The sequence below is a fragment of the Thunnus albacares genome, chromosome 6 (genome assembly GCF_914725855.1).
Source record: "Thunnus albacares chromosome 6, fThuAlb1.1, whole genome shotgun sequence".
Taxonomy (NCBI): domain Eukaryota; kingdom Metazoa; phylum Chordata; class Actinopteri; order Scombriformes; family Scombridae; genus Thunnus; species Thunnus albacares.
The window spans coordinates 15,287,006-15,355,885 of NC_058111.1; the positions used below are offsets into that span (position 1 = coordinate 15,287,006).

Consider the following 68,880-nt stretch of genomic DNA (forward strand, 5'->3'; position numbering starts at 1 on the left):
ACGTGTGCTCAAGATTAAGTCAAAGGATACATTCAAAGACAGTGTCCTCACACCTCCACCAGACACCCTGCCAGCCAAGCAGGAGTCTAAAAAGACATCCAACCATGTACGTTTCCCACCCATTCTTGATAAGGTTCAGCTTACACATAATTGGTCCCAATTTGATCCACACCTGCCTCAGACCCTGCTCACCACAGGCTGAAAGAAAGGGTCTGAACAACCATCAAAGCATGTAGCTTCCAACCCATCCCAGATAAGGTTGCGCTCACAAATCAGACCAAACACAAGCTGCACCCACCTCAGACCTTGCTCACCAGAGGCCATATTACAGCTACAAAGAGCTCATCAACATCCAGTCAGGGAATGCATTAAAATGTCCACATATGGATGTGTGCTGAAGATTAAGTCAAGGGATACATTCAAAGACAGTGTCCTCACATCTCCACTAGACACCATGCCAGGCAAGTGGGAGTCTGAAAAAACATCCAACCATGTACGCTTACCACCCATCCCTGATCAGGTTCAGCTTACACATAATTGGACCCACTTTGATCCACACCTGCCTCAGACCCTGCTCACCACAGGCCAAAAGAAAGGGTCTGAATAACCATGAAAGCATGTACCACCAAAGCATGCTTATCACCCATGCCAGACAAGGTTGGGCTCACAAATCAGAACAAACACAAGCTGCACCTGCCTCAGACCCTGCTCACTAGAGGCCGTACTAATGCTACAAAGAACTCATCACACATGCAGCTGTACATCATTCTGCACAGTGAAGCTCAAACATCCAAGTGAGGTAACAATAAGTGACTTTTTTTCATGGCATTCCCTCCCCACCCCTGCATTACCCATGCCTACCCCCTTAACATCCATATATGTTACTTCTTCAGTTAAAAATTACACCACGAATATCTGTTATAATAATTAATTTTTACAAAAAAGTTAACAAGTACCATAACTATAAAAAATGTGTGTGCCGCTGTGAACCTTGAGTGTTTCCTAAAAAAAAAAAAAAAAATATATATATATATATATATATATATATATATATATATACACACACACACACACATACATAGAGAGAGAGAGAGATACTCATGAACAATTGTCCTAAAAATATGCTTTTTAATTGTTGAACATTTCCTTAATATTAAACAAATTGAATTTATGGACTGATGATGGCACTAGATAAAAAGATAAAAGTTGATAAAAGCACTGAGGGGAACATGAATATCTGAACATTTCATCACAATCCATCCAACATTAATGTCAGCATGCTCACAATGACAGTACTAACATGTTGTGAAAACAACGAGTAACAATTATAATAAGTGCAAGTCTTGACTTGGCACTAGCTGAAAAACCAGGGCATGACCAAAGTCCATAGAATTCATCACCTGGGGACCATGGGTATCTGTATCAAACTTCATGGCAATCCATCTAATAAGTGTCAAGATATTTCTGTCTGGACCAAAGTGGTGGAACAACTGCTAAAATGTAAACTTATACATGGTGAACAGCAAAACATTACAAAAATAAAATACAATCAAAATCACTTTATGTTGTTGTTGTGTTGCAGTTCAGTAATTTTGCCAATCAAAGTGGACAAGCTCTCTGATGAGAGATGCCACGTGGGGACTCAGGGTGCCGTTTGTTTCTTTGGACCCTCTTTCCAGAGTTCTGGCTCACCGGTGATGTTGATTTGTATTTAGAGTCATCAGGGCTGATTCTCTGAATGAACCTACAAGCACAAAAAAAATACATTATTACTCAAAGCAATGTTTCCCCAGCTGTTATAAATTGGTGCTGTATGCACTTTAATGTTAATAAAAGCATCATGTACTATATGTGCACATCTGAATAAGCCTACAGAGAAGGTACATAATTAGTTGATAATCAATCACATTCAAATCATTGAAGCTCCATCCATTACAACAAAATGTATTTTGGGTTATCTAATGCTGCACCCCTCATTTGAACAAAATGTAAGCATTTAAATTTTCCACATTTAACCTAGCCCATCCATCCATCTGTATCTATACCTGCTTACACTGGGCTAGAGGCAGGGTACACCTGGAAGGGCTACCAGTCTATACAGTACATATAAAATAAATAAATATATTTTAAAAAATATTCTTTGACTCACTAATTAACCTGAAGTAAATGTCGTTGGACTGTGGGAGGAAAGCATAGCAATGCGAGGAAACTCAGAACAGAAAGGCACTGGCTGGCCAGCAAATGCATACCCAGGATGGTCTTTGAGGCAACAATGCTTCCCAATGAGCTAGCTTTTTTTTCCCCCACCGATACACCTCTCATCCCTCATCTACTACATTGTTGGTTAATAAATGTACTATATTTGATCAATCAAATGGATATCAAAAACAGAAAAACATTTACCGTATTTTCTCAAATAATGGCGTGGTTGCCATGAACAAACACAGGCCGTTGGAAAAAACAAGGGTGGATAAACTCCTGGTGCCAGTCATATAATATGCATGCTAAGTAAGCATAATGCACATTTCCATCGCTTAAATGTAATACATTCAACAATTTAATCATGCTATTTCCAACACTTTGTTGTTCTGGATTACTCATTTGCTAGAAAGAGGCTGACGTGCTGACGTGCTACGGTAAGCGTATTGTATCATTTCCGGTTGCCGACTGTGTATACTGATAGAGTTGTTGCTGCTCTCATCTCAGTTGATTTTCCTATATATATCACATTACTGTGGATTAATATCTGCTGTATATTTAAACTTTCGCTAGTTTTACACAAGCACTCTCAGCGCCTTTCTCTTAGCGACTTTTCTCGCTAATCGCACAAGTTGTTAGTCACTTTAGCTCTGCAGCTAGCACTAGCAGCTAACTTAAACTAAGCAGTTAGCGATGGCTTCTCTCTCTCCCTCTCGTTCTCCTGCTCTCTCTTGCTCGGTGTGCCAAATGTTTAGTTATTCCTCTGCCTCCTTTAGTGATAGTGATAAGTGTAATAAGTGTAGTCTATTTGCAGCACTGGAGGCAAGGCTTAGTGAATTGGAAGCGCGGCTCCGCACCATGGAAAAACAATCAGCTGCTAATATAGTTAGCCAGCCCCTAGTATCCGGTGCGGGCCGACCAAGCGTAGCTCCCACTCCCCCGGTAGCTCCCGAGCAGCCGAAGGAAGCATAGCCCTAAGCAGAAGCCCACGGTTCACCACCAACCAGTTCATGTTTCTAACAGGTTCTCCCCACTCAGCGACACACCCGCTGAGAAACAAACTCTGATTATTGGCAGCTCCATAGTCAGAAACGTGAAGTTAGCGACACCAGCAGCTATAGTTAAATGTATTCCTGGGGCCAGAGCAGGCGACATTGAGTCAAATTTAAAACTGCTGGCTAAGAACAAACGTAAATATGGTACGATTGTCATCCATGTCGGCGGCAACGACTCCCGATTACGCCAATCGGAGATCACCAAAATTAATGTTGAGTCGGTGTGTACATTTGCAAAAACTATGTCGGACTCCGTAATTTTCTCTGGACCGCTGCCTAATCTGACCAGTGATGACAGATATAGCCGCATGTCACAATTCAACCGCTGGTTGTCGAGGTGGTGTCCAGCAAACGATGTGGGCTTCATAGATAATTGGCAGACTTTCTGGGGAAGACCTGGTCTGATTAGGAGAGACGGCATACATCCCACTTTGGATGGAGCTGCTCTCATATCCAGAAATATAGCCAAGTTTATTAGTAAACCAAAACCATGACAACCCAGAGTTGAGACCAGGAGGCAGAGCTGCAGTCCTACACGCTTCTCTGCGCTTCCATTAGAGCAGTTACCCACCCAAAACCACATAGAGACTGTGTCTGTCCCCCGACCACATAAATCAATTAAATCCAAAGTAAACAAAAGAAGAGTCATTCATGAAAATCTAGTAAAAATTAAAACCACTACTGCAATAGTACAACAAAATAAGATAATTAAATGTGGACTCTTGAACATTAGATCTCTTTCATCTAAAGCCGTTTTAGTAAACGATTTAATTTCAGATCATCGTATTGATTTATTTTGTCTCACTGAAACCTGGCTGTGTCATGAAGAATATGTCAGCCTTAATGAATCCACTCCCCCCAGTCATATTAATACTCATATTCCTCGAGACACTGGCCGAGGAGGTGGAGTTGCAGCCATTTTCAACTCAAGCCTAATCATTAACCCTAGACCTAAATTTAATTATAACTCATTCGAAAGCCTTGTTCTTAGTCTCTCTCAGCCAACCTGGAAAACTTTACAGCCAGTTCTATTTGTTATAGTGTATCGTCCTCCTGGCCCGTACTCTGAATTCCTATCTGAATTCTCAGAGTTTTTGTCGTATTTAGTCCTTAGTACAGATAAAGTAATTATAGTAGGTGATTTTAATATTCATGTGGACGTTGATAGTGACAGTCTCAGCACTGCATTTATCTCATTATTAGACTCAATTGGCTTCTCTCAGTGTGTAAATAATCCCACTCACCGTCTTAACCACACCCTAGACCTTGTTCTGGTTTATGGGATTGAAATTGAACATTTAATAATTTTTCCACAAAATCCTATTTTATCAGATCATTTTTTAATAACTTTTGAATTCCTATTACTGGATTACACACCATTAGACAAAAATGTCTTCACTAGATGTCTATCTGATAGTGTTGTAGATAAATTTAAGGAAGCAATTCCGTCAATACTGAATTCACTGCCATGTCTCAATACTACAGAGGACTCTTATGTTAACTTTAGTCCCTCCCAAATTGATAATCTTATTGATAGTGCTGCAGGCTCACTAAGACAAACACTCGACTCCATCGCCCCCTTAAAAAAGAAGATAATAAAACGTAAGAGGTTAGCTCCATGGTTTAACTCCCAAACCCGCAAATTAAAGCAAACATCGCGAAAATTGGAAAGGATTTGGCGTTCCACCAAAGTAGAAGATTCTCGCTTAGTCTGGCAAGATAGTCTTAAAACATATAGGAAGGCCCTCTGTAATGCCAGAGCCGCCTATTACTCTACTACTTTTCAGCACTTTGGCCAGGCTGACAAAGAGTCATAACTCTACTGATCTATGTATTCCTATAGCTCTCAGTAGTAACGACTTTATGAGCTTCTTTAATGATATAAATTCTAACTATTAGAGACAAAATTAACCACCTCCTGCCCTCAACAGGCACCGTTCTCTCCCCAAACACAGGAACCTTGGTAACGGCAGTAAATCCTGACATATATTTGGACTGTTTTTCTCCAGTAGACTTGTCTGAACTAACTTCAATGATCTGTTCAGCTAAACCATCAACCTGTCTCTTAGATCCCATCCCAACTAGGCTGCTTAAGGAAGCCTTACCCTTAGTGAGCACTTCTTTACTAGATATGATCAATCTGTCTTTAGTAACAGGCTATGTACCACAGTCTTTTAAAATAGCTGTAATTAAACCTCTTCTTAAGAAGCCTACTCTTGATTCAGGTGTTTTAGCCAATTATAGACCTATATCTAACCTTCCATTCCTATCTAAGATCCTTGAGAAAGCAGTCTCTAATCAGTTATGTGACTTTCTACATAACAATAGTTTATTTGAGGATTTTCAGTCAGGATTTGGAGCGCATCATAGCACAGAGACAGCACTGGTGAAAGTCACTAATGACCTCCTAACTGCATCGGACAAAGGATTTGTCTCTATACTTGTCCTGTTAGATCTTAGTGCTGCATTCAACACAATTGACCATCAAATCCTTTTGCAGAGACTGCAACATTTAATTGGCATTAAAGAAACTGCATTAAGCTGGTTTAAGTCCTATTTATCAGACCGATTTCAGTTTGTACATGTGAATGATGAATCCTCCGTGAAGGCAAAAGTTAGACACGGAGTTCCACAAGGTTCTGTACTTGGACCAATTCTATTCACCTTATATATGCTTCCTTTAGGTAATATTATTAGGAAACACTCCATAAATTTTCATTGTTACGCAGATGACACCCAATTATATTTATCAGTGAAGCCAGATGAACCCAATCAGTTAACTAAACTCCAAACATGCCTTAACGACATAAAGACCTGGATGACCTGCAATTTTCTACTACTAAATTCAGATAGAACTGAAGTTATTGTGCTTGGCCCTAAACACCTTAGAAACACATTATCTAACGATAAAGCTACTCTGGATGGCATTACCCTGGCCTCCAGCACCACCGTAAGGAATCTGGGAGTTATCTTTGATCAGGATATGTCCTTTAACTCCCACATAAATCAAATCTCAAGGACTGCCTTGTTTCACTTACGTAATATCACAAAAATCAGACACATCCTGTCCCAAAAGGATGCAGAAAAACTAGTTCACGCATTTGTTACTTCTAGGCTGGATTATTGCAATTCCTTATTATCAGGCTGCCCTAACAAGTCTCTAAAGACTCTCCAGCTGGTCCAGAATGCAGCTGCACGTGTATTGACTAAAACTAGAAAAAGAGACCACATTTCTCCCATTTTAGCTTCGCTACATTGGCTTCCTGTAAAATCTAGAATAGAATTTAAAATCCTTCTCCTAACCTACAAAGCCCTTAATGGTCAGGCACCATCATATCTTGAAGAGCTCATAATACCGTATTATCCCACTAGAACACTGCGCTCCCAGTATGCAGGCTTACTGGTGGTCCCTACAGTCTTTAAAAGTAGAATGGGAGGCAGAGCCTTCAGCTATCAGGCTCCTCTTCTATGGAACCATCTACCGGATTCAGTCCGGGGCGCAGACACCCTCTCTATGTTTAAGAGTAGGCTTAAAACTTTCCTTTTTGATAGCTCGCCTTGGATCAGCCCTTAGTTATGCTGCTATAGGCCTAGACTGCTGGGGGACTTCCCATGATGCACTGAGCTCCTCTCTCCTCCTCCTCCTCTCCATCTGTATGCATTCATGTAACATCAATGCATGTCACTAACTTTGCTTCTTCCCCGGAGTTTTTTGTGCTTTCTCATCTCACAGGAAAAGCTGAGTCCCGGGCCGAACCTTCGCGGTCCTTCACAGTCCTGATGGCATCCTTCCCTGGCTGTTGCTGCTTGTGCTTGTTGTTGTTGTTGTTGTTGTGATTGTTTTTCTTCTGTCCCCCCTCCCCCTTTCCCTCTCTCTTTCTCTCTCTCAACCCAACCGGTCAAAGCAGATGGCCGCCCACCAAGAGCCGGGGTCTGCTTAAGGTTTCTACCCGTTAAAGGGGAGTTTTTCCTTACCGCTGTCGCCAAGTGCTTGCTCATGGGGGAATTGTTGGGTCTCTGTAAATTAAAGAGTACGGTCTTGACCTGCTCTATGTGAAAAGTGCCTTGAGATGACTTCTGTTGTGATATGGCGCTATATAAATAAAGATTGATTGATTGATTGATTGATTGATTGAAGTTTTATTGTCCTTATTCAGTCACTGTGGGTGTATGTGTATTAATGTCACAGCCAAACTGTATTTTGTAGTAACGCAAAAGTGACCCAAGTCGGCAATCAGGGGCGGAGCAGCGATTTTAAAAGTGTGAGGGATCTAGAGGAGGGACATGAGCACAGCAACCCCCCGCCTTCAAGCCCTGTTCCAGTCTCAACATGCCAAATCAAAATGAATTCCATGCATTTAAACAATTTCTTCTACTACTGTAGTTGTAACCACTGCTTCAGCTTACCATAAAATAATTACTGAGACCATATGAGTGTAACAACTCATCAGAATTTATTTAGGCTCTCATAGCAGTTTACTACTTATATCCAGTTATTTGTATGAGTTGCTGTACTGGTGCATAGCTATCCTTATTATGCTTAAGATAGTTACAGAGTATCTTTATCCTACTTCCTTACATACCTTATAGACATAAAATTAAAGGAAACTTACACTTCCATTAAAATGAAATGGATAGTTATAGATGCATAACAAATTGAATCCTGGTAACAAATCAGAATCAGTGAAGAGTCAAATCAGTAAAGATGTCAAGTCATTTCTGAGTCCATGGACTAGTACAGCCTTAACTGTCTTCAATTTTTTTTAAAAGTGTCTTTTAGTAGGAATCCAAAGGGGATCTTTAATTGTCTTTAATTGGGAAATTAAATACCAAAAGTTTTCCAGGAGGTTTTGTATCAGCAGGTGTCAGTTCCTCTCCAACAGCCACAGGAAACAAGCGGTCCCTCTTCATCTGAAGTCCACCTCAAAGCTAACAGAATATCACACAAGCAGGTGATTTGAGGCTAGTGAGTGCAGAGAGTGAGCAACTAGCTCTCACAGGCTAATTGCCACACCTACAACCATCTGAACCCTTTTTAAGCTCAGTAATTAATAGTAATTTTACTGTGGTCTAGCTTTAATACGCAATACAAACTATAACTCAGTGTAACTTAAATTAAATGCAAAACACACATTACTCCCTAACATAAGGAGAAAAACTATGACGTCTAATGCAACATATTCCTTTGACATTTAGCTCAAAATAGCATGAACTATGTGAGTTTACATTCTGGACACAGAGGTAACTTGTAGCTACATATTCTTGCCAAAGTCCGCCCAGCATGGTGGCTAATTAGCGATTAGTTTAACTCACGATTAGCAATTAGCATGCTAATAAACATTAATTTGGTTGTTAAGACTTTACCATAAGGCAGGCAACACATTGCCATAAGACAGACAGATGTTACACATCTTAAATATGAATGCTCATCTTTGTTTATGACTATTTAAAAACGACAATAGAAGTGACTTTACAAACCACATTTGCCACCTGGCTTACATTAAGGATAGCCTATTTCATTTATGTTCAATGATGTTAGCTGAGCTGATACATCACATAACAAGACAAAGTTACAAAAGAAAATTCTACATCACTAACTAGTTAAATAGCTGTTTCATACCTCTAATCTGTTACCACAACCAGCAGCGAGTAACAGAAGCACCGTTACTGAATATAAAAACGTAACTATACAATACTTCAACTGTTTACTCTTCCCTGGCCTGGTGGGTTGGTCAAATGGCTGTGATTGGCTGGATGGCTGTTCAATTAATCTAACTTGACCAATGGGTTTTTTATGTATGGGAAACTCAGTTTCGTTTCATCAATGGCTACCACAGGAAAAAGTGTGGGGAGTGGAATTAGGTTTCTGTGAAAGTGCGGGTGTCACAACACCCGTAACACCCACGGCTGCGACGCCCCTGGCAGCAATAGTTACATTTGAAGAACAATGCAAGTCACTGAATTTTCAACAACACATTCCTGCAAATATTTCACAATAAAAGAATTGTTAGGAAATGAAGGGATTCTTTTCACAGAAACGCTAGAGGGCTTTTAATTTGAAACAAATACACAAAGTGTTGAGTTTGTATTAACAGCATAATGCAGTAACAAAAATTTAATAGAACAAAGGAGAGCAGATCGGAAAACAAGTAAGCTTCATACTAAAATATGACCAAATATACGTATCAAACAGAGGGAATTAGAAATAATGGCCTGGGCCCTTTTGCAGTTGAGGTAAATAAAGGCCCTGGTCACTATTTGAGAATTTATGGTAAAGTTTAACATCCCCCAGCTAGAAGGAAGAGAAATACAGTGCTCTAAACAGTACTGACTGTGCTGCTTTTCCTCTAAATATAAGTAATCTAAATAAATACTGTTCTGTTTCATTAACAAACTGCCTTTAGAGTCTCTAACAAGATGTGTAAGGTGAAAAGTATAACATGAACTTGTTATTCACATTAAAAAAAAAATTAAATGTCCTTAAATGCACGAGTCTTTTAACTACATCTTTTTTAAACAGTTGCTGCTTTCCACCACATAAACACTCATAATGTAATTCCTTAAATTCTGATGCTAACAAATAATGTAACTGTGAAAAAATATATAGGCAATTAAATGCTCACTGGGATGGAATCTACCTCTAATAAGTTTCAAAGCACTGTGAATTGATTCTCAGACCAAACTTAAACTAAAACAGAAGGCTACCTGGAAGGTATGAAATCAATAAAATGTCAGCCAAAATATAAATTATGAATATAAAGTATGTACCGTTTGTAGTAACAGACTTCAACATAAAAAACCCAACAGTGGTTTAAATATTATATTGACACTAACATGACAACTGGAGTTATCCTGCCTTTCAATTAATTTATGATGTACAAACCTCTGAATGAACTCCAGCGTGCTGACTGCCTCCTCCTGGTACAACACATTGAATACATGGTAGAAGCCAAACAGGACAGTAATGCTAATCCATTAGCCAATGCCAATCACCAGCTCGATGATGACGCCACCCTCAATAGTCAGCATCCATGCTTTTGTTTGGAGAACAGAATCCCCTGTAACAGACACCGGCACAGCAGCTTTTTAGTGTTATTATGGTCTATGGTGGGTGACAATGAGGTGAGAGAGCTTAAAGGTGATCGTGATTTGTCAGTGACAGTATTATTAAAGGTGGAGATAATACTAAGAGGTGTTTATAGTTTTTAATAAAATAAACATTTATGATATAAGTTAGCAAAACTTGTCATATTGCTAAAACTTTCCTCTATTTTAAGCTACAACCCTCTCTGTTTATCTGCTGCCAATTCAAAATAAAGAACACAGACATTGCTATATGATTGTCTGAAAGTATCTTAACTCTTAAAGTCTTAACTCTGCTGAGTATCAGCATGTTAAACTTCTGTTTTCTCTCCTCCTGTCTCTGTGATCCCTCTGTGTACAACAAAGGAGTGAGTCCTGGTCTCTAGTTTCATTAATTCAAGGGATAAGATTATCAGCCTGCATATTCTGATTAATTTTTTAATTGCCGATGAGGCAATGCTCCTGGTGGAGTGCACCTTAGACCCTGGACCTGAAGGTGGAGGTGATGAACTTGGGTTGGAAAGATGGGTTCAGTTCACCCCCTATCCCTGCTGATAGACATGCATGAAGGCTGCAATCTCCTGATTGGGCGATGAGTGCAAAAAACTGTCTCAGGGTGCCTAGGGAGAGCCTTGATGGGGTTAACCAATAGCAAAACCCATACAAAGCCCATACAAAGGGCGTAGCACATAGGAAGTAGAATGAGGAGACCTTAGAAGCTAAAGCAGACCCTCCAGCTGATCATAATCTCAGTCATAATATCAGTTAATCAACTATTTTGATAGCCTTACCAAGTGTGATCAGCCTTGGGGTGCTGGGCAAAGAGAGGCTGCCAACTACGTCTGCTGGAGTTGCCGTGACCTGAGTGCAGCAATTAATAAAAAAGATGGAAGAAATTTATTACATACATAGAGAACATACTTGAGTCTTTCTAAGGTTATGTTTATATGCAGTGTTGGGAATAACGTGTTACAAAGTAACATGTTACTGTAATTCCACTACTTTTGGTGGTAACTAGTAATGTAACTAATTACTTTTTCAAGTTAAATAATGCAGTTACAATTACTGAAATTTAAACGGGCTTGTTACTCGTTACTTTTGTCTTACATGAAAATAGTTGACAGCTGCATGAATGCTGATGACAGCATTGTTCAGTGTCCAATATTATAAATGCAGGAATTTTGTACTACACAAGGGACATATATTTTTCAATGACAAAATAAACACTGGATGAGTTTGTCAAAATCAGTGAAATTTTTCCAAAGGTGTATCCAATGTCTCTGTCCTCCATAGCTACAACCATAGAATTCTGGTATTTGTTGCCCTTGTAAGTAACAGCTGGTGTCACTAATGTGGCCTCATGGATGCCTCTCAACCTAACAGCTTGATGCAAGGTTGTATAAGTGGCTATCAAAGTTGAAGAAGCAGAAGCAAATGGGCGCCGAGACAAACATGCTGGTGCAAGGTGTATGTACACACTGGAACAGCACCTATCAGATGTTGTCCAGGCTGTTAGAACAAAGATGGCTAGTGACTGCCGCACTCTCTGACCCAGCAGTGACTCAGAGAGGGAAACACTATCTTGATCTCAAGCCTGAACAGTGGAACCTGATTGAGGAGCTGAGCCAGGTCCTTGAGCCCTTTAAAGCAGCTACAGTGTTTCTGAGCGGACAGCAATATGTTACATTCTCTGCACTTCCACAGCTAGTGCACAAGCTTTAGAACGACATAGAGTCCAGATCTTGAGACTGCAGCACTAAGATCATTCCATGCTCATGTGACAGATCACAGCAAGATGGCAAGGACTGACGGAGTTTACACCTGAATCTCCAAACATCGCCCTAATTGCTGCTGCTCTGGATCCCAGGTTTCAAAAACTGAAGTTCTTGCCTGCTGACCAAGTATTCAAGGTCCAAAGCACAGTACAAACCATGGCACTTGCTGCTAAAAAGCAAGTGAGGCAGCCCACTCCAAGTGAAAATGGAGCATCCATTCTTTCGTTGTCACAACTATTCCATAGATCTTGATGTATTTCAGAGAACCCTGTCCAAGACGGAGAATCCACTATCATGGTGGAAAATGAATGCAGCACGCTATCCAACACTGGGAAAGCTGGCAAAGACTTTGCTGTGTAATCTGGCCACATCCACACCATCAGAGCGTTTTAAGCAGCGGGAAACATTGCTTCAAAGCGCAGGGCAAACCTTAGTTCTTCATTGATATCACATACTCCTTTAAAGACTTGCACACACACGACGAGAGAGAATTTAAGGAGGTATAGCCTATTCTCATGAATATATTGGCTTAAAGCACTCAGAACAAAAATGTGTAAAACTATGCATGCATGGACTCTTGTTCCAAGTTCCTGTCCGTGCGTCCGTAAAGGCTTATGTTATGCCTGAGCTGTAAATGTTGAAACTTTTATTTCTGAAAGTTAAGTTGCACAACTTGAAGGCAGTGTCTTTGTATTATTATTATTATTATTATTATTATTATTAATTTTAATGTGTTGCACCCACGAATCATACTGGACTCAGGATGAACATATTTTGTAAAAAGAAGGATGGTTTTATTCTGAAAGAATAAATGAAAACAAACGGGGATTTCGCTGGTCTTCAGTAGCTTTACTCTAGGTACTGATCTGGCTTCGAACAATGTACAATATAGGGCAACAATCACAGTATTATGTAAAAATCACAAAAAGGTATTAAAACTCATTCATTGATCTACAATTCTTATGACTAGTATATTTCAAAGAAAACAATATATGAACCCAAAGATTACAATAAATTAAATGATATTACAAATTAAGCTCTTTTCTAAAACTTCACTAACTACTAAATCCCACATCCTGTGCTAAATACAATGCATCTTAACTATATTTACAATGAAACTTGAAGGCCTAAACGCACTGGAAGCGTCTAACGCGCGTCAAACTGCCTTGATTTTTGGAGGGTCAAATGAGGACCCAGCGACCAAAACTGTTTTCTCTGCAGCCGAAAAAGAGAGAAATAGCGCAAGCCGGCTGGCGCACGGGCGAGCAAGCGAGAGAGAGACAGCGCGGCGGTGGTCGAGCAAGGAGAGCGAGCGGTAGTGAGAACAAAACCTCTGAATGAGAGAAGGAAAACGTTATATTCGGATTATTTCACAGCAGTCACGTTTTAACGCACAAATAAATAACCATCAAACAGTCAACAGATGATTTACTGTAGAAACAGACGCTCTTAGTTTCAGTTTCATTTTCCTCCTCTGCATTTCTCCTTTTCAATTTATTCATTACATCCAACTAGCGGTTAATACAAGGACAAAATGACAAATTTGTGTTGGTTCTGTGGTGTTGGAATTTCAAATCTGACGCTTGCTGTGTGCCATAGGAGCATGAATTGACGCGCCTCAACCGACGCGTGTCATTATCGCTTCCAGTGCGTTTAGGCCTTGAGTCTGCACTTCCACGTCCGATTAGCCCACGTGAATGTTTACCGTTGCTATGGCAACAAGTGACAGCTGACGTTAGCGTTAGTTAGCTTAGCTCAATCATCCGACAAACAATAACTCATAAAATTACAATTTTAACATATTTACACAAAATCGACAACAGCTACCAACAACTATAGTCCCTACAACCTTAGCTAACGTGTTGTCACAGGTTAGATTTGCAAAATTAGAGTAATAACAGCTCTAATCCCTGATGAGCATTAGTGACGGTTGCATCCACTCGTATGCAGTTACCTAACGTTACAGTTCACTCAAACAATATAACGAAACACAATACAAACTATATAAACAAATGAACTATAAAGGGTAGACTAGATAGCAAAAATGATATGGCCCAGATCCGGCCCAGAGCCTCCATAAGTTGTGGGCCAGATCTGTAAAATGGACCGGGGCCGGTGTCCTTTGGCACAACGGGCCAATAATGGTGCGTAACCGTTTTTTCACTTCTTGGCCGGCACTGGGCCAGCTCCAGAACGGATGAGATTATTTTGTAGTCATTTGTCCGAAGGTGGGCCAGATCTGGTTCAGTTCTGTACTGGATCCGGCCCAGAGCTTCCATAAGTTCTGATGTGTAAAATAGACCCGGGCCGGCGTCCTTTCTTATCTGGGCCGGTACTCGGCCAGCTCCAGATCAGATCACTTTCTAGCCATTTTGTTCAAGTATTTGCTGTATCGGAATTAGTTCTGGGCTAACCTTTATCTTTTCCATAACTAAATTCAAACTAAAAAAAAGTATCTCTGGATATAAATTTCTAGAACTATAGTTGCGTCATCATAACTGGTTGTTAAAAAAAAAAACAGAAATCATAAGTTACGACAGGAGATGCGGTTTTGTTGGTCGTTCACTGTACACTCATTAGTCAAAATCTGTAATGAAGTGTACTCTACTCATGGTGGATTAACTCCAGAAAAAACTGAATGAAGCGTGACATGACATCAGTTGGGTTTACCTGTGCATGTTGAGTGTAAACTGAGTGCCCCCTACAATTTATCAGCACACACTCCCAGCAGGGTGGGACATCTTTAGTGCTGCTACTGTAATTAAAATTTGCATCTGCTGTGTCAGACTGTAATGCCAAACAAATACCCCACCCCCACAAAAAAACAAACAAAAAAACAATAAAACTTAAAACAATTAAGTTTAACTGAATCCCAAACATATCCCCACTCATATGACCTCTCCCACTGCTTGCTGTCATTTCCACTTCCTCGTACCACTTCTTTTGCTGGATCCATGAAAAACAAAAAGTTAGAACATAATTTAAAGTAAGCAAGAAATGACAGAATGTTAACCAAAATGTGTGCATACAAATTAGCAAACTGTCAAAAAATAAAGTGTGTGCTGTAGGAAAAACAAAAGGCTATGTGTACTGTCATTACTTAAAATGTTTGTATGTTAACAGTGCTAAAAAGAAAACCACTAACACTCGGTATCGGTGTTTAGTGCGGCTGCCACAGTAATCATGAATGCAAAATATATGTAAAATATACAGTACCTTTATCAAGTCAGCCACTGCTGCTCGGTGGAATGTTGTGATGCCTATAAACAACCAATTGTAAAGTTAAAAACACAAAACATAAGTGCTGCTGCAAAAGACTAGCACAATACTTTATCTGAAATTTACCGTGGTTAATGCCTCTTTAACCTTGGCACGGTCGTTGCGGCCGCCTCCCCGGTCAGACACCAAGTTAAACCATCTGATAGCGTATGAGTCGATCTCACTGTCTGGAGCACTGCTAGCAGCTTCGTTCTTCCTTACAGCCCCTGTTGAGAGAGAATGTCCATCACATTGTAAGACAGATAAGCTGTCAGCGACCGAAATTCTCCATTTTCCACTTCGCCATGCTAATAACCCACTGTTTTGAAAGCTGCTTTAGAGGGGTGGAAAAAAGTATGTCCAATGGGTCAATTAAGTGATAAACAGATTGTGCAACAGCTAGGGATGTCAACAATTAATTACAGAATTTCCTCAAATAGCACCTCAACTGCAGAGGCTACCCAGCCTTATATTAGTGATAGGCCTTTATTTCTAATTCCCTCTCTTTGTATTTTAGTACGAATCCTCCTTTTCTTCTGATCCGCTCCCGTTTGCCTGTTTTCAAGTTTTGTTACTGCATTATGTTGTTACATATAAACTCAAGACTTCCTGTATCCATCTCAAATTAAAAGTCCTCTAGCATTTCTGTGGACAGCATCCCTTCATTTCTTAACGTTTATGGCTTTTATATTGAAATATTTGCAGGAATGTGTTGTGGAAAATTCAGTGACTTGCATGGTTATATAACACTTCAGATGAGTAATCCAGAACAAGAAGGTGTTGAAAATAGCATGGTTATATTGTTAAATTTATTAAATTAAAGTGATAGAAATGTATGTACATTATGCTTAGTTGGCATGCACATTATATGAGTCATTCTACCAAACGAGTGCCATTTGCGTCTGCAATGTTTGATGAGGTGCATAAGGCACAAAACATGTGCCAAAGTGTGTTTCTAAAGCTTAAAGCTAGTAATTCAATTGTTCTTGTTAACAAGATATATGAGAAAATGCTATTCTTAAAGAGTAACATACTATTTCTTAATAAGTTTCTATTAGTACAGGGCCATTTTCACATGTCTGAATTGACCAACTATAGTTGCGTCATCATAACTGGTTGTTAAAAAAAAAAACAGAAATCATAAGTTACGACAGGAGATGAGAGAGGAGAACATGACATTTACATCTAAAATATCACCAAATAAATGTTAGATTTTTATCAAACCTTTATTATTTTCAGAAGTATATGTGTGTCACTACATAAAATATATGTATTCAAAATAAAAACATTATTGTTTGTAAAAATTTTACAAATTACAAATTTTTGATTTGTGTGTGTTCCTCAGTTTGACTTACCACCCCGTCACACTCACCAGTTTTGGCTATAAATACTATACTGTTGCTATAAGTGACATCACAAAGAGGAAGTGACATAATTTAAGCCTTTGGAGCAGCCAGGGACATGGTCTGTAAAGCTCAACCCTACCACCCCGTCATGCAAAATAGATAGGGAAAACTGTTTTTTATTAAATTTTCTACACTATTAATGCAAAGAAAATGATATTTCAAATCAATCACTCACTTGCTCACTCACTATCTCTGAATCACTCTCACTAATCTCACTCACTCACTAATCTCACTCACTCACCAAATTATGTCCAATTATCTAATGCTGTAGTTTCAAAACATATAGAATAAGTCTTAATTATATCCCAATTATATGCAACCTCTCTTCTAACATTAAAGAGTATTTTCTTATTCTTGACCAAATGTGTTATAAAGTATTTGTGTTTCAAGAATAACGTTACATTTCATGACAGATCTGTCTCCAGAATTAACAAAAGTTTCTAATATCAGATGAAGGCTAAAACCAACAGATCATATAGAGAGACAGTTTGTCTGTACCACTCCATCACAGTGAACCACCCTGTCAGAGGGTCATTTTGTTAACAAATGACGAAGGTGTGAAATGCTTCATAAATGAATGTTGAATAACATTATTGTTTTGTGGACTAATCAAATGATTGTAACTTTTATTTAAAATTTTGAAGTGAATGACTATTTTTGGTAAAAACAATGAGGCCATTGACATGTCGAATTCAATTTTAAGATTAAGAATCTAAAAATGAAAAAAAAAAAGATTAAATTTCATACTTTCTATTGATGATTCCCAAAAAAAAGGACATTTTACTTGACATTAGATTTTTAAAATTTATTTCATGTGTTATTACTCAACTGGTGTACATATTGTCAGTGATAGGGTGGTACAAGAATGGCTCCCATGTTTGAATAAAAAGGATCATATTAATAAGGATTTTATGCCTGAGGTGGAAAAATATTTTTTCTTGGAGGATTAACATGTCTTTTATGTTGTGGATTTTAAAAAAAAGTTTGCTCTTGATAAAAAAATTAAAAATTGCAAAGTGTTTTGTAGAATGACCCATATGATAGGCACCAAGAGTTTATCCATCCTTGTTATTATCCCTGGCCTGTATTTGGGGCCAACCTTTATTTGTTTCTGTCGACCATGCCCCCAGCCATTATTTGAGGAAATACGGTAATTTTTATTAAAAATGTAATAGATCATAATACAATTAACAGACAAGTAGGAGACATGCAGTGTAACAGCAGGAAATTGAACTGTGATTTCTGTGTTTTTGTTGTAGTACCGGGCATGCTTTTAGCAACATCAAATAAGAAGTCAAAAACCTAATTATTTAGAATTTTGTTTGGTCAATACTGACAGAGTGATAGTACAAGCAGTACTGTAGTTTCTGTCAGAAGCAGTCTACCTCAGGCTAGTTAAGGCTAGTGTTAGCAGCTAGAGCAATTTCCAAAGCACCCTGCCGACTACTCCCAGTTATAGGTAGGACATTTACTGAAACCATGAGGTATTTTACTTATAAGGTCATAAAGCTTTGATAAAATACCTAATTCAGATGAATGACACCAACACTGGCAACAAGGTAAAAAATTCCCACTCAACAGCACTTCAGTGACAAATTCATTCTCCTCGACTTGCATCCCTTACATCAGCACTGTTGTGAAGTAAAAAAACTGTGTTCTGTCCGTGTCTATGAGCAATGGCCATACTGTATTCTACAATACTTACTGATCAACAGACTTCTTGTGCCCATTTCTTTGAAGCACTTTTTCCCATTGACCCCTTTCCAGTTTATTTTTTTGGCCACTGTGTCTGAGAAAATCCTTGACAGGATATTCCACGTGACTCTTTTGGTGTTCTCTCCACCTACAGCACCAAGAGCAGAAATCTGACAAGACAGAAAAATATTTCAGATCAAAAGACAAAAACTGGATACAATTGTGACTGACTGGCGACCTGTGTCAGATGGGATTGGCTCTTATCCCTTCAAGGGTAAGCAGGTAAAGCCGGGCAGGGGGCCATACAGAGAATTGACATTATATCAGCACACAGTAGACTGAACAGCATTGATGGATGTAGCTTTAAAAGTGATCATGTAAAAAAAAAAAAAAAAAGACAATGACATTTCAATAACCATACCATATTTTGCTTAGCATGTGCGTGTCTTGGATCTTTAAGCCATTCCTCCAACTCCTCCACCTCAGACATGGTGGCCAGTGAGACACTGACATTTTGAGGCATCTCAGGCACGGGAGTTTCCGTCCCCATTCTTGCAGCAAGATTATTAACAGCAGCAGCAAGCTGCATTTGCTGCTCCTTGATATGTTCCAACAATGTCAGAATGTGAGAAACAATTCTATTAAAAGTGTTGTTACTTTCAGCTGTTATATGAAATATGTTTTTCCCCTATTCAAATTCACATGGGGTAAAGTAGTTCCAAAGACCATGTTATCTAAGTACAAAAAAACATTTCCATGATAGCTTATTTGAACCATTTATATGAACACAGACTGTTTTAAAAGGATTTTACCAGAGCAAGGAACAAGTCCAGGGCCAGTCTTCCCCAGTCTAAAAGTGGGGATGAAAGAAGGGTCTTCTGAGCGAGGAGTGGCAGGGATCTGGCGCATAGGAAGTCATGCAAGATGTAGGTGGTATTGGAGCTGAGGAGAGGTAAATTGAATACATCACTTTTGCTAACAATAAAGTACTTTGCTAAGCAGTTTTATAAAAGAATTTATTGTAGTACCTGTATAATAACCACATTCAGATGGCCTCACATCTGGCAGAGGTCTAGCAGAGAACTGGTGTGGAGGACTTGAAGGCATGTGAGGTGGAGGGATGGGGACAAGTGGTGGAGCAGCTGAGAAATAATTTGATAATATCATCATCATTATTATGTTTATATTTATTGTTAAACACTTATATAAAAGAATATATAAAATAATTTGCTATCATACCAGCATAAAAAATGTCAGAGTTCTGCCAGAGAATGTGACCTGAGGGCATGGTCACAACCACATCAGTCGCACCAGAACATTCCACTCACTGTTTGAGTGAGGTTTACACGTGAGCTGATCAGTGTATCTTGCTATCTAGTCCCACTGGTTACTCTACTTCTGTGTTTTATTTTGCCATTTGCTTGTGGTTCCTGCTTCTCTATATTTTTTTTTCACCAACACACCTTACTCTGCCCTTCTGTATTTCTTCAGGGTTATTTTTGTAGTTCAATGATTTGAAGACCAAAAAACTTTTCAACTGCACCTTTTTCAACTGAAAAAATTAGGTTACACTCATCGAGGGGTTCTTGACTGATGATTTGAATAATCTATGCAGACCTAGAGTAAAAGTTACTTAGTAAATGTTTGTTCTTGCACTTCATCACCTTAAACCTGTGTCATTTGTTAGTTATGATGCTGTTATAAGCCCATAGTTGCTGTCAGTGTAACCAAAGGGTTTCAGTTATCAGTTACATTACTGATCTGTTTTGAGCTGCCATATTTGGCACCTTCAAAATTATAAATGCATTCTAGGTTTTTCAGGCAAACCTAAATTCTACATGTACATAGTAGGGCTGGAGTCAACCAAAGACTGAAATCGTACATAATCTTCAACTAATCGATTATTTGCGGGGGGGGGGGGGGGGGGGGTGCAGCTAAGTGAGCTGAGAGCACCAGCGAGAGAGCAAGGAGCTGTGGTCGAGCGAGCTAGAGAGTCAATGAAGAGAGGGAGCGCTGGTAGCGAGAAAGCTGGTGAATCCGATCAATAAAACATTATTTTCTGATTGTTTCACAGCAGTTACGTTCTAAAGCACAAATAAACACATCCACAATCCCCCCAGACCTCCACTCAACCCTGCTGCTGAACACTGCACCGCCTGATTTGGTCTGAATACAGCCTTAGACCTAGCAGTATCCATTAGGTTGGGCGAGTGCAAAGCTGTGAAAACAACAGGGGTGTTTTGAATACACAGGTTTTTCACAGGTAATTTGTTAGTCTGTCCCTCTTGCAGGAAATAATGGATTTGAAAACTATTGATGTAGCACTTCTCTCCTTATGAAAGTAACATGGCGATTATTAGACCAATGAGAATTTAGTTGGACAAGAGCATATCGACCAACTAATCGACCAGTTGACTAGGAGACTACAGCCCTAGTACATAGTCCTTTAAAATCTTGACTGCAGTTAATCACATCAAACGGTCCTTTATTTTAAAACAGCCATGGTTATCTTAAAAGAAGAAAATGTGCAACATATCCATATTTGAAGCTAAAAAGAGACAAGGCAGATAAATGGAAGTACTACAAAAACACAATTTTTAGCCTGGGACTCAAAGTAGATGTAAGAACAGGTGGTAATGGAGCTGAGCAGAAGTAAGTTGACAATACTGAACATTTTCATGTTGATGGGTGGATACTTTCATGACCAGAGGTTTGCAGAATGATACTACTATAGTAAAGGAAGATACCAGTGAAATGAAGCGATTCAGTGTGCCTTGGGTCTGACAGAGGTCTAGCAGAGGTCTGGCAAGTTTCTTTCAATGGCATGTTAGGAGTAGGGGGAGGAATAGGTGGCGCTGGAGTGGGAGTGCATCTCCTCTTGTTCCCCTCCTCTGGCTCACTGTCAGAGTCTGTATCACCAAATATGTGTCTAACAAACAAAGCAAAACACCCAAAGGCCTAGTTAATGATGCAGCATGTGCAACACAAAAACTAGCTGAGACAATCAAAAATTGCACCTGCATGCAGCTTTAAAAGATGAAAAATGTTTTACTAAAAATCAACCGGACACTCCAAATACTCAATTAGTCAAGACTATGAGTCTGCACTAGGAATCCCTTTGTGACTTATAAAGTACTGCAGTACAAAATATTTTTAATGCTTAACGCTTACTTTACCCTTTCATTTTTAGTGCATATTGCTGCCTGCAACAGCAAGACAAAGAATTTAGTCTTTTGATACCTGCTATGTGAGACATCTGATTGAATGTATCTGCCTACAGTAAATGGTCTTCTAATCTTGTATGTGTCATATGTCTGCAAATACCAAACCTTGGCTTAATTTTTCTCTTCTTAATTACTTCTTCTTCATCATCTGTTTGTAATTCTGAAGTATTACAGGTCAGTGAGGCCCTCAGCCTTTCTCTTGCCTTTAGGTAATCACCTGATCAGAATTGAGATAAGATGAATTATTAGTCTACCTCTGCAAACTCTCAGAAAACAGAAATATCTTAAAAATGCCCAAATACACTGAAGGGGGGCCTTAACTTAATAGGTCCAATAGTTATGGAATCAGTAAATTTCAGTGCATAATTTGGCTAAATTATGTCTCTAAACATATCCTTACCAGCTCTTGAGAGGACTCGAACATTGTACTGTTTCCAGTCTGGTCCTGGCTCCTTGGCCTCAGTAAACTCCACAACTGTGTACATCTGAAAAAGAAAATGTTCAGATTATCATTATTTGAAACCCCTGTTTTAATACTCTCCATGGTCGTAATTTTTCTGCAATAGCAATTCGGTAATTATCTCTCTGCATTCATGTGCTCAAGAAATACAGTTTGTAATTTTATCTCATTATAGAAGCCTCCCTGTTTACTGATAGCTCTCAGACAACAGTATCAGAGTAGTGTTACTTTATTGCTGACGCAAACTTAACATTTGCTAATGCTGAAGCTTCACATTAAAAGCGTTCAACAGAGGAACCGCAGGTTGGCTTTTATTGTGAAGCAGTCACAGTAAATGCAATGCATTTGTCACCGAGTTAAACGCTGATTACTATTGATCACAAAAAATGGATTTACAAAATAAGACAACATTCAACAGTCATTTTCAACACTTTTGTCAGCATGTCTTGTTTAATTTTTGAAAAGAAAGTAGGGGGACCAGCAGAAACAGCCACAGTAAACTGTTAGATGAAGAGTTGCAGGCAACATGCCTTTACTGTAGTTTGTGAGAACTAACACACTTCCAACACATCAAAATAAACAACTCACTATGCCCTGCTATTGTGTGGAAAACTACTCGTGCCATGTGTGCAGCATGAGATAACACTGTGGTTGCTAACAGCACAATGAAAATAGTGACTTTCTTATGATGCAATGAATCCTCTCGGCCTACGGTTTGCTCGACTTCACACATATCACACACCTGTAACTCCGTCTCAACAAACAGAAAGGTGTGATGCAACCAGTTACTACAACAAAAAACACAGCACATTTTCTGGCTGTCTCACCAACAAATCCTTATCTCCTACTTGTTGGTTACCTACTCTATGTTTGATCAATCAAGTTATCAATGTCAATTAATCGATTGTTGATTTATCAGTGACATCCATTGTTTAAAAACCAAGTGTTTTGGTGGTTTTTTGGATATTCATTAAGGATACTTACTTCATTAAAAACCAGAAGTATCCAGAACCCTTTGTGGAGTAAAGCTGCTCTTCTTCATTTCTGTTGGTCTCAGCAGCGTTAAGTCAGTCTTCAGTCTTTTTGTCCCCCCCTACACAAGTCCCCACCCTCATTTCCTATGCCCACCACCACAACTATGCCCTATAGGCTATGTAAGAAGGCCATGACAACAAACCTATCCTTATAAAAGGTAGGAGCACACACTTATGAGAGATCTCTGATGCTTTAGCCACCTTAAATGGCCCTGTTGGTTGAGAGACAATAAATGTTTGGAGAAAATCAGAGCTCATGGGATAGTCAAAGAACTTTTCCCTTTTTGTGAAAACTTTAAATACTGCATACATTCCCTCCACAGATCGAGTGATGTTATATACAACACCGATTTCTCTGCCTATAGCAAAAACATTATCACCTGTGGAAACTTTCATTGCCCATTTTTCTGTATGTACCTCTCTGTCCTGTGCTTCAGCTTGAAGACCATCAGGAACAGGTCCAACATAATGTTGCCCTCTTAAACTCTTACAAGACAACTCAATGCTGCAAATCTTTTGAACCTCTGATAATCTTATTATCTGAGCAAGGGAGAATTCTGGCTTTCTCACAAACTTCTACAGTATATGGAGGTAATTTTCATATGGAAAAGCCAAGAAAGAGTCCAAACAACCATGTAATTGTGCATCTGCAGATAGGTGGACCAAAGAATGCACATTACACACTAAAGCATCTTTGCCATACAGCTCCCCTAAATGACATACAAATGTGGTCAGCAATGTCTTTGCATAATTACTATACACAAAGCAAAGCTGTGGACTGACAAGGATGCAAATACCTGTAGATAACAACATGAAGTTGTCATATAAATTACTGTCTACATATTGTGCCAGAACAACAGGGCCTGCATACAAGAAAATTTGTCTTAACTCTGTAGCTTTCCAACGATCTAACTCTCTGAGGGATCTTGGTTTCCTTGCAAACTCTACTGGTATATACCTACGCATCTGAGTTAGACTTTCTGAAATCCTGTCTACAAGGTTAGAGGAGAAATGAAACTTAAAAGGGCCCCTCAGCTAAATGTTTAACAATCGACACATTACACCTAAACATGCAAGGTGCATGTAATCTAGGGGAAACCGAATAACCATACCAATATCTAAATCAGAAAATCCATGAGGTCCTTCATGGTGATGGTCCTCATCAGCTCTCTCTGAAAATGATGAGTCTGTCCGTAACATGTAATCATTTATGGGGAACGTCATTCGTCGGTTAATGTAAACACCTGGCTGGGAACATTTATCACATCCATGGTATGCATTGTGAGCCTTTGTGTTTTTTAAAAATGCCCTAGCAGGTGTATCACACACAACAGAATCCAGTTCGATGAACACTTTTTTCCCTCTGAAATGAAATCCTTCCTCTAGCTGTTGTAACTCATGTGTGAAGTCTCGCAAAAATTCATCAGCTGGATTTGGTTTTTGTCCACCACAAAAAAGGCCAACAACAACAGGTCCATGGTAACCCATCAATATTAACCTGCAGCCTAAATGTAAAGCCATCAGCGACATTGTCAATCAGCTGAGTTAAGGTGTTACGAAGCGCTGTCAAGATACCGCTATAATGATACAATCCACCACATTTTTCTTGGATTTTATAATTCACTTGTGTTTTGAGGATAGTCCTAGCATCTTTGGGCAGTTCTGGGTGGTACACCCTTAACAAACTAAGGAGGGCTGTGAGCGCTACTAAAGAAACACTGAACTGTAGAGCCCAATTGGACAAGCTGTCCAAAAGGCTCACATGCTCTACAATATACAACCAATATGTAACTTATAGACCTCTAGTTTCACATTGGTCTCATGTGGTTTAATGGTAAGCGAGACAGTTTTCCAAAAATAAACAAATAAAAATAAACTGCTTATATTTGACATGTTTTAAAATATTTGTATGAAACAAATATTCATTTAAAAAAACAAAAACAAACAAACAAACAAAGAAAACACTATTTGTGCTTTGCCGAATAATGTATTTGGGCACACCCCTACACCCTATCCCAAGGCTAACTCGGAACTAAGACCCATGTCTCCATGGTAACAGACCAGTGTTTCCATGGTAACAATCAGTGACAACTTCTGACCAGTGGCACCACATGACAAAAAAGAGGAAAATATGTGTCATAAATTTTGGTTTGTTAACATTTTTGTGAAGTGACCAATGAGGAGGGAAAGAGTTTTTAGAGAGTGCAGTAACCTGTTGGAAATATACAGCAGTGTGGACATCAGTCATTTTCATTTGAAAACTATCCTGAGTCTGGTGAGTTGGAAGAGATTCTGAGCCCTGCCACATTAAGAAGCCACAGCAGCTCACCTCTGCTATGGATTTACACTGCCTTGAGACTTTATGCTACTGTAAGTTTTTTGTATTGTTGCAATCTTCACTGAACTTTCACAGTCAATTGTCCTTGTAACTTTAAATTCTTACAGAAGACAAATATTTTCTACTGGAGTGAACAGAGCTGAGCGGTTTGACAGGGTTGCTCAATAATCAGTCATGTTATTTAGTTTCAAAAAAGTCTAAATTTACCCAGATTCAATAGCAAATTAGTCCATCTTAAAATAATTAAGAACTAGACAGCTTTGTGCTACAGATGAATTTAGAGGTCTATCTGAAGTGTGACTATTAGTTTGCTCTAAGCCATAGTCAAACTCTTTGTTTGTGAAACCAACCCCAAATGGCTGTATGTGCAAAGCCAGCAGAAACAAGACAAAAGGGGGGGGAAATTAAAAAGAACAAGCTACCTCTACCAGGCATCTCAATGTACTAATATCATGAACCTCATCACAGTTTTACATAACTTAATCTGTAAAATTTCACTAACCCCTGACAGACATGTGACAGAAAACACTTGGTAATAAAGAGCTTAGCCTAAATATGAAATTTGTTATTTGTTACCAACTCCTTTTAAATTTCAAAATACTCATTATTGCACACTATTTAACTCTACTTGAGCTCATAAAGATGGCATGCATAGTTTGTGAATTATATAATGTATTAATGTCCATGGAAGCCCATTCAGTCCCATTGTATTTATAACTCAGCACCTGTATACAGTACAAACTCCATTCAAATTTCAAAATGCTTAGTATTGCACACCGATCAACTATACTTAAGCTTAAAATGTCATGTACTGTAAGTATATGAGTAACATGATGCATTTACACCGTGTTCACATCAGAATCGCCACACGCAGGTTACTGCTGTGAGACCAGTAGCCATGAAGTTAAACTTTTGTTCAGTCTGCGCCAGAGCAATTCAACACAACACCACGAACAAACCGACTAACGTTACAAGTACAGAGGTGAGTGAACCTCTCTCTTAGCTAGTCACAACAACTAAATGAACAACCAAATACAATATGCTTTTCAGTGGTCATACATATTGCAGCGCATTACACAACTTATTACACAGCGATCAGACAATGAATTACAGTTAACTTTAATTTAAAGTTAAAACAAACGGTGATTTTGCTGGTCTTCAGTAGCTTTACTCTGAGTGTAACTGCCAACTGAAGAACGCAGCGCACACCAACCGTTTATATACCCAGATTTGCTCTCGTGCCTTTACTCAAATCAGTTATGCCTTAAATTGCTTTTCAGTGGTAATACATATTGCAGCGCATTACACAACTTATGACACAGCGATCAGACAATGAATTACAGTTAACTTTAGATTAAATTTTTAACTTCTTTACGTTACTTATCCAATAAGACTACAAAACTTTAACTAACTTATAGCCTGGATTTGAAAATTACTGTAATGATGGGGCAATCAAAGCAGGAAAAAAAACTTACCCTACTAATCCGCGGCACTCTGGGGGAACCTGAACCTGAAATAGAGACAGGTTGTTCTGTCAAGTGGTGCTGTTTCAAACTAACGTTAGCAGTTAGCCTTAACGTTAGCCGTTAGCCTATATGCTACTGGCTACATTCCTATGAGCAGCTAACGTAACGTTAACAGATAGTAAGATGCGGATGAAAGGCAAACTGTGGGCAACATTGGTTGTAACATCACTAATAACAAACACAGAGTTGTTTATTCATTATTAATTCTAACTTAGCTAGTTAAGTAAGCTAGCCCAGCTAAAAAGCTAGCCGTTGCCGTTATAATATTATTAGCAAGCTTATATGGGAAGTCAGAATCTTCTGAAATTATGTTAAGAAGCACTAAACCACTTTAAATACTGTTTTGCCACAACATTGTTCGCCTTACCGTTATAAATAATTTTCCAAGGCTGGAAGAAAGGCCGCCAACTGTGTCCTGCTTCTCCTTGCTCTGGTCTGATACGACTGAACAAAAGGAAAAAGGAAAGAAATCGCGCGCTCGTTTCCACGGTTCTGGCCCGTAACTACTTTGACTGATTGCGAGTCTAACTGACACGCTCACTCGTCAGCCTGTATGCGGTCCGTATCTGGCATGGGGACGTAAAACCGGTGAGACTGTAACACGGATCTGCCGGTTTGGAGGCGGATACGGTCCAGAGTCAGTTGCCATCTACCCACCTGAAAGACTAAATGAAAACAAACGGTGATTTTGCTGGTCTTCAGTAGCTTTACTCTGGGTGTAACTGCCAACTGAAGAACGCAGCGCACACCAACCGTTTATATACCCAGATTTGCTCTCGTGCCTTTACTCAAATCAGTTATGCCTTAAATTGAACGTGGGGTATCTGTATGGTATCTGTAAAGATACAAAATCAATATCATATGCGTAAAATAATGTCACAATTGAGTGGGCAGATACACATAAATACCCTATATGTCACATATGCCTTAGTTTTGATACTTTTTTGAAAAAGTAATTTGAAAGTAATTTATTTTTATTTGTTTTTGTATCACAGAAAATGCTTCTTTAAAACCCAGAATGTATGGCACTTAGATGCACTTAATTCATCTCAGTCAACTTTATTGTCATTGTTCAAAGTACAAGTACAGACAGAGAAAAAATTGTTTATGATTAAATGTTTATTTTTGGTAGAAAATATTGTTGTATGCATTGCATACTATGCATTTAAAACATAAAAATGTTGATTTTTCTAAAAAAGGAAACCAATTAGTTGTTCATTTTAAGAGACCTGTCTTATTTTCTCTTGTATATTTACTATTACTCTTTAATTAAGCAAAATTACGTTTTATCCAATTACTCGATTAATCGATGGAATTTTTGGTAGAATAATCGATAACTAAAGTATTCGATAGCTACAGTCCTAGCTGTGACTCTGCTCACAAACACTCTCACCCTGCCATCTAAGGTATACTACATTGCATTGCCAATTAATTTTTAAAATTTTAATGCTCAAATTTAGCATGCAAGCTGTAGCATTGATCACCCAGGCTCAAGCTTTTTTAAAACATTTTTTCATTTGTTGATGGATTTTCCACACATCGCTTGTTAAATAGTCAGGAGTTGTAATCTCTGTGGGTACATCATTTTTTGCCATTTCTGATGTTGTAATATTAGAGGTTAACATTAGCACATTAAACGTGAGATTGTGATTCAGATAGAGTCAGACTCAGAAAACGTAATTGTTCATCAGATGTGATAAAACTATTCCGTTTTCACATGTATGTAGGCCAAAGTGAGAAGGGCAAGATTTGCTAACGTTAGCCAACACATTTATAAAAAGATTTCAAAAATACACATTTCAATAGTAATTTCAGCATTTGATTAATACTCATTCTTTTTTGTTTATATTTGACTCCTGAAATTCTTTTCAACTGTTCAAATTCAACAGCTGCACACAACACTGGTTGATGTTACCGTGGCTAGCTAGCAAACGTTAGCTAACCGCTAGCTAACATAAAGAATGACCTAAGCAGTGAAAATGAAGCCTGGTGATGATTATAAATGTGTAATATAGTACTGAGTGGTAGGAGTACAGACATGTCTGACATATCCATTGTTTGAACTACTTATGGGAGATAAGCCCCCAACAACAGACTCTTGTCAGATTCTCACACACACATTGTAACCTGCATCATGTGCCAATGCTGAGGACTGGGGAAGCGGGGGAGGGAGCAACCCATAGGGACAATGTAGCACACACTTTGAGTGGAAAATTTGGCAAAAAATGAGTGTTGGGCTAGTAGTATCCCAAATACAGGTTTAAGACATTAGAATATCCTCTGAAAAAGTGTTTCATTGGAAAGATTGACCCCAAAAACTTTATGTTACTTTTGACCTTGAAAAAAAGTATGTTTCACTGAATCTGCGAAGGTATATTTTTAATATATGATGTAGGAGGGTATTAGGACCAATAAAAATTATGAAACATTACCATTGCAATTTCTCCTGGGTTGGGCCCTTTTTGAGTTAGATTGACTGTACTACATAGGCCTACATATGAATTCAAGACTCAAGACAAAGGAGGAATATATCAATTAAATAAACAAATAAAGGATGTGATATTATACATATCAGTGGTTTAGATATTAGGTTTCCATTATCTTCAAAAGCTAGGTAAAGTTTTTATTAGCAAATTTACATTGCTGAATGTGAAAATCTGCCATAAAATAATTACATTTATAGAGAATATATATATATATTATCATCCTTATAACTTTGTAAAACTATGAAGGTCTTAATGTTTTATAAGAATAAACATTTGGCAAAAAGATTGTGCAAGAAGCTTCTTACATTCAAAAACAAAATAATACACAGGAGGAGGGAAAATGAGTTTTAAAAAATAAAGGGCTGTAGATCTATATTCAAGTAATATTAGTTCTTTCATTAAAAAAAAAAAAAAAAAAAAACATTCACTACGGTATTTCACAGGAGATTACGTAACTGTTTATTGACGCCTTTTCTGCTAAATGATTGGTCGGGTGTGATAAGTACATCCTGTAAACATAGACTCTGGTTGGTTCTCCGCTGTGTGACGCAGCCGGATGCCGCAGCTGTTTTCCGGCCTGCCTGGTCACCGGGTCCGCTCTCGGTAAAATGGCAGAGGTCGGTCAGAGGCTGGGGAGCGGAGTTTACCGGCTGTCCGCTCTCAGAAACAGCCAGAGTCGACCGGTCTGCACCGGAGAAAGTCCCGGATCTCTGCTGGTAACTTGCACCGTCAATGACAGTCGGATAAAAGCGGAAACAGCTCTGGATCAACGTCAAGTTCATCCAGAGTCAAAAAGCAGAGCAACACGACGCAAATCAGAGAAACTTTCCAGGGTGAGAAAAGGTAGACAGGTAAATGGGACTTCCGCCTCTTTGGACCCGGATTCATCCCGTTTTATTGGATTTGTTCAAACCAGAGAGAGCTTGCAAGACTATAAAACAGCCCTGTACCTCTCATCAACAAGACTGCAGTCTCTCCTGCCTGTCAGGATGACACCCTGGACCAGAGGAGCTGTCTCCATCCACCCTGACACCTTCAGGTCCCCTCAGCAGCTCCAAGCTTTCTGCACGGTGATCTTCATCCTGGCAGAGCAGGGATCAGAGCGGCCCAGCTGTGGATTGAGGCGTCTCAAACTACATCCTGATACTCCGCACTCATCAACAACAACGAGAGGCTACAGCTGGAGGGGTGACAGCAGCACAAGAGATGCTCTTCTGCTGTACAGAAGTAGGACAGCCTATTATGACATTCTCAAAGTGACCCCCAGCGCCACACAGTCCCAGATCAAGACAGCCTACTACAAGCAGTCCTTCATCTACCACCCTGATAAGAACCCGGGGAGCAAAGAGGCCACGCAGCGCTTCTCTGAGATCAGCGAAGCCTACACAGTGCTGGGCAACATCAGCCTGAGGAGGAAGTACGATCGGGGCATCCTGAGTCAGTCAGACATCCAAAGTGCGGGGAGGCCGTCCTCCAAAGAGGCCCCAAGCAAGTCCACAGGATCCACGCAGCAGCAGCAGCAGCAGCAGCAGCAGCAGCATCAACATCAACAGAGGGCCAGAAGATTTTCCCAAGCTGGGGGGAAGCCCATGTTTGATTTTGACGCCTTTTATCAGGCTCACTATGGGGAGCAGCTGCAGAGAGAGAAGGACATGAGAGCCAGGAAGCAGCGCATGCAGGAGAAACAGAAGGACAATTATAGCAAGTGGAGGGAGGGTAAAATAATGGAGATGACTGTGGCGATGCTGCTGGCCACCGCAGGGCTGATTTTTGTCAATCTCAGCAGGCCCTGAAATAGAAGCAGCAGCAACCGGACGTGTCCCTTTCTGGGGTTGCACGTTAGGACTCTCAGGGTGGAGGAGATGGATGGGGGGAGGGGTGGTGGGGGTGCTACCTCAGACTGTTTTGCAAGTGTTGCACAGTTTCTGGCAGTTGAAGGTGATGATTATTTTAGTGTGTTGCAAGCAGAAACCTAAAGCCTGCTCACTGGGTCTCAAGCCATAGGTAGGCTTGTCTTTCATTAAATTAATCCACACATGATGATTGTTTTAAGTGAGCAACTGAACATAATTTTGTTAATTTCTTCATGTATACACTCACATACACTTACCTAGAAATGGATGCTGGATCAAAAACAGTCATTTAAAGTAGAGACTGGAAATCTGGGATTATTTATTGCTGCAAAGTTTCAAGCACATAGCTCTTCCAAGGATCTCCAAAGCGCCTGATGTAAGAGTGGAAAGAAGTGTTTCACAATTCATGGCTTTAATATTTTCAGCTGAATCAATTAGTCGATGAGTCGATTGACAGAAAATTAATAGGCAACTATTTTGGTCATCCTTCATAGTACAAATGCCGAACATTAATCGGTTCCAGCTTCCCAGTTGGGAGGATTTGCTGCTTTTCTTTGTCTCATGTGATAGCACGCTGAATATTTTGGGGTTTTAGATTGTTTGTTGGACAACAGATGCTATCTGAAGTCATCATCTTGGGCCTTAGAGAACTGTGACAGGCATTTTTCACCATTTTTTGAGATTTTATAGACCAAACAATTAACCGAGCAGTCTAAAAAATAATCAGCAGTTTAATTGATAATGAAAATCTAATAAAAATTAGTTGCAGCCTTAAATATTTTATCCATTATAAAACTGTTTTAAAGACTGTTGTACTTGAATGTTCATGATCATTTCAGAGTCACATCATCACAGAGGTGTGAAGCTTTATGCTTTTTCAGATGTTGCTACAAAGTGCGAAAAGCTTTGTGTGAATGGAGATTCAGTCTTTGTACATCAACAATTTGTTCTGTCGTTTGTAAAGATGTAATGTAAGCTCTGTAATTTATTTAGCTCTATTAGTAGCCAAACTGCGTTTTTTGGCAGCTTGAAAGGGTTTTTGTCCATCCAAACGCTGCACAAGGATGGAAAAATGTAACTAGTAATGTTGAATGATGCATAATTCCTCTTCCTTTCCCTACACACTGGCTCTGTAATGTAGAAAATTTATTTTGAAGTGCAGTAGAGTTATAATAGTTATTAGAAAATTGGTACATATTTAACACCTTCTTCCAGGTGCTGAAATGTGTACAAGTGTATGCATTGTACATACAGGAAATAAATAAAACAGTTTAATTGTTTTGGGGTTTTTTGTAATGTTGTAAGATCTGACCTGTAGAGGGCATCTGAGTACATGACTGGAGTGGCTCAGTGACACTGATGCAAGTGGTCAGCTGCAGCCTGCAGAAGGTTGCTGTGGATGATAAAATATCTCATCTATTTCACTCATTTCTCTCATCTGTTTCCTCAGAGATGCTACAAACATCAGTATCAATTGTGGGAAATGTCTGTGATTATACAGTAAACTAACCTATTGATCAAACACTCTCAATTAAGATCTCTGAGTCATGGTTATCAGATGTCATACACTTAACCATAACCCTAACTATAAGTACATAGATGACCACTCAGAGTTTATTCATAGCATAACTTGTAAACATGGTATCTGCATTCAGGCCTATTTGTGGAACACAGACTGACATTTTTATTAAAACTGAAACAAAAGAAAACCACGACTTGTTGCACATCTCTCACAAACAGTCACTCCACTATTGAGGAGTGACTGTTTCATCTCTGCAGAGCAATGCCTGTCACTTTAAAAACTGTCTCCATCAGATTATGTTTACAAAACTAAAAGCTCTTGACCTTTCAGTGTCTTTCACCTCTCACATTTTACTCTCAACCCACAAATCGACACATTTATGAATGAAAAACGTGCAACAGTTTGTTCACATTTTATTCACAGAAATATAAAGTAGTATGTCAAGTACATCACTTTGTACAAAATTGCACAGACTCTTCAAAACTCAGTCAGACAACAGAAAATCAGCTTTAAGAAGTGTTAAGAAAATAAAAGGGAGACGTGAGCAATCTGTGATATGTAAGATGGGCTCCTGCAACGGACGGTTTCCACTGAGGACGTTTCATCAAGAAGAATCAATCAATTGTACATAAATAAGACTCGATAGGAAAAACGTAATTTACAACGGCTGAGGAATAAATATGTCTCAAAAATAGGATTCAAATTGGCACATGAACTGCTCTGCCTGCTCCTTGACTGAAATTGAAATTTCACCTTCACAGCTAAATGGCCGTGCTTGAAAAGACAGACGTGGGTGGCATCTTGATTTGTTTATTTCAACTGAACAAAAGGAAATATTATATATAGTAGCTGCTTTTTTAGTAGCTGGGTTTATGGTTTTTAAATGGGTTTCACATGCTTTAAGAGGGTACGTTGTGTTCTGATGAATCTCTTGGACCATGACATGAATTCTTTTAATTGTAAATATCTTGAGGTGTGATAATCAGGTTTTAATATCCTTTTGAATAGCTAACTTAAAAGCCTAAGCAATACTGGGTCAGCATAAAGTAAAGCAGCAATATCACATCTTTCCATTCAAGCATGGCCATTTAGTACCTTTTGTTTTACTGCTTGTACCGTTCCAGTTCACACAAGTTCACCTGCAGGCCGTGCAAACAACACGCAATACTGCCACCGTTCTAAAAACCAAGTCCCAAGTCCCTCCGATAAATGCTGGATTTGGTTTAATAATAATCTTCAAGGCATTACTTCAAAGTGAACTCCTATATTAACAGCATATCTAATCTACAGGTTATCGATATGATGAGCTTGAATACAGAACCAGCACCAGACGGAGGGACCTCGAAAACCATGTTTTAGAAACACTACTGTAGCACACCGATCATTGAAAAATACTTGGACTCTAATACACCACCACACACTCATAGAAATAACCCAGCATGACACCAAAATGGGAGCCGCCTCATCATTTTCATACAGACTGAACTGAACTTTTCACTTCCGTTTTAACATTTTGAAACTGATGTTTTGTGTTTATGTTGCAGCCATCAATAAATCTGTGAGAACAAAAACGTTTCAGTATGCATGTTCAGTGTGTTTTAAGCAGAAACTGACAGTAAAAAGAACCACCTGCGTTTAGTTTTTGGGCTGTTGTGATTATGCAAGATGTCAACATCCTCCTCGACATCGTCACTGACAGTAGCTTTCTGTGTCGCTGTGTCCGTTCAAGTCCAAGGTAATTGTCAGGCACTAAGACCTTTTAGGCTGTACACATTTAAGAAAAACATCTCTGAGCTAACACTAACACACCCATGATTGCTGTGCTGATATTAGTGTAAAGCAGACCCAGAGCAGGATTTTGTAGGGAAACCCCACAGGGACAGTGAGGATATCCGGGACAGACTCAAAGCAGCTTTACAAACATTAACTGGATGCTCTCGGGAGCTCGGAGGAGCTCTGAGGGGAAGGAGTGTTTCTTTGGGGTCATTTCAAAACTCTCGATCCATCAGTGGGGTGGTGACGCAGGCTCTGCTCCCGGGGAAGTGTGAGTTAGAGTGAACAGGAAGTGGTCAGATGAGGTGAATCAAAGCCATATGACTCGACTAGATGACTTCCTCTTGCTTTCTGCGTCCACACCCGTCTTCACTGCTGTGTTTTTTACATCTAGGTCTCAACATGTCCTTTTTTGACCTGTAGCACTCTCTTTCTTTGTTCACAATGCCAGCTGACAGTTTTAGTTTGAAATGCAGCCACGGAGCCTGAGGGATTTATCAGCGTGAACACTCTGCCCCTGCATGATCTCACCTCCCCTCTCAAATCAGAGAAACAGGAAATTGCCTTGAAACAAAAACAAACAAATAAAACAATGTGTGATCCAGTGATATGGATCACTTTCATCATCAGCAGAGCATCCCATGTCACCTCCAACTTTCTGTGTCTCATCCAATCAGAACCTTTGACTTAAGCCTGCCTTGGGTCATTTAGTAGAAAGAGTACTGGTTCTCTACTGCTCGGGCCCTGCGAGTCCCATCAGCATCATGGTAGTCCTCAGATGCACCACTAGAGGCCTCAAGCAGGCGTTCGGAGCTGTTGCTCCGGCTCTGTAACCCTCCTCCAGTGCCTGGGTCACTGCGGGAGAGGGAGGGAAGGGCTGTGGGTGAGGAGGAGGTGCTCGAAGAGAGAGGGGTATCAGGAGGAGGCCCTGCAGAGGCTGTGATCCCGGAAGGGTGGAGAGCTGGCTGGGCTGAATCTGTCCGGCAGCCCGCATCCCTGGGTGGGGTGAGGACTGGAGGCACGGTCACATCTGTAGCAGATTCAAGGAGAGTTTGTGGGGAGAAGAAATCTTTTAATATAAGACATATCAATAATATAGATTTATCTGTGCTGCTGATTAAAGTTCACTGGTTTAGCCGAGAGAGTTGTGAGTAAAAGACTCCTTCATAGAGCAGCATGTAAACACAGGCAGTGTTGGCTTCCTTTATTATCCTTTCTCTTGGTTGGCAATAACACTGACAACATTGGTGCCAAAGACATGCCTGACCAGTGTATCAATAAAGCCTTTTACACCCTGACTCAAACCCTCACTCTATGTAAGTGTGTGCATGGGAGTGAGTGTGTGTAGGTCCAGCGTTTGGCGAAACAGAGAGCCTCTTTGTGACAACCAGGGTGGGTTGGGACCAGAGTCTCGGCCTGCATGCAAAACTCCTGTGGTATAATCGCCCCCTCACTCTCCTGTACAGGAGGGCATTCATCCCATGCCAGGAGAGCGGACGGCAGGAACGGTATGGAGGAGGGGGGTGGGCAGGTTCAGTGAGTTTCAGCTCAACCTCCTCCTTCTTCAAGGATCCATCAGCACATCCAACTTTCTAGAAGTTTCTAATCACCCTCCATTATTCTCTGGTGACCTGAGAGGGTGACTGTCAAGCAGAGACACTTGAAAAAATGCAGTTACATATACTCATGTCATCTAGCTCTTCACTGAAACCACAAACAACTTATTTCAAAGCTCTGCTCTAGCATTTTTGTTAAAGTGACTCTTAATGTTTGCTCAACAGGAACAACTGTGGCTATAAGTGGCTGTTTCAGGATCATGTAAAATGCTAGAACACAGTGTAACAGTACCACATGCGTAGAAGAGCCATAAAGTGAGTGAACTGGCTTAGTAATGGTAGTTAGTTACATAGCAATATTTGGCTTAAGTTTGCTAACAGTAGCCACCATAAACTACTGGTCATACCGCATCAAGTAGGGCTGTAGCGGCAAAGTGTATTCAACTGATTAAAGGTATGTTTTATTTATTATGAACTCAACTTTTCATTTGTAAGAGGGAAGATGTGTTAATTCAATTGTTAGATAGTCTTGTGTTGAATCTCAAGCAATGTAATGAGTAGAAGTAAACCGATATGTCGGCCGATATTAACTTACTGCTGATATATCCTATCGATCATATTTGTTTATTGTATGTCAGCTGATAAGTAACAAGAAATTGCAGTACAGAAAGGCCTACAATAGCTTTGAGGTGAAGAAATGGAGTCTCCATTTCAGTTTGTCCACCAGAGAGAACTGACAAGTTATACAATATTGTGGTCAAAATTATTTTAAAAAATTGTGCATGTTATGTGTTTATGTAAAAATGACTATTGTCCTATCAATTATAGATGTCAGCCTAAACATCCAGTATAGGTCAGGCTGTAGTAATGAGAAACTCATTGGAATACCCCAAATCAACAAAATGTAAATAAGGAATAGTTTAGGTGAACACGTTTTGTGTACCTTCTACCTTTATAGTGCTATTGTGATATTTTATAGAATATGACCCAGGCCCATCTTTGTGCAGCCATTGTAGACCACAAAATTGTACATTTGTCCTACAACTCATGATAGGACTGCTGGTTTTTAAAAGTCCTAAACACCCTTAGTTCATCCACAGATATTTTTATTTAATTGCCTGATTGGACCTCTTCTCAGGGTTGTGTGGTCATGTACAGAATGTGATTGACCAACATCTTTTTATTGCACATTTGAGATCAACTTACGACTTAACCATTAGTGCAGGACTTTGGTGACCTCAGGTATCTCCCATCATAACTCCACCAGACTTCAACACAAGGCCAGAAAACACCTCTACAGTGTCTTTAAAGGATGGGTTCACAATTTTTGTGTGTGTTAAAACAACAGTCAGGTGCCCAAATGAACATTGAAATATTTTTTTCTTGGTATAATCATTCTTCCTGTTCATACTGACCATTAGAAGATCCCTTCATAATGCACTTACAACGTAAATGATGGGGGCCAAAATCCACAGTCCTCCTTCTGTGCAAAAATGTATTTAAAAGCTTATCTAAAGCTAATATGAAGCTTCAGTCGTCCACATTTGTCAAATCAAATAGATATCTTTCAACATTACAGTGTTTTTAGTGCCAAAGTCCCTCTTTTTGTTACTATACTTCCACCACAGCTCAACAGGGAAACACAAAGAGGGAATTTGATGCTAAAAAGACTTTAAATGTGACAGATATCCACTTGATATGACTAACTCAGACTGCTGAAGCCTCAAGCCTCTAATTAAAAGTCCAATTAGGATCTGATCATTTTCCAAGAGGTCCTGACATACAAATATAAGGCCAATGTGTTACAATTTACAAAATATCTAGAAACATATACTCTGAAAAGGTCTTATTGTATGTTTAAGAACATCTAGAATCATCAAAATCTAGGACATTTCCAGTTAGATAAATTATTTTAAGTTTGCGTGTTGTGTACCTGTGGTGGAGCTTCTCTGCACTTGTACATAGGAGCGTAATGTGATGTCAGCTGAACCTCCAGATTCGAGGGGGATGGGGTGGGCATGGAAGTGTCTCAACATGTCCGACACGGTGTGGAACCACAAGTGGTGGACGTGGCACTGCCCGTTCTCATTCACTGACAAACGCAAATGCTGTGAGGGAGAAGAAAGGACAGAGGGGGAGACAAGAAATCAACAAGAGAGTTGATTCCAAGGAGGGAAGATAGGTAAATGAAGTGAGGGAAAGAAAGACAGAGAATTGCAGAGGGAGACAAAGTGAACATCTGAAACAGACAGACCAAGACAGAGGTCAGGACATTATCTGAGAGGCGTCTCGCTGTGGGAGCAGCTTAACAGAATGCCAAGACTGACACCAGAGGAAGAGGCGGCAGCTGACACTTCCTCAACACTGCCGGCTGGCAGGATGTGATGTGCAGGGATCGTGTTACATAAGAGGACATAAAACGTTGACATTACTGCATCTTTTCCAGGCCTGGGGCAACTTGGTCTGCTGTGAGCTACCGCCTCAAATGTCATACTGTAATACTCCTGCACAGCAAGACTGTAGCTGGGAGACGAAAATTATGTATTCTAGTGTGGAAACGATACGTTATCTCATTATTCGGTGAATAAAATAATAGATTTCCTGCTTTTCTTGATTTTATATCACTTCAAATTCAATACCTTTGGGGTTTTTCACTGTTGTTGGATAAAATAAGCCAACTTAGGACACACATTTGGAATCTGGTAACTTGTAACAATCATTTGCTATACAGTTTTACATTTTATTGACCAAATTTAATTTATTAATTGGAAAAACAATCAATACATTAATTGATATATTAACACATTTCACCCATGATCTACACATATTCAACACACTCACACCCTCCTCTCTCTACAGTTAGTTTACTGGGGTGTAAAGACTCGATCACATGCTGTAACAAACTGCTATTAAACTGTTTAGTTCACTCTTTTTTTTGTGCTCTCTCCAATTGCCTCACCTTGGCTTTGCCCTGGAAGTTGAAGGTGAGGACATACTCGCCCGGCCGCGTCTCGCTCTGGCGAATCACAAAGAGCCCGTGGCTCCTGGCCCCCCCTGCAAGCACCAGCTGAGCGGCACGCACACGGGACAGTGTGCCATGGAACCATGGGTAACCTGCCAGGCTAGCATCCCCATCTGAGTCTTTTGCACCTTCACTGCCACCTGAGTAGAGTCACACACAAATTAATGTTTCTTTTCTTTATCTGTAATCCTCTTTTCTGTTTTTCTTTCAATTTGTGGAGAGACAAAGCAAATGTAAGTGTTATTACCTGCTGCAGGGTTGGAGCCCTGGGCCTCTGGGGACTGGAGGAAACGCTCTAAAGGCATGTGGGATGGGTGCTGGGTGAAGGGGGGTTCCCTGCAACGGACCGAGGGGGCGCTGTAATGCTCCGCTGCTGTAGGACATGACCTCTCTGGAGCACGGTACACACCTAAACATGTTTTTTATATATTAACACATTCATCTGGATCCAAAGATTTGAATGTTATGTAACATGACAGTGCTGCTGGGGAAAAAGTCTTTGCTCACCCTCAGACAGCAGCTCACAGCTGCAAGAGGCCACCATGGAGCAATCTTTGGAGGCCTGACCATGAGGACATGACGCCAGCTCGATGTCATCACCGCTGTCACTGTACACAAGCAGGCAGGTCAGGAGAACCGCAAGAACGTATACACAACGCACACGCATGTGCAAACACCACCACGTCCTAACACACAACTCAACACACACCGACATCCTACAAACATGGACACAAATAATCTTTGTTTAGGTCCTGAGCTGCGCCGACAAACGTCCTCAGGGGACTGAGGAGGAATGTCAGCGGTGTGAGTGTGTGTGTGTGTGTGTGAGGGTGCAAACTTGCCCATGTTTGTGCTAAAGAAACCTGTCAAAAAACTCCACTAATTGGATGATTAATGACTGTGTGTGTTACCCCTCCCTTCCCCCTTCCCATCCACCCTTTCCCCCTCTCTCCATCCCTCTGTCCCTCTCTTCTCTCCATCTTCAGCCAGTAGCAAATATTTATCTGGTGGTTTACCCAGGGTCTAAGCAGTCCTGGATGTCAGCAACCCAGGAGTTTTTCTGCAGCGAGTCGATGGTTTCCAGGATGTACTCACCCCCGTTTTCCACCTGTGGAAGCAGCCAAACACTACGATCACACACTGAGCTCTGTTTGAGAGACCGCATCAGGGTACAGAACAGGGCAAATCCAATGTTAACTCAGCAGGGACTAGCTTAGCATTTTCCAACAACCTGTTTCTTCAACAAACTATGTCTTCAAGTATATCTATGTAGCTTTTTTTTCATCAAAATGGAGTAATCCCGTCAAGCACTTAGATCTGAAACTGAGTCAGATGCAGTTGCGTACATGTGGCTGTAAAATGGAGCAGCTTCTACCTTAAGAACAAAGGTGTTGTCCTTGTCTGGCATCTCAAGCGGCATGGTGGTCCTCACCTCCACGATGGCTGACAAAGGGATGCTCACCTTAGGCTTTGAGGACTGGAACGAACATGCAAAGACACACAAAAGCTCATATTAACTGCATTATGAATATTTTTTACTTTTTGTGATAACTTAACACTTTAAAGACAATCTGGACATAAAGGTCCAAATTCACAACTGTAGTATTTTGCACTGTAAGATCAGTGGTTTCCTGCAAAATAATATAAAAATTAAAAAGTGTTGTATTTACCTTTTTAGGAAATGGGAGGAAATTAGTTCAGAGCTGTCTTGTGGTGCTTTCTTATATTTGTTTATTCCTTTATTATGTAAGTTCTACCGTTCTCTGTAATCTGGATATTCTGCAATGGTGAGGGTGGGGTAAAGTGATTATGAGATGTCACCAGGGCAGGAACAGGATTGGAAAAAATCATGTGCACTCTGTACGGTACACGCAATATATACAGTGTGTTGCAGATGTTGTGGTTATACTGTGTCATCTTGCTGCATCTACACAGTTTGTGTGTTTCAAGGAAGTAGTAAAAACAAAAATTTGCTGAGATTAGGACTCTTACAAGGTGAGCTGAATCTGAGATGAATCAAAGGGGTCAATATTTCCAAGATTATTTCCAAGGAAGGAAACAAACAAAAAAAACAAATTCAGCTACACAACAGTATGTTTATTTTCTTATATTTCTCTAATATTTGCTTATTTCTTAGTGTGTAGTTTAATACTGTGTATTTATACCTCAATAGGCCTTTAAAATTAATCAAATTAAACAGTTTTAAACAGGAAAATCTGCTTGGTGTGAACTGCTAAAAACAGACAAGAGTATGAATCAGAATCAGAGTATGCTTTATGCTTTCTATTAAAGAATCACACGCAGAAAAGGTTGGGAACCACTGCTTTAGATGATAACTAAGCATGTGCTGCCTGAGTGGATCAAGAAACACCTGCAAGATGTTGGCAACATTACTTCTAATCATCTCTGTTCCAGAAAACCAAAAATGCATCACTCCATGGATAGTAGTACAATTTTGTGCCAGTGTACTTTCACCAAAAAACACCATAAGCAATTATGAAGGGTCCAAAGTTAAAATAACTCCTTCATTACATCCTGTCAGAGGCAACTTGTAAAAGTGGAACCTTTATATTTTACTACAAAAAAAGCCCCATTTAGAACTTTAAATTAGTGGTGTAGTTTTAAGCAGTGCCTCTACATCCCCCGTCTCTAGTATGAGCTGCGCCCAACCCTCAAAATTGTCCCTCACGCATGATAATTAAGGGGTAACATACAATCTGAGTTATAGGTACAGCCTAACTAGCAATGAACTACACCCCCTGTCTGCTGTCCTGAGATTTAACAACTCTCCCCAAACATATATCTAAATATAAAAGAGTAGTAAGGATTTACAGAAGACTGCACAATATGCAAAACTATTCTGCAGCTCTCTTATTTCTCACTGCGCCTCTCAGCGATTATCCTTGCTGACTGTAACAAACATAACACAGGAAGAGTTTACAAGAGGGTGATCACAGAAAACAGCCTGGCCTGAGTTTGCCCTCTGCAGAGAGTTGGATCCAGACGATAATCTTAACAGATCCAATGAGTGTGTTCGGAGCAGTGAGCTGTGTGTGTGTGTGTATTTATTTCTGTTTGTGTCAGGAGAGGCAGAGAGCGAGAGAGAGGCTGACTGATGGTCTGGCAGAGGCTTATCAGCTGATCTGTCTGGAGTAACACTGTTCTCATCTTGATCTGCCTGTGCAGCTGGCTGCCATCCACGCCCACAATTCCTTTCTGAGGATCAGATGTCAAAAACCACTTCCTGTATTAAACTGTTTGACCATTTCCTGTACCTCTACAATGGACAGTGCAAGCCTGATATGTGTGGGCACTGTCTATTGAAATGTGTAGTTATGCAAGCCAGTGTTAACCAGCGACCATGACAGTCTATGCTTCAGCACAGAGCATTTACAGTCTTACAGGAAAGTGTTAAATATCAATCTTGAACTGTCTTTTTGAGAAAAAAGTTTGTCCAAATTACAAAAAATCATATTATTGTCACTCACTTTGAGCAGTATTTAGCAATACAGATAGTTTTGCATTTATTGGTCCATGTTTTGAGATATTTGGCATTGCAGTAGTAGTTGTGTTTCTGGACACCAGACAAATGTAAATCCAATGAACCTTTGATCTCTACCAATTCCTCAGAGAAATATTTTGCTCTTTAGCCACTAAATGCTCCACTATGCTCACCAGATAATCACTAACTTTGTCTGTCTGTTGTTTGGTGCTGGGCCGGTAGCATGCAGTCCGTTTTTAGAGCTTTTTTTTCTGAAAACAGCTGCCTGCTGCGTCTAGAGATAACACTGATGAGAACGGTGAGACTGAACCAAAGCAGTGAAGTTGGGGGGCGTAAAACCAAAACAATGAGCTGAAAGACTCTATAATGCTCCATAGAGCTGAGGGAAACTGCATAGTCGGGCGATAATTGTTTATGGTTTTCATCAATTTGAGTGACCCCTCTCAGGTTACTCATAGTATTTGATCCATTTTAATATGAAAATATTGATTAGTGCAGCTTTAAGTTCAGTATTTCAATTTAAATGAGGTGACAATCTCAGAGATGGATGTCTCAAAACCTCACAGGAGAAAACCAAAACTATCTGCATGGTTAAATACCACAAGAGGTAAGCGAGAAAATATGTTTTTCCACGAGTTGGCCGAACCTACTGTTTAAACAAACAAAGCCAACAACACTAACCGAATGAGAGCCAAGTTTTCTTCACAGCCAGTATGGAGAGGAGGAACAATAAAGGCAAACAATAACTCTTTCAAAGTGCATTTGGGCATGTGAGGATTGTTTTAAAACAGATTGAGGAAAAATATGAACCTATCCTTAAATACATGTAACCGACTGTCAAAACACCCACAGTAATGGGTTTCATTTGGGCAAGTTATCAATAAAAATAAGACAAGCACTTCAGCAAATAGAAAAAGACAGCTATTTTTTTTAAGGCATTTTAGGACTTGTTTTTACATAAAACAGTTGGGTCCTCTCAGGGCCTGCTGCTGTGTCATAATGCAGGCAGTTAGCGTGCTGCAGTGTGCTGTCTCTGCCACACAGAGCAGCCGGCAGATTGATGGCACTGACAGGGACGGAGCCAGAACCAGTCAGCCAGGAGCAGGCAGGAGTGAGATTTTATAAGTCAGTTTATCTTTCCAACACTGTTGACTCTGCACTGTTATGATTTGTAAGACCTGAATAGGACAGCAGTGATAAAACAACTTGGAGAGCGTCTACAGGGCAAGCCCGTCTAGATGTGTGTGTTTAATTTATGTGTCAACAAGGCTGTAACTGCTACTCTGAAGTCTCCCCTAATCTCAGCCTCATCCGCGGCTGATAATAATTTTCCAACGTGTGGACATTAATAGAACATAACAGATGAAACTGCTGAAGCACAATTATTAAGTTTCATTTTATATGTTCCCCTTGTGGCTCTCACTTGGCAGAGTTTTTGAGTGACTCACAAAACTATTTCGGTTCCTCTTCAGTTTGTCACCGCAGCCAGTTTGCCAGAGATGGGGGAACCAATCAATATTTATTTTTTGCACATGAAAGGGAAACTTCTGCGATCCGTTACACTTACAGAAATCAATGTAACAGCTTCCGCTCTCTCTCACACAGTCTCTGGATCTCTATCAACTACTTCAACCCCCTCCCATGCCTGCCTCCCACCTGTCCTTACCCCTCTCTCCCCCCTCTCCGCCAGCCTTACCCCCACATTCCCACCAGCCATGATCAAAGGACAGTGGCAGATTTACACACACTCAGCTGCACAGCCTCATGGCCTTCTTAAGGTCAGGGGCAATGATCTGGAAATCCCATATAGACAAATGTGAAGTGTGCATGCATGCACGTGAGTGCAATGTGTGTGTTTCGGCTTCAGGCTGTGTCACTCAGGGTCAAGAGAAGGTTGGATTATCAGGCTGAATTCATGTCTCTCCATGTTATTTTCATTAATAGTTAATGTGTTGATCATTTTTTTCAATTAATCTTTAAGACTAATCTTCAATTAGACTTATCTTGACGAACTGGGAATCAGCTTGTCCACCTAGTTTTACACAGAGCCTGGAAGAAATTACTTCCTTTCTATACCTGGAAAACGTTCACTATAATAGAAATGGCTCTGGTGAAAAGTTCAACAAGATTTGGGGACCATTTTTAAGTGGTCTGAATAAAGACATGGATCCCAAAGGTAACATTTTACTTAAAATCCCTATTTAGCATTTATAAGCAGTATATAAACATTTCGTAAATCGTTTATAGCACATTGTGGGCAGATATAAGGACATTTTAAGTTTCCTTAATGTACAGTATTAAGTACTCCAATGAAGACATATTTTATATTAAATCATCATCATTTCAGGACTATATCCATGCTGCCTAGCTGTTCTCAATGTGCGTATTTGTGTACCTTAGGTGGTACGTAGAACTCCAGCAGGAATCTTTCCCCTCCTTCCTCCCTCTTGGTTTTCCTCAGCAGCAGGCGGCACTTCTGCCATTGCGCAGCACCCATACAGTTTGTGTCATCGGCCACCATGTACCTCAGTGCTCCCTCTCTCTGGATTTCCAGCAGCTCGGCCTTGTGGCCCTGGGAACCCCTGGGAAGCCGCAGCTTCTGGGACCACTTCTCTCCCCCTGCAGCCTCCCCTGCTCCTCCTCCTCCTCCCCCGTTAGCCTTCCTGGCCCCAGAGGGAGCGTCAGGTTCAGGGGAGGCCCGTCGGTGCCACATCTCCTTCACCCCATCCACCACACACAGGCTCATGTTCCTCAGGGAGAAGCCTTTCTTGAAGCGAGCTTTGGGATGACTTACCGACACGTCCTCTGAGCTGCGGGACTGTCCCAGAGCAGACACCTTATGGGCCGGCTGGGGGCCTCGGGAGGCAGCAGTGCCACTGCCTCCCCCATCTATCCCTCCCCCTCCGCTGTCCATACTGTCCAGGGATTCACTTGAAGCCCCGGCGTCCTTGCGTCTCTGGTAGAGGTCGTGACCGTAGGACAATGGGCAGCCCTGGATTCCCAGGAAAGGAACAATGCTGTACTTGGGCGCTGTGTTGGAGCCGTCCTCCCCCGGCGAGGATGCCTGGTTCTCCCGGGCCTGGGTCAGTGCTGCAGAGAAGCACTCCAAGAAATGATGAGCAAAGTGCTGTGAGAAGCTGGCATCGGCACCGGGCGAGTCGTAGCACGGGTTCTCTGACAGGAAGCGCTGGAACTTGTCAGCGAAGTCTGCAGCGGAGGCTCGAGCATGGAGCTCACAGAACTCTCGCCAGTCAGGCAGTGGGCACGAGGAGGAGAGCTCCGGGCTACCGGGCACCACCGCTCCGTTCATCACTGGGCCATGCCAACCCACCGAGGAGAGGCTGGAGAGAGAGAGAGAGAGAGCACAGTGTCAGTGTGGATGCAAGCAAAAGACTGCAGTATGTATTTGTGTAACTCCTGGCTTTAGATCAGACATGCAGCAGCTGTGGGACAGCCTGCACGTGTGATAGTGCAAAGAATAAAAGATGTGTGAATGAAGCAGACTGCTGAACCAGCTTGTGTCTGTCATTATAATATTAATATCATGACAGCCTGTACTTAGGCACAGTGTGCTTTGAGCTAAATGCTACCATTAGCATGCTAACATGTTCATAATGATAATTGCTAACATACTGATGTTCAGCAGGCTTCCTCTGGGGACCAAGCATATCTGTACAAAATCTCACCGCAATCCATCCATAATCATGTAATCACAACACTGCTGGTTTGAATCTGGCCAAAGAATTTACATGTAATCTCTCTCCATTCATTTCCTGTCATCTCTCTGCTATCACTGTCTAATAAAAGCAAAAATGCCCCTAAAACACTTTAAAAATTCATTTTTAAGAGTCCTAAATTCATGACCGCTCAAGATTTTGTGCAGGATTGTCATGAAAGTTTGAAAATGACTTATTGGCAGATTCAATGTGACAACTGATCAAAAGAAAATCATCCGGGTCTCCATCAGTTTTGAGCTTCACCAATTGATCATTTCTGACAAGCACTCAGATTATCTGAATTATCTAGAAGTGTGTTCTGTCAGAGCAGGTTAACAGCAACTTGGATTCAACAAAGAGTGATCATATGGCTCCTCTTTATGTCCCGTCTGTTTCACTCACTGTTGTTTCTCTGAATAATGAATATTTTTTCAGACCATAGTTGCTCTCCTCCAATCATCCTTACATTCCTCTTTTCCTCTCTGTGTGTATGCCTCCCTCTCTGGGCCACATCAGGGCCAAGCAGTGCCAAACCACATCACATCACTGAAAAAACTCCTCTCTCTGGTCTGCGGTGGGGATTTAACACAGAGTCATACCACCATTGTGTCAGTAGCAATATCCAAGGCCAGTTTTCACCCCCTTCCTTCCTCTCTCTCTCTCTGCCTCAGCACATCAGTGACTAATACAGCTGCAGATCAGCATCAGCAAATAGCATCACACAATCAAACACATGTTGGTTTTATTATTGTCATCTGTAAATACCGCACATAAAAGGAGATTGTCTGAGTGGGCAGGCTGGGTGACATACGCACAGGGATGGCCAACACTCCCCAAGCTGTGAGAGCTTATTCTCAGAGCTGCTGGGCTCCTCTTGGCTGCTCCCTCACAAAATGTGCTCAAATGTTTGCTTCTGAAATTGCACTCTTAAACCGAATCATGCATGCGTACACGCTTACAACGCTGCAGAGTTTCCTGGAATTTTTCCTGCAAGCAGCTTTATTTTCATTTTCAAAAGCATCCGTGTGGGTTGTCTTTTCATAAAGGATTAGCGCAAAACTCTCTGGTCTCCACTGGAATTAAGTCTGACACACACGTTCAACTATAAGCCAATCTCTTTTACTCATTCCCTCTTCCATTTCCCTCTGTCCCCTTTGAAAAACTCACAGATCTGACACAAACAATACACCAGATCAGAGACAGGATATGATAAGGGAAAGTACACAGGAGTCCCTGTTCTTTGAAGGACTATCTCTTAGCTCATCTTGTAGAAACTCCTGGATGCTTAGACACGGTGTCAGATTTTGAATGTGGTGATGGATTGAGAAAGCAAAGGAACAGGTGAGATTAGAGAATAATAAAAAAAAACAGAGAAGGAAATGTCACCATTATCTGTGGCCAGGTGGAATCTTAAATGCAAATACTGTGGCAATTTTAGCCCTGCATCATGCTGCTGTATGACTTCACATATTGTGGGAGGCCCGGGAATCTCGATTTGTGCTGTTTTGATTGGACGCATGACATTTCTGAGATTATCTCACCGCTTGGGTTGTCTGTGCAGTGAAGGAAAGTGAATGAGCAGCACTGTGTTGTTGTTGTTTTCTCCCACGTTCTAGCCCCGGGCTAAATCACAACCAAAGGTCCCGAGATGGGAGTGCTTTCATAACCTGTCATCAGGCGACAGAAATACATCTTAACAGGTTTTAGAGACTTGCAGCGCACAGAGGCAAAGCAAGAGGTTTGATTTTGTGACGGTGCTCTTATACACAAACTGATGACTTACTGAGAGAAAGAGGAGAGAAAGAAAGAGTAGAAACATGCTAACATAAAGAGTTTGTGGTTCCACAAAGAGTTGTAACTAATTGCTTTATTAATGGTTAATAAAGCTTACTAGATCAGTTACAAGCCATTAATAACATCTGTTGGGTTGATTGTGAAAAAGTCCCTTTGATTGGTTGGACAGTTTGACCGCTATGAAAGCCAAGAAAGGATTTTATGAGCAGTTAAATACGTAATTATGAAGTTGAACCGCTACTCAATAACTCATGTTCAAATTTAAATACCACTGAATTTATAGCACTGCATTATTTGAATTTGAAAATCATCCCTCTGAATGAATTTCATTTGAATTTTCTTGTTTAATTTCCAGAAGGTAATTAGCCTATTGAATCTAAAAGTCAAAAGAATTGAGTTGCCTACAGTGGATTGGCGAAATTCATAATGAAAAATTCTAACTTGAACATCTGTGCCACCAAGGAGAAGAAACCAACCTAATTGGACTCAATAGCCTTCTGACCTATCAGGTTATGTTCTGTCAGTCATGTGATCCAATGAGGAAACGTCAGACAATTGAATTTTCCGTCTGAATTGAAGGAAGTTTTTGAAGTTACAAAATTTGTTTCTGGAAATTTCAAAGAGAGGAATTCAAACCACATAAATTGAGACAACAGGCTACAACATTTCAATGCTATACATTCAGTAGTATCTAATATCCAGTGGAGGTTATGTTTAACAATTAGGTATTTGGTTGCTTATAAAATTCAAATTATTATGGCCCCTTTTTGCTTCCATAGAGTACTTCTAGAAAAGAGCCGCATAAGATCCGGACCAAAATCCATTTATTAATAACTAATTACAACTGCAGACTAGATGTATTAGGAACCCTTTATAACAACACAAAAACATTCATAAATGGATTACCAACTATTATAACTGCTTTGTTAAGAAATATAAAGTACAAAGGTATTTTTCACAACCTGGCAATTAAGGGAATAATGCTCTGAATGTTTTATTAACTTATTTATTAATAAACCCGCTAGTTATAACTTATAAAAACCTGTTATAAAGGGTTCCTTACTAGAAAGCAGCACCGAGCTGATAAATGTATGGAAGAAAAGGTAAGATCACTTTCCACTTTAAGGGCTTCATTCATGAATCCATCGTGTCATTCATCCAAACATCCATCCATTCATTCATTCAAGCCTCACAAGATTTGTAAGCTAAACCACTAATCACCAAGTGTTGTTGTAATAATTATCTTGTGTGTTTGTGTGTGTGTGTGTGTGTGTGGGTGTGTGTGCTACCGCTGGCTGCGAGGAAGTCAATACCCATTCAGCTATTTAAAAACCTGCACTGGGCCAACTTTCCACTCATTCAGCAGAAAAACAACAACACACACCGAGGTGCATTTCTCAAACTCCTGCCCTTCCGCAAAGATGAGGATGTGCCTCTCTCAAGGATACTGAGCTCACTGTATGCCACGCCCACACACACTCACATTCACACACCCACACACACTCACATTCACACACACACACACACACGCACACACACACACTCGCTCACCGAGTCAGCATGAAACTCAAGCCATGAGACGCTGGAGGAAGTGGACAGCATTAAGGTTTTTCTGAGGCTCAGCAGACTACATGCTGCAAAGGCACACAGGGGTATAAAGCAAAAATGATTGGCAGAGACAGCGAAAACAAGAATTGTGTGTGGGGACTGAATGAAAGAACAAGTGGCGGAGGAGAAAAAGAGGAGTGGGATTCAAAAGGGGGGGGGGGCATGTTTTTGCTCCATAGGACAGCTGCTAAAACAATCAAGGAGTGTGTGGAGGTGGGACAAGGGGATCATAAAGGAAGGGAGACGAAGAGGCATCCCCACGACTCCCCTTCACTTCAGGTCCATCTGAGCAATTTTCACCTCCATCCTTCATCCCTCAGAAGCCTTTCCCCTTCCTGTATCTCTTCCCTATCTGTTGTAAAAATCTACCACTACTGTGCCCCCTCCTGCTGCTCCTTTACCCAGGGGAGCAGGGCTGATGTCTCTGTCAGATGGTTGGGAGTTGTGACTGTAACAGTAAACTGACTGGGGAGGAGAGGAAAGAGACATTACTGCGCAGGGAGAAGCTATCAACTGCAGCCTGCAAAACACATCGTACAAGATCTGTTCACTTCATGTGCTTTGTAGAGAGCCCTCACAGGACTGAACTGTGCAGAGCCAGGAATTACATATGCCTGATTAATACTGCGGTATTGTGGGCAGTACTATAGAGCTACTGAGGAAATAATACTCTAGCCAAGCATAACGGATGTAGAAGGATTGTGTTTTTAAAGCTGTGTGTACGCATACTGTACTTCCATGTCCTCGCTGAGATAAACATGTAGTTTAACATGTTTTAGACTCTTACATCCAAGCACACACGTTGCTGCGAGCAGTTTCATGCCAGGAGCGCACCCTCCGTGATTGGCTGATGAGGATGATTGGTGATGTTGTGCTCCCACCCCGGGGAGTTTGGGTCCAGCCATGTTTTCTAAGATTAGCCTGCTCCACAGCACAGCACAGCACAGCACAGCTAGCAGCACACTCAGTACAGCGCAGCACCGCACATACACAACATTTTCCACGCCACGTGAATCCATTAATTATGTTTTCTTATATAAGATGTAAATATTGCAGCAGTTAAATGTGGAATGAGGACATTTGAAGACGTACAAGCTGTTATGTCTATCACACACACACACCAGAACACCGGATATCACACCCTCCTTCATAAATATGATGTTCACATACTGTTCATGCATATCCAAAAGTATTCATTATAAATAGAGATTAAATGATTAGTCTATTAATTGATTAGTCGATCTACAGAAAAATAATCAGGCAACTATTTTGATAACCACTTTAGGGGCTGTAACTAAGGATTATTTAATTTCCAATTAATCTGACAATAATTTTTTCGATTAATTGATATTTTAATCTATGAAATTTAAAAAAAAAAAAAAAGGGGGACAAATGATCATTACAATTTCTAAGAGCTCATAGTTACATCTTCAAATGTCTTGTTTTGTTTGGCCAACAGCCCAAAAACCAAAAAACATTCCATTTAAAATGATATAAATCAGAGAAAAACAGCAAATTCTCACATTTGAGAAGATAGAGATAGAGATCCCAGTTCCCACATCCCCGTTTTGGGCATTTTTGCTTGATCAAATAACTTAATTAAATTATCTAGTCACCAAAATTGATTTATTTTCTGTCCATTAACTAAATAAAATTGACTAATTGTTTCAGCTCTGTATCGATTAATCATTTCAGTCATTTTTCAAGCAAACGCCAACCATTCCCTTCTTCATGCGTCTCAATTGTGAGGATTTACTGCTTTTCTTTGTCTTATATGAGACTAAACTGAATATATTTAGGTTTTAGACTGTTGGTCAGACAAAATAAATATTTTGAAGTTGTCACTTAGGCCTTCAGGAAGCTGTGATGGATATCTATCACTATGTTTTGACCTTTTATTGACCAAATGAATAATTGATTAACTGAGAAAATAATTGTTCAGTCACAATTATTACTTGCAGTCGTGATAATGAGGTAACTAAGCACATTAAATATGTGACAGAGACAGGATCGGGGCTGCCACAGCTATCTAATTGGTTACTAGGCCAAAAATTAAGATGGATTTTGCAGCACAAACTTTTAGATGACAGAGATGCAGATATCAGCAGGAACATGTCTTGTTTAGTTTTGTTTCTCTGGACACTCTCAGAAGGAGGAGCTGCACTCCAGCTACAAACACAAAAGCAGACAACGACACAGGGGGGAAGTCACACAATGACTCACCTCCAGTCAAGTCAAAAGACAGATTATTACAGTAGACGTCCAGGTGTGTGTGTGGGTGTGTGTGTGTGTGTGAAGATGGCGGGAAGGCAATAAGGGAAAGTATGTAAACTGTCTGTATGAAGGGAAGGATGATGGAGGTGGAAGGAGCAGATGTAGACAGGAGATAATAATCCCATGAGGGGAGAGATAGCAGATAGAAGGGTCAGATAAGGGAGGAGATGAGGAAAAGCAGAAGTAGGGGTCAGCAGTAATAGACCCCCTCCTTTACCTACGTTTGGATCTGTGCAGCCGGCCACTGACCTTTGACCTGGCAGCTGATAACCTCCTCCCTCCATTGATGCAACTGAATGTTGTCTGGAACGTTTCTATCAGTCCCAACGCAGCACAGGACCACCAGAGAGGAGAGTGTCTACCTTCGCTGTGAGACTACAGGATGTGACGTGCACACAGGCAGACATTATGAAAGCTATACAGTCCTGATCCCGATACTGATACACCCAGCTACATAAAAGTATCAGTGTGCGTGTGTATGCGTGCAAACCAGTGATACCAGTGATAACAAACCAGACTTGATAAGAAGACGAAGACTGTTCATTCCTGAGTACCACATCACCAAAAACATAACACACATGAACAAACTGATCAGGGCTCGCCCGTCTCCCTGTGGGTTTTTCAGCCACTTCTAATGATGTCGGTAGCCGGGCCTCATCACACAGATATTAAACACATTAATTAGCGTGTCCTCCAACCAGCAGGCTCTCTCTCCTTCTCTCCCTGGCAAGCAGTGACAATGTAAATATTGAGTGAGCTCAGGCATCCATATGGCAGCCAGTGATAAAGGATGGAGCGCGTGGGAGACGCACATTCCGCTACGGACTTCCATTTCCTGTCTCTCACCCACCAGGGTCTAACTAATTTCACAGATGACCACAGGCCTCGCATGGAGGAGAAATACAGCACAACCTGTGTGAGCGTCAAGTGTGTCACTCACTGAAATAGATGGGTTTTTAATGCAGTGTCACAGAGCGGAGCTGATATAATAAACAGCCTGATGATGGTACCAAGAGGGGTGGACAAAATAGCATGTACACCTCTATGTATGTAGGGATGTAACTATATAACTTAGTCGGGCTCATAATTAGTCGAGTAGTTGATCAACAGAAAAATAGCCACTATTTTGATAATCAATTCATTGTTTAAGACTTTTTTCAAGCAAAAAGGCCAAACATTTCCTTGCTCAAGCATCTGGATTGTGAGGATTTGCAGTTCTTCTTTGTCTTATGTGATAGTAAACTGAATATCTTTAGGTTTGGACTGTTGGTGAAACAAAACAACCAAATTAAACATTTTATGGACCAAACTGAAAAAATAATCTGCAGATTAAACAGTAATGAAAATAATCCTTATTTGCATTAATGATTCATTTGGCGGTTATTTCTAATATTAATTGAGTCATTGTTTGGTCTATGAAATGTCATAAAACTGTAAAAAAGAAAAAAAAATGCCCGTCACAAGTTCCTGGAGGACAAGGTAACATCTTCACAGGATATTCAATGATATAAAACATAAAAAACAGCAAATCCTCTTGTTTGAGAAGCTGAATTAATCAATTATTAAAATTCAATTAATTTCCTGTTTATCACCTAATTGATTAACCAACTAACTGTTTCTGCACTAAAAAATCAATCAGATATTTTCTTTTTATTTCATTTCACTTGTCCAATACAAGCACAGGGAGAAAGATGCACAGACGTTTCAGCTATACCTTCTTCATAGAGACAATGACAGACAGGTGAAGATTCATCTGTGCAAGAGGCATTTTTGTGGTGCTGTTGGATTGTATCATAATACATGTAAGGTGTTCTTGTTATTCTGTCCATCCCTCTGCAGGATATATAGCCTCACCTGGATGGAGTGACATCACTTGGCTGTGAAAAGCTTTCATTTTTAATGAAAGGATTGTTGCATCTTTGTAACATTTGATTTTAGAGAGATGCAAGACAACAACCCTGTTGACATAATTCAATTATAAATATATAACAAGCACCTACCTTCTGTGAATTCACTGTAAAATGCCAACGTAGTGTCAGAGATGCAATACAGCCTAATTGGGGTATTATCATGATACTACAGTGATGTAAAGGCCTTTATCCTGTTGAAATCAGACTTATCAGGCTTCATATTAACTGACTCGTGTAGCCTATAAAAAGATATATGAGAGAAAGTCAATAGCAGGCCTAAAACAGGCCTACTGCAGGCCCAGGGAGCCTATTTAAAGCCAACAGTGGATCGTTGTGCAGGCTGCGTATACTGGACTTCATGAATGGGAAGCGGTGGCAGCCTCCTGCTGAATGGCTGACAGATCCGGGTCCAGAATGGAGGCGATGAATGGGAGGCTGCGTGCGTCGGAGGCACGAGTCGGTACACTGATTTTGGATCATCTCGAGCGGGCCTATAGATCACATCACATCAAGATCACATCACATCAGGCCCCTGATCCGAGCCGTCTCTGTCACTGACCAGACTTTACTCCCTAAAGGCTATTAAATGGATTATCGGAAAAGCCCCTTTTCACCGCGACCCCCCTCAAAAGTCTCATCCGGAGTCTCAACCAGCCGACTGCACTTGTTCTCTACCGTCAAATAAACGCAGGCTTCTTTTTTGACACCGAAACACTCTTCTCTGTCCTCCTCAGCACCTGGAGGTCTGTTGTTCTCCTCAAACAAATCGAAGCCTTTCTCCTCACATCACCAGCACATGAAAACAGGAGCTCTGTAAAAACGTCTCATCAGAAGCGTCAGACGCGCTAAATAAGAGATAAAAACGCAGCAGCGGCAGCAGCGGCTCTCACCTCAATACAGGACTGGTTTCATGACGCTGGTATGTCTGAGGCGATCCTGGCTTTGCTGTGAAGATGCTTTCTATTCGGCATCAAACATGGTTATCTCCTCTCTTCATCTGATGTCCTCCTGTCCGGGTTACACGAGCTCGCCGCCGGCCAGCTCTCCCTCCATCTCTACGCTCGACGCACTGTGCCGCTGCCGTACCTCTGCCTCTGCTGCCCACCGACCACTGTCAAGTCCGAAAGAGGCAGATAAAGTGCTACTTCCGGCTCGTTCTTTCCAAATAAGCTTAGCCTTGCAGCCAATTTTGCCCAGTGGTCACTCGCGATATTGCAGCGAAAAAATCCCCCTGCGGCCCAAAAAACATTTTCCCCATAGACCACCATTATAAAAGACATCTGTAAAACTGTTGACAGGACACCAAGAACTGAGAACAAGGTCAATTATGACTCTTTCTTTTATAAATTTTTGATCCATGAAGGTTTTATATTTGTAAACGTATATTTTGTAAAAAGTGATTTAAAAAGCCCTGATGTGAAGTCTATGGGCCAAGTCTCCAGGAACTGCGCAGGCTGTGACGCCAATTTGACATAGCGGCCAAAATGTGCAATTACAACGTCACGTGATGCTTTTGGGCCCAAAAAGACTGTGTCCCATAGACTTACATTGTGAAAGAGATGTCTGTAAATCAGCGTATAATTTTTTTTGAGCATCACACAGCTCACGAAATGACTCGTCTCACTATCAGAATTTGATCCGTTTGGTGCGATCACATTTCAAAAGTCTAGAAGAGCTGGCCGGTGAAAATCACTAGTGCACTTGCTCTATGGGCCGCACAGATGCAGAAGCAATGCAGAGGAAGTTGAACTTTTTTGGCATCATGCACCACTGAGAAACTTTCATAGGAATGAACAGGACCAGTTCCAGGATCCAGTTCACTTTATATATCTTTTTTTTTTTTCCAACCCACATTCTGTGAAGACCCACCCCTACTCTGCCTCTTACCCTAACCCTAACCATCTCACTCCTCATGCCTGAAGCTAACCAAGTGAAGGCAGATGGCTGCTAACCAAGAGCCTGGTTCTGCTTGAGGTTTCTTCCGGTTAGAGGGGAGTTTTTCCTTACTGCATGCTCATGGGGGAATTGTTGGGTCTCTGTAAATTAAAGAATATGGTCTAGACCTGCTCTATGTGAAAAGTTTGTCAGATCTATTGGTAATGAAAATAATTGCTGCTTGCAGCCTTGCAGTACTCTGATGATGGTATAAAACTACTCAGTTTTCTGTGCGCAGTTTGATAAAACACAACTTTACAACAAATGAGCACTAAACACTATAAACTAAAACAGTGAATGTCAAATGTGTAGATTTTGACACAAAGTCCTTCTTCACGTTACCTTGCAAGGCAGCTTGATTCGCAAGATCTAGAGAGGCTTCAAGTTATGTGCTTGTGTCTGAACCATCGGTGGTTCGGACCAATCAGCATCACAAATCCAGCTGCCTCACAAGGTAAGACGGTGACAGACAGATGGTTCATCCAATCACCTGCCAAATATTTTTTGAACGTGCCGGACTATTTTAGGGGAGCCCAGACCTCCAGGGGCCCCAGATGTCCAACTTTCACTGGATGTAAATAGTTCCTGGTTTACTAGTCAACTATTTCACTTCAATGTTCTATTTTACAGGTCCACTTCCATTTTCTAACAACTTCCTGCGAAATGGAGACAATATTCTAAGATAGTTTGAGTTTAGTTTGATGATTTTTTGGTCTATTTAAGCCAAAGTAAATATTTTATTAGTTCTAAATGTGTTGAATATTATGCTTCCCTGTATACACATTTTGCATTTTTGCATGTTTAGCTATGCACTGAAAGACTCTATAGAAATACTAGCAACTTCCCCACGAACTTTCCCAAGAATCATTGGGATCATTGGGAACTACGGATCCAGGTCCAGTAAAATAAAGTGTTGCCTCTCAATTTCATCAGAAATTCACATAGTTATACAATAAGACAAAGCTTAGCTAATGTTTTACCATCTAGATTAGGAGTTCCATGCATAAAAAATACATTCTTATACACCTACAGAGGATTTAAACTCTTGGTAAAGAAATGTTGGTTAAATAATTGCCCTTATGTCTGTCTTGTCATTTTGTTTGTTTGTTCTGTTTTGTATGTTTTTAACCTCTCTCTGACTTGAAGACCTGATATCCTACTATTTCTAATGAGGACCACAATGAAAATGAACCTTTAACTTTACTGTTAGAATCTGCAGTTTTAATTGTATGTCAGGACTGGATTTCTGTGTCTTGTATTTACCTTTATTACTGCAAGTATCTCTAAAAATTTACATATCAAATTAATTTACACATCTATCAACTGCAAATGCAAAATCATTTGACAGTCAATATCAATTAAAGTCCTGCATTTTTAGCAAATTTTCAAGGATTGCTGACAAATACAGTCAAGAGAGTTGACATGGCTCTTGTGCGTGTGGATATAGTGAAGTGAAAATACACTGTGGTCTAGCTATGAACGTTTAAAATGTTGCTTCCTGAAAAGTTGACATTTTAAGCATACTAGTGCTCCATTCAGACAGATTTAGCAACTCCAAAATGTCGTTGTGTTTCATAACTGTTAACTGACATGCTGTGACTGCATTTTATTTCCTGAAACACAAGTCACTGATTCTGCAGGCTTTATTTTGAAGGCACACTAAGATACTGGCATATTGTGTGTGTGTGTGTCTTCAGCTGACTTGACCTCAGCTTCCCTCACTGGTGTGTGTGTGTGTGTGTGTGTTTCACTGATCTATTTAACAGTCACTGATGACTGCCCTTAAAGGAGCCACGCCCTTTTATTGTTACCATACTCACCACCGACACAATAATAGATGTCCTGTGTGTGTGTGTGTGTGTTAGTGTGTTAGTGTATTAGTGAATGAGTGAGTGAATTTAAGAAAGAGTGCATTTAACCTCATAGCACACACACACACACACACAGTAACAGTATTGACTGACTGAATGAACCAGTCAGGCTGCTTGTTGTGTGTTCTCACTAATATTGTTGTTTGAGACTGAAAACAGCTCACTGGAAGGAGGGTCAGGCCAGCTGGACCAGTAGAATCTGTCTTCCTCACACACACACACACAGACACACAGACACACACACACACAGACAGACACACACACACACACACACACACACAGACAAACTCTTGATTACACTGTCTCACATCTGCTTTGTGTAGTCAGAGTTGATGTTGTTGATCAGAGTGATGCCCTCAAACATTCAACCTACCAGTCAGACTGCAACTGAAACCAAAATGTTTGTTTCTGATAAAGAGGTGACTTAAACCTGCAGTGTGGAACTTTTACATATAAATTAACATCTGTTACATTCAAGCCCTTGCCAAATGAGTTCACACAATGCTGATTAAGCCTGTCACAGCCAGATAAATCTCTCTGTATTTCACAGTATACCAGAGTTTTTAATCTTGTAATCAGGTTTGACATTCCAGCGCTGGCCGAATGGATGCGTACAGAGCATGTGCACTAGAGACTTCCACTGGCCGAGCCGGCTGACTTCTGGTTAGCTCTCTGCTAACTTTAATGGGGATAAAGTAATTTAATCATGCTCTTCTAGACTTTTCAAATGTTATCGGACCGAATTGATCAAATTCCGATAGGGAAATGAGTCATTTCATGGGGGCTGTGTGATGCTCAAAACAATTTATCCACCGTTTTACAGCCACAACAGTAGCAACAGAGTAGGCTACGGCGGAGCCCATGGCGTAAGCACGTGTCACCAGTGTGTTTGTAATTACTCTCACTGCCAGAGGGGGATGACAAAATTCCCGCACTCCAGCTTTAACCATGAAGTCGTGCAAACATGTCAGATCCACTGCTCTTACAACACTGCTACTCTGAAGACCCAAAACAACATGGGAAAGTAATAAAGAAATATCAGTGGTTCAGCTCATACTTGACTGAACTGACCCAAAAAAAACACATTTAAAAACATCATATGATATGATGCAGATGGAATATTTTTTTAAACTTCAGAAAGCTCCTTTAGTACTTCAGTACTTTATGTGATTGTTTTCGCGGGCTGAACAGTACTAAACATGACGAGTAAACAACAAGAAGCAGATATATAATATTCAAATGTCTTAATTATTGGCTATAGTGATGTCATGTGCCCTGCAGAGTGCTCAGACCGACATCATAATAGTTTATCGTGGTGATGGCTTGTTGATGTTTACCATTTGGTTAATGGCACAGAGACTCCAGCGTAGCACACCTTCACTACTAATCCTCTCTGAGAGGATTGACTCTGTGGCTTCGTGGTTGGGTTAAGGGCTAAAATAATAACCTGGTCAGGCTGAGGACAGGTGGTAGTACGAGAGGACGAACTGCTGTAGAAGGTCATCAACTAATCTGAATGTTTCCTTCTTAAACAACACCTGCTTCTGATCAGCGGTGTGATCTTGTTTTCAAAACTCATCGCTCAGCTGTAAACGATCCAATGGCTTCAATAAATGCAGGGAGTTCCCAAACCTAAACCAGATCATCTTTAAACCACAGACCCCCCCTCAGATAAATGTGGTCCAAAGTCTAAAGAAATATTATCTGAATATTTATTTGCTGTTTTGTATAACTTCTTCTCCAGTAGAGAGGTAACAGGAAGATATGCAGCACCTTGTGAAATCTTAATAAATCATCATCAATCATAAATGAATACTTCCTGTTACTAACTGTATTCTCCTGGTAACCCCTTATAACCTTTTCAAGGACCAGTGTTGTTTTTCAGACCAGAACTACTAGTTTACTTTTCAGGCTCTTTCTTGAATGAAAATGTGCTTTGTTCACTCTTGTTTGGTGAAGGAAGAGTTTAAAGTTAGAGTCTGGATTATATGAGACCCTCCACATGATAGAAATGCACTTTTGTAACTGTAAAAATATTTCTCATGTTAACACATCTTTCAAAGACCCAAAATACATTTATTTTACTAATATTCTTATATTATCCTGCTTTTTTTATTTTAGCCAATTTTATAATTTTTCTGTTTTGCCGAAAGCACTTTGTAATTGTTGAAAAAGCATCATACAAGTAAAGTTTATCATCATTATTATTAGCCAATTAAAACATGTTTAACATTAAAGCAAAGGAAGCGTTAGTGGCACAAGACAGTGTAAATTCCTGACAGAAGAAAGTCATTTTAAACTAATAAAACCAGATGTGGGGTTATGATGAAATGACATCTGGTTGGAGAGGCTGGTTCTGAGGAGGAGGCACTATCATTGTTTGTATTTTCAGTGATGACTGATGTTGATGACAACAGAAGCCTTTAAGCTCATAATTCTCATTTCCAACCCAGAATAGAGCGAGGAGCTGCTTAATGAAGCAAAAAGAGATCAGGGCTGGGCGAGGGCTCTCTCTCTGCCTCTCTCCAGAGACCCTTGCTTCTTATTGATCCTTGCACACTTCCTGCCGGAAGGATGAATCGACGGGAGCCTTGAGGGGGCAGGAGCTGTTTCAACCTCCTGCTCATCTATAAGCACTGTCTCTCACACATCACCTCTGTTTTAGTCCCTTACATGTCTCAATCCCTCCAATCAACCAACAACGTATCACACTGTTTCTTTTTAATTCCTCACTAGTAAAGGTCACAGTTTTCAGTCCTTCAGAGAAACTTTTCCATTTCTCCCTCTGTTCAGGCGTACAGTACAATTCGATGGCAGAGCAGGAACCCATAACGTAACACTGCACACAAACAACAAGTCATCGATCAGGAGTTCAAATATATACCATATTTAGACTTCAGAGGGGTGAGGCAGCAGCGGGTTGGGGGCTGAAAGACAAAAGGGAAGAAAAAAAACAGAGATGCTTTTGAGATGATTTCCTGTGAAAGCATCTGAAGTGGTTGAGATGGAGATTGGCCTCCTGGGGCTGTTTGAGGATCAATGTGTCAGCAGACTTTAATAAGAACTGCCCCTCACCGTCTCCTGACCAGGAAAACACAGCCAGCAATGAAGTACATAGCAAACTCTGGTTGCCTTTGAAGACGGCATCGTATCCAACATGTGGCAGAAACACCACACCTCACCTGCACCCAGCATTTGTAAAAATGTGTGAATGCATGAATAGCTCATGGGAAGTGCTGTAACCTGAATCTCCAAAGACAGAATCCCACACACGGTCCATCACTTGAACTCACTTTACACGTTTTGGTCTTTAGACCTTCATCAGGTTAAATTCTAGTCTGTATTAATTTTGCCTGATGAAAGTCTGAGGAGACGATATGTTATTAAAATGAGTTCAAGTGATGGATCGAATTTTAGATCCTACACACTCATCACTAAGACCTTATGGCATGCAGGAACTTTTTGAAATTTTGCCAGGATTGGAACAAAAATGGGAAGAATCTAAATATACCATGATGTAAAAATAGGGAATAAAACAAATTTTACTTGATAGGAGGCACTGTCTCTGACAAGAGGACTTTTCCTTCACTTATAACTAACCAGAGATGCCTCGTCCTATTGTTGGAGCTCCTCTACTCTTGCTAACTGATATTAAAAAAAAGGTATTAGACTGTTAAATACTCTTTTAGAATTTGTGGCTATGACGCTGTTTTCAATACAGCTCTCTCTCCAATTTACCTGTTGGGTCAAAAAAATGTTGCTGGAGGGGGTGTACTGGTGGCCCTGTGGTTTAGACGTGTACCATATACTGTAACCGCAACTTTCCCCCATTTGATTACAGCAGAGCACATCTAATGCATCATATGTCTGCTGTCAATCAAGACAAAAATGCCTATAAAAAGACTTTAAAAAATGTTGCTGCCCCCCACACAAGTCATGCCCTCTGTGCATTACATATATAACCTGTAACCTACAAGTTTCCCATTGAGTACATGGTTTAATTTTATGCCCCGAGACCCAGAAACTGCTACTCGTGGGCTGCACTACAACCAGGCAGATTTACTATGTGTCAATTAATTTATGGTAATTTGGTGAAATACAATTCTTTTTAGTAGTAGTTCTGTATAAGGCAGACACCACCGAGCATGTGTGGTGACGAATTTCCGCTTACAGAGCTTCGCTAATTTGTTGTGCTTCATATCACAACCTCTTGACATTGTGCTACATCGTAAATTTCTGAGAAAGTTAGTACAAAGTCAAGAGGTTGTGATATGTAGCACAACGAGCTCGCCAAGCTCTGTAAACAGAACCATGTTCCTGCACATGCACAGTGGCTTCTGCCTTACAAGGAACCACTCACCAGAGACTGAGAACATGAGTCTTTAGAGCCGTTTCTAAACAAACTAACCAAACTGACCAAACTCTTTATAATGAAGGAACATGTGATCCAGTACAACTATGTGCACAGAGGAATATAATATATCAGGCTTTGGATATACACACAGTACTTGTAAGGATCAATTCATCGTTTGCTTGCACATGGGATTTTTTTTGATCAGAAGGAACATGTGGAAAATCGCCAACCTTATCCTTTAATGATGGAAATACCTTTAAAATTCTCAGTTGCCTGTTTTGCTCACTTGTTAATGCAACCTTGCTTTAGAGGTCCATCCAACTGTGTTTACTCCACCATGAGTGAGTGCACAAGCCAGAGGAAGTAATTCTCTCTTTGTTTAACAAACACAAGTCATGCCTTTCCTGAGTGTATGTCAGGGCATTGACACAGTGTCACAGGTGTCAGTCTGTCGGCTGAGTCATACCACATTTCAACCATAACTGCTTCACAGAGGTGCTGGGAAATTAGCAGCGCTGATCCTCAGGTGACCTGCTGATGAAATGTGTTTGTGTGTGTATGAGTGTGTGTGTTTTCTGTGTCACCCTGTACCTGAGGTTGCATCTCCCCCGCTGAGCTGGCAGGAGATGATGCGTGATGTGTGCGATGATGTCATTTGAGCTACTCTGGAGCTCAGCTCAAGATAGCACAGCAAACCACACTATCAATGACACTGTAAACAACATGAGCAAGCAACAACAGGAAGGAAAGCACGTCAGTTAGTCATGTACTGTAAAGACTCTGCCAATAAACTTTATAGTGCATCTGAGAATATAATGGCCTGTTTGCAGACATATGTATTTAGATTAAAATTATTCAAAGCATCTGTTAAAACATGTTTTAAGACATATAAAAATATGAATTATTTGATTAATAATCTGTATCTGATGTGGGGTTTCCTAAGAAAGTTCTATTAACTAATTAAGAGTTCTTAAAATTACATCTAGATATTTAAAAAAACCCAGAATCTATGAAAATATCCTTTCATTTCAAAAGTTCAACTGTTGGAAACAAGATGTCTCTCAGTTCTCTGAAATTTTCAGTGTTTGTTTACTGCAGGTTTCGAGTTTCCACATCATACCCGTGTTAGTGTGTCTGTGTCTGAACCAGGAAAACAATCTAGTTGTAACATCACAAATCATGCTCATATATACACGACTTAAAGAATAGGTTCAACATTTTTCAAGTGAGTCTTAAAACAACAGTCAGGTGTCCATTTGAACACTGAAAGAGGTTTTCCACACTGTAATCATTCTTGCTGTTCATACTGGCTATCAAAAGATCCCCTTTAAATGCACTTTCAATGTCAGCGATGGAGGCCAAAATCCACAGTGTGTCCACACAGTCATTTTGTGCAAAAATGCATTTAAAAGTTGATCTGAAGCTTGTATGAGGCTTCAGCAGTCTGAGTTAGTCATATCAAGTGGATATCTGACATATTTACAGTCTTTTTAGCATCAAATTCCCTCTTTGTGTTTCCTATTTGACAGCTGCTAGATGCTGGCTCCGAAAAAATCCCTGCCTTCAATTGTCTTCCTTTCAAAAAGCATCAACTTCTCTCTAGAAACACTAAGTCAATATTTTTTTTAAATCAGTCACTATGCTCTCAGTCACTAAATTCAGGTCCTCTAATAAGTGTCCTGCTGGTCATTTCGGAAATTATTGCTCCGTTAATAAGATTTGAAGACTTATAGTAGAGTCAGACTATTCTTGCAATATTTCAGAAAATTACTTAATTACAGTCAGAGGCAGCCCCTGGAATAAGCCACATAGGCAGTCGCTTGGGGTGCCAAAAGAGGGAGGGACGCCAAATGAGTAGTACTGTTTTTTTTAACAGACAGGTGTGCTTGTATACAGCTTTTGGAAATACACACTTGTTAACCATCTTAATATTTCTCCTTTTTCCACATTTACTTGCAAAGGGTTTTTATCTGGTTTTTCAAAGCCTTACTGGTTGGTCAGTTTTCACCCGACAGCCACCAAACTTCATGTGCTACCTCAGGCAATGACACATAACACTCATTGAATGGTGCCTTGACCCCTTCTTGCCTCTTTGTCTCGATGACTGGGAGGCCTGTGTCTCGGCTGGAGGAACCATTGTTGCACTTTATTTTAGTGTGAGTTCATTTTTGAAGTTCAAGGTCTGGAGGTCCTATTGTTGCACTTTTTGGTGGCTCCAATCTAAAATCTTGCCTAGGGCACCAGCACAGTCAGGGCCGGCCCCAATTAAAATACCTGCCCTGTTAGCACAATTTAGCTAAAGTAGCTAATGTTAGCCCAAGTGTGCACTGCTCTTTGTTCCAAGTAAACCAGTGTTCTCCTCTGTCTGAGGTAGCTGGTGTGTTTCCAGAGCATGAAAGGCAACACCCCGCACTCCTTATTTGGAAGGTCCTGGTTCCAAATGAAAAAGATGATGCAGACCATAAGCAGCAATTCTGGGCTTCAAACCGACTCCAATGTAAAGCAATGGGTGACATCGTACCTCGCTACCTCCATCTTTACATGCAGTCTATGGTTCTCCTTCAGCAGATGAATGTGAAAACAGTCTTCCAGTATCAAACTCTGCACATACTGTACATCATTCTGCACAGTGAAGGTCAAACATCCAACTGAAGTAACAATAAATAAAATGCATTTTATTGTGGAAAATGACTTTTTAAAAAAGCCACTCAAATTTTATGAAACTAGAAACACTGTAAATGCATTTAGTCTGTGAATTCTATCATTTGAATATGTTAATTATTGTTTTGTCTTTGTAATGACTGCACGCTTTCATCTTTTGTCTGTGAATTAACATGATCTGAACATCACTTCCCATCACCTTCCCCAACCGAGGTGAGAGGACGATGGGGTGGGGATGTGGGGGGTCCAGCAGGGGCTGAGAGGCTGGAAACCGACTCCGTATTCAGCATCCGGATTGGCTGATCCGGCATCACGTGGGCCGAGTGATTCAGCCAGACGATGTCAGAGCAAATCAGAGTGGGGAGCATTCAGCATGGAGCCACCTGACAGAGGAGGTCTGTTTCCATAGCAACACTCATGGGGAGGAGGGGTGAGGGTGATATATGTTGGGGGGGGGCAGAGGAAATGGAGAAAGAGAGAACAGATATAGTTTTGAGTGTTAATGCGTTAAACACACATAAGTTTGTGCAGCTATCCTTGTTAGGACATTGCATTGACTTCCATTCATTGTGGACAGTCTAACTCAAACCTCAACCAGGACCTCAGAAATTACATTTTGCCTCTTTAGGACCAGGCTTTGGTCCCCATGAGGATTACTGGTCCTGATAAGGTCAGTGTTTATACCAGAAATGGTCCCACTGAGGTAACAAAAAAACACACACACACACACACACTCTTTGTATCCATGCAACAGTCCTCAGCAGTTTATGGTCTGAGCTACTTAGCGACACAAAGAGAAAAATCCTGAATGGTGTGTTAGTTCAATGAATGCACTGAATGAGATTTTCACAGCCACCGAGAAATGAATGAAGAGATGCCTCTGAATGGGAGGGATGTCTGAGAGGAAAAAAACAAAACTCATACCTGCCAAGATAAAGCCGAATTCATTCTGTTTACATAATTCCTCTCTCACTAGGACTGATCTGCAGCCCTGAACGCTCCACCAAAAAAACTGCTGGTTTCTCTTCATTCATTCAGTGCACAACATCAGAGCAATTTATTTGCATACGGCCCCAAACAAATATAGGCTACAGCTCAAAACATACAGCTGATATGTACAACTCTAATCCAAACATGCTTTATAAAACCATTTGCTCATTAAAAAAATAACCAAAAAGAAAAGTAATAACTGCCATTTATCAAGTATTCAATGAGTTTCTTAAATGTGAGAATTTGCTGCTTTTCTCTGGCTTATATCATTAATAAAATCAGTATTTTAAAAAAAATCACAAATTTTAACATTATCATTATAATTTTCTATAAATAAATGTTGTTTAAAGTCTCCTCAATAGTACTAAACCCCACTTTTACATTAATTTAATCATGCATTAATTAGTTTTATGTCTAAAAACTGTCAAATTTGAAGATATTCAGTCTAACTGGTTAAAATCTTCTTTAAAAGATACTGTAGGTTCACATTTGTCTCTCCTGCCCATGTTAACACTGAAACAGGTTTTGGTCGATGTAATTGTTCTTCCTGTCCAAAGTAGCTGTGAAAACACAAACCTAAGTAATAAGGGACAAATTCCACAACGCTTACTATGTGTAAAAATAAATTCTTATGTTCAGCTAAAGTCAATACGAGGCTCCTCTTTGTGTTACTGCAAAGACAAAAAAAACTGCCACTTTGGATGATCCACACTAGATTTGACTAATTCAGACTTCCGAAGCCTCATTTTAGCCTTGACTAAGCTTTTAGAAAGCATTTTTCAGAAGGATCTTGGATTTTGTCCCCCATCCCCCACACTGGAACTGCATTAGGAAGAGGAATGATGTCAGTGACCACTAACTCTTGAAATAAACATATCTGTATGTGAGTATTGTTTTAAGACAGACTTGGGAAATTGTGAACCTATCCTTTAAAAAACCCAACATGTGTACGTGTATATAAACTCCCTCTAAAAATCCCAGAAATATTACAGAGGAAACGACCTCAGCGCCCTCGATGGAAGCTACAGCCCTGATTGGTCGGACAAAACAAACAATTTGAAGAGGACTTTTTTCCCGATAAAACTATACATCAACTAATTTGACAGCAGATGAACTAATAATAGTTGGATGCAAACCAGTTCCTTGTTGTGATCCAAAGCCATCATTGGGGCCAATATAACAGGGATATAAGTGTGTCCCATTAAGACAGTTTATTTCTTGTACAAGGGGACACAGGAAGAAATGGTGGGCAGAGACAGACAGGAGGGACTGGAGTCAGGAAAAGTCAACTAAATAATTCATATTCATAATAAAACATAACTTTACTGCTCTCTGCTGAACCCACGGTAGAGATGAAAAATTCAGACCATGAAACAAAAATGAAATAATCCAATATTCTCCTCTTCTTTCTCCTCTACAGTCAGTCTCGCTCACTGCAGGATGACATTTGCTCCTTGGAGCAGTCTCAAGACAAACATGACATGGCAAAAAAAAACAAACAAACAAAAAAAAAAACGCTGACCCATCAGTGAGCTTTCATTAAAGAAAGCTCTCTGACCGAGGATCAGCCCATGTGAAATGACCCGTCCACTGCAGTAAAAATAACATCAAGCCATTAGGCTTACTTAAGACCTTTGTTATTCCACAGATGGAGGTTGTTAATATTTATGGAGCTGTTGATGGGCGGCTGGAGAAGCTGGGACGAAAGATGTGGAGCGAGAGAGTAAAATAAGGTGTGTGTGAGTGGTAACATTCCCAAGTTTGGGGTGAAAGGTGAATGGCACTCTGGAGGGCAGAACGAGGCTGTAATTGTGCTGAGATAGCTCCAGGTCAGTTCTGATTAATGAACAAAAAGAGACTTAAGTGTGTGTGTATATATGTGTACACATTTTTGTTACCTCATTGGGACCTTTTCCGGTATAAACACCTACCTTATTGGGACCAGTAGTCCTCATGGGGACCAAAGCCTGGTCCTAATGGGGAAAAAGGTAATTTCTGAGGTCCTGGTTAAGGTTAGGGTTAGGCTGTCCACAATGAATGGAAGTCAATGCAATGTCTAGGGTAGCTGTGTGTGTGTGTGTGTGTGTGTGTGTGTGTGTGTGTGTCTGGCTGTGGTCTGGCAGTCTCTTTAGTCTTTAATGGCTGTGAGCTGAGGTGGTCTTTAAGAGGAGGCCTCTCATGAATAATGCAGTCTAATTCGGTCATACTAAGATGCAGGCAGCTATCAGTGGGACTGCTGAGGCTCAAATCACTGATCAGCACATTCATTCCCCCTGTGTGTGTGTGTGTGTGTGTGTGTGTGTGTGTATGTGTGTGTGAGTGTTTCAGTACAGACATTAGTCAGTCCCCTCCTCTTTCTCTTGGGTCAGCTGTTAACCAGACCTTTACTCACTGAATGCTCGCTATCAGCCCACATTTGTGTCTTTATTATCATGACTTAAGTCAGGATTCAGAGAGAATATTTTATTATTACTGTTGTAACATCTAAGTAGGCTGTGAGGCTGTGAGTCAAACTCTCAGGAAAAGACCAAAACAAACCATGCTTTAGTCCGTCTCTCAATACTTTCTGACCTCTTTAAATACTGAATACTTTATTTTATAAAAGGTTTAGGAATTTCCTAAAACAGCTGGATGCTGTAGTTTTCAGCAAACCTTACTCAAATGGTAGTAAATAGTGCATTTATTTGGGGCAACAGTCCAGACAGCAAGTATTTGGACAGTTCCACATTTTTATTGCTGCTTCACCACATTCAATTTGAAATAAAATGGATACATTAAAACGTCAAGTCTGAGTTTTAATTTGAGCAGGTTTACATTATTATTGAATGAACTGTGCGCAAGATGTTTTTAACACAAGTATAATCACCCACGGCAACAGTATGGCTCATTGATGTGTTTTTAGTAATTTTTGGACAACAATGGGTACTTAAATGTATAAAACAAGAATCATATCCATCTTCTCTTTAAGGTTTCTGATATCCTCTCCTCCGGTCAGAGAGA

At 40.4% G+C, this 68,880-nt stretch overlaps 3 protein-coding genes across 13 annotated transcripts; 1 reads left to right on the plus strand and 2 right to left on the minus strand.

The window, feature by feature from the left end:
- Positions 1-1,106: 1,106 nt before the first annotated feature.
- Positions 1,107-28,020, minus strand: LOC122984085. Of its 9 annotated transcripts, none has more exons than XR_006403820.1 (15): positions 27,421-28,020; positions 27,003-27,037; positions 22,096-22,180; positions 21,801-21,912; positions 21,219-21,400; positions 19,500-19,613; positions 19,284-19,413; positions 18,893-19,069; positions 18,482-18,641; positions 15,458-15,597; positions 15,329-15,372; positions 11,129-11,198; positions 10,138-10,312; positions 8,085-8,183; positions 1,107-1,734 (listed from the first exon to the last, which is right to left on the minus strand). XR_006403820.1 is itself a non-coding variant. In XM_044354393.1 (11 exons), the coding sequence occupies exons 6-11, from the start codon at positions 19,514-19,516 to the stop codon at positions 15,334-15,336; spliced, it is 663 nt and encodes a 220-aa protein (XP_044210328.1). In that variant the 5' UTR covers positions 19,517-19,613; positions 21,219-21,400; positions 21,801-21,912; positions 22,096-22,180; positions 27,003-27,037; positions 27,421-28,020; the 3' UTR covers positions 13,606-15,333. The 9 variants fall into 9 exon arrangements, 1 of the variants encoding a protein (XP_044210328.1); XR_006403822.1 differs by lacking the exon at positions 8,085-8,183 and adding an exon at positions 15,010-15,058; XR_006403824.1 differs by lacking the exon at positions 8,085-8,183 and having other exon boundaries at positions 18,893-19,063.
- A 1,790-nt stretch (positions 28,021-29,810) lies between these two features.
- dnajc30b (DnaJ (Hsp40) homolog, subfamily C, member 30b) lies at positions 29,811-32,672 on the plus strand. The gene has a single exon (XM_044354392.1). The coding sequence runs from the start codon at positions 30,148-30,150 to the stop codon at positions 31,330-31,332; it is 1,185 nt and encodes a 394-aa protein (XP_044210327.1). The 5' UTR covers positions 29,811-30,147; the 3' UTR covers positions 31,333-32,672.
- A 642-nt stretch (positions 32,673-33,314) lies between these two features.
- Positions 33,315-55,209, minus strand: LOC122984083 (SH2B adapter protein 2). Of its 3 annotated transcripts, XM_044354388.1 has the most exons (10): positions 54,160-54,903; positions 52,409-52,534; positions 45,163-46,108; positions 40,641-40,742; positions 40,282-40,373; positions 39,773-39,873; positions 39,513-39,674; positions 39,203-39,405; positions 38,177-38,351; positions 33,315-35,717 (listed from the first exon to the last, which is right to left on the minus strand). In XM_044354388.1, exons 2-10 carry the CDS (start codon positions 52,441-52,443, stop codon positions 35,395-35,397), a joined length of 2,139 nt encoding a protein of 712 aa, XP_044210323.1. In that variant the 5' UTR covers positions 52,444-52,534; positions 54,160-54,903; the 3' UTR covers positions 33,315-35,394. The 3 variants fall into 3 exon arrangements, with proteins under 3 accessions (XP_044210323.1, XP_044210324.1, XP_044210325.1); XM_044354389.1 differs by lacking the exons at positions 52,409-52,534; positions 54,160-54,903 and adding an exon at positions 54,960-55,209; XM_044354390.1 differs by lacking the exon at positions 52,409-52,534 and having other exon boundaries at positions 54,160-54,901.
- Between the last annotated feature and the right edge of the window lie 13,671 nt (positions 55,210-68,880).

Bases quoted from the DNA above. Each gene is read 5' to 3' on its own strand.
- dnajc30b (XM_044354392.1), top strand. From the start codon at position 30,148: ATGGCAGAGGTCGGTCAGAGGCTGGGGAGCGGAGTTTACCGGCTGTCC.
- LOC122984085 (XM_044354393.1), bottom strand. The intron at 19,070-19,283 runs GTAAAATCCTTT...GAACATATCAAG, and splicing joins TGGACTTGTTCCTTGCTCTG to GAGCAGCAAATGCAGCTTGC. The intron at 18,642-18,892 runs GTATGGTTATTG...CTGTCTTGTCAG, and splicing joins CACATGCTAAGCAAAATATG to ATTTCTGCTCTTGGTGCTGT.
- LOC122984083 (XM_044354388.1), bottom strand. From the start codon at position 52,443: ATGGAGGGAGGAGGTTATCAGCTGCCAGGTCAAAG. The intron at 46,109-52,408 runs GTCAGTGGCCGG...CTCTCTCTCCAG, and splicing joins TATCAGCTGCCAGGTCAAAG to CCTCTCCTCGGTGGGTTGGC. The intron at 39,675-39,772 runs GTGAGCAAAGAC...AAACATGTTTAG, and splicing joins CTGTGAGCTGCTGTCTGAGG to GTGTGTACCGTGCTCCAGAG.